Consider the following 71699-nt stretch of genomic DNA (forward strand, 5'->3'; position numbering starts at 1 on the left):
TTTATGTTCCATTTCCATCTACTGTCCACAGAGTCGTACCACAGATTCTTCCTAGCAGAAAACGTAATAAAAACCATGACTCTGGTAGCCGCATCTACCAAGCTCTTATAGTGTACAACTTATTAAGTAAACATCACATAAAAGTAACTCTCTCGACGAGTCGTTGTTAGAAGCGCATATAATAAACATTTCATGCCACCATTTTGAGAAAATGCAAGGACGCATAGAGAAATGCATAACATAGATACCGTATACATGTTACATATTTACCGTATTTTCCTGACTGAGCTCTTTTTTTTTTTCTTTTTTTTTTCGGGTCCGATTAGTTACCCGGGTACAGCTACCCTTAACTGAGCCCAACCAATCTAAAGACCCAATAGGCCTATTAGTTGTCTAGTCATGTCCCCAGTTTTAATGGCTATGTTTTATGGGTTTAGATCTCCTTTGGTAATTGGATACATTAAGACTATTCAGTACACAAGAATTTATTATTTCTTCGTAATGTTTTGTTATTGGGCTTATTTGTTCTAATTGATCTATCCGTGGTGGGAAAGTAATGTGAAGCCATGACCCAAAAAGAGAATGAGCCAACTGCTTAGTTTTACAGGCCTAGATATTGGGCAGTACAAGTGGATGTTAATCGGCCCGCTATGGCCTGGATCATTGGGCCTTTGAGTTAGTGCATTGGATCAACTTCAGGCCTTTTTCGTTTTATTTAATTCTTGGGAGTTTTTAAAATTTCATGGCATGTTCCCTCTAAAATAAGAATTAAATAAGAATTCAATTCACAATACCCACTAAGAGCATTCCCAATGGAGGAGTCATATTTTTATGTAAAATGGCTTTTCAAAACTCACTTTTATCTAGTTTAGTTAAGTCATTTTTAAATGTCTCTACATCCGATTAGCTATATTTCTATCTATTTTTTTTTTAAATATTATTAAAAGTAAGAAAAGTTTTGGAAAAAAGAGAACATGTGAAAGGAAAAATGGAAAAAATTTCGAGAAAAAGTAGGAAACAATTTGGGAAAAAGAGAAAACATGTGAGAGAAACAATGAAAAATAAAATAGCTTCCTTGAAAAATGCTGCTACATTTAGCTTTTTTTTTAGATATCCCAATCAAATATCTATTTTACATTTTTTTTTTTTGCTAATTTTTTAAAAATTTGAAGAGCTATTTTAGATAAAAGTAACATTTGGCTCTTCCATTGGGAATGTTCTAACAACAAATTTCAAGAAAACATTGACTAAAAAAAGAGAAAATTACAGTTTATCCCCTCAAAGTTGACAACGTTTTTCAATTTGAACACCAAAGTTTTAATTTTTGCAATCCACTCTAACAAAGTTCCAATTTTTTTTTCAATTCGACCAATATTATCTTAAAATTCTCATATTACCCCTAACTTTTATTTTTATTTTTATTTTTTATAAGAACAAAAAAAAAAAGAAAAAAAGTTGGGGGTGCAAAAATGGCCATGGCAGCCACCCCAAATTTTTTTTTTTATAAAAATAAAAAATAAAAAATTAGGGGCAATATAAAAAGTTTTGGATACAATTTGTCAAATTGCAAAAATTTGGAACTTTGGGGGGATAAATTGCAAAAATTGAAACTTTGGTGTTCAAATTGAAAAAAACTATCAATTTTAGGAGGATAAACTGTAATTTTCCTTTAAAAAAAAATATATGGGCTCAAAAAGTGTTTTTTTTTGCATAACGGGTTTCGAAGCTCTGCTCTCTTGTCGCTTGGGTTAACTTCATGGGCCTTGGGCCTTGTGAGCATAAAAAATTTTACTTGAAAGTTGCCTAATTCCTCCTACGCCGTCGTTTAAAGCAACTATGCTTAATATGGTCAAAGGTTGCCCTAATGCCTTGCATTTTGCTCAAACGTTGCCATCATGCCTAGCATTTTTTTATATATTTTTTTTACATGTTCACACAATAGGGGAGGATGATTTGAACTAGTGACCTACGTTTCATAAAGTGTGATTCTCAACCAATTGAGTTACCCTTTAAGAACGTTTTCCTATTGTTTTTGTCTATGTAGCTATCACATTCACGTCCACTTATTCCTTATTTCATACTTTATAATATCAAGAATTGTAAGTATTATAATATAAATTAAACAATTAATTTTTTATTTATTTACAAGCTTAAACTGTTAAAATAAATTGTGGTTTAGTATGGGATCATAGCAAAAGTCTTAAACCCGTCATTCATTTTTTATTTCAATTAAATATATTATATACGGAACTTCACTTATTAAAATTTAAAATAAAATAAAATACTTTGAACCCACTTGTCATTTACGTCAATATTATTTAGTCCGGTAGCCGTTCAACTGCGTGGCGTGTGCTTATCACTAAATTGAAGTGGAAAAAACTCGACCAGCGACACACTTTTGTTGACAATGAAAACCAGATTTCACTCTCAAGAGATACAAAGCCTATTAAAAAGACAAGAAAAAAAAGACAGAGATAGGAAGCCTAGCTAGAAGATAATTACAATTTTGGGATCAATAGACCAATAAAACTAGCCCCTACAAGACCAATAATACAAGTAAAATGTTCGAATATGTTCATATTTTACTACTTAACGTATTATATCGGTCTATAAATATAGTAAGTATTATATGAGTTATAATGTCATAGTTCACATTTCTATAAATATAGCAAGTATTTTATGAGTTATCATGTCATAGTTCACATTTTAATTATTATCGTCGTCGTCATCAATCTTAATATTATTATTATTATTTAGACAAACTCAAAATATATATATATATATATATATATATATAGAGGTAACTTCACTTTAAACCTCTGAATTACCACGTAATTTGATAAGCCCCCCCTCAAACTTTAAAACCTTTCAATTTGAATCCATAAACTTTCAATTGCAGTCAATTTACCTCATCCGTCAATTTTTGCCATTAAAATCTTTAAAAAAAACAAAATTACTCTTCAATTTTCTTTCTAGTAAAAAAAAAAATAATAGAAAAACAAGGATCACAAGGTGGCCCAATCTTGGGTCACCTTGTAATTTTATTTTATTTTTTAAATTTGAAATTAAGGGTAAATTTAGAAATTTATAAAAAAGTCAGGGATATAAACGTCATTATCCCACTTTTAACGTTTAAAATATAACGGAGGGATTCAAATTGACTGCAATTAAAAGTTCATGTGTTCAAATTAAGAGGTTTTAAAGTTAATGAGGGTTTGTCAAATGGCATAATAATTTAGGGGTTTAAAGTAAAGTTACAAAATAATAATAAAAAAAAAATGCATATATTACTATAATAACAATAACGATTGAAATGATCGGTGTTATTGTGACCTAAAAAGACAATGAATGATCAAATCATGATATCCTATAGTTGTTTTAAGAAAGGGAAAGAAAGAAAAGAAAAGAAAAGAAAAGAAAGAAAGAGGAAGCATCATTGTTCTTATTATTAAAAAGGGCTACAATGTATGATCAAATCATCAAACCCCTTTTGAAGAACCTTTCCTTTAGGTGGAGGGTCCTCAAAACTAGCTTTAAAGACTTTCAAAGAGCATAGAAATGTCACATTTTGGTGGGAATTTTGGGAGCTGGCTTTGCCTCCTACGATATATTATATATATGGCTCGTTCTGGTTGCCAAAAAGATCATTAAAATTTCTCTATGTCCTGTCATTTTAGTTTTTATGGGGGATCGATTTCCAGGAGACCTTGACTAGGTCTCAAGTCAACTTTCTCAACCGTCCAGATTAAATTACCCACGTTTCTTAGAGACACAATCATAACATCCATTATCTTTGAATTATTGGATTTACTAAAATGCTAAAAGAAACATTCAAAGGACACGAATTTTTTAGAAAAATCAATTACTAAATCATATTACTTTTTGTTATTGGCCCCATGATTTGAGATCCTGTAAACGTACAGTTTGCTATGTAAATAATAAATAGACCATGGAGAGATAATCAAGTCATTTTACTATAGTTTGTAACTTGTACACATACGTATATCGATATTACATCCAAATCTTCTACAGTTTTTTTTTTTTTTTCCCAATCAATAGAAATTCATGTTGAGGATGGCAGTTCAATGAAAAAAAATGTCTCGAATCACTCTAATACTAACTTTTTCTTTTTTATATTTTATTTTTATTTTTATTTTGAATGATCAAGAATTTCATTGATCAGCCAAACATAATACATATATATATTATATATATATATATATATATATATATATATGAATGAGGGTGGCAATTCGAGTCTTTGAATAAAAAATTAAACGAGTCAGACCCTTCAATCCTAATCTACTAATTGTGTGTTAGGTTTGTGTTGGGTTCGCGAGTCGTGTAAAAAAATTATTAGCCTTAAACGAGTTAGACCCCTCAACTTTAATCTACTAATTGTGTGTTGAGTTCTTGTTGGGTTCGCGAGTCGTGTAAAAAATTATTAGCCTTAAATGTCATGTGTCGGATTCGAGTCATGTTAAGACATGAATATAAGACTATATAGATCTACTCTAACTTGACCTATTTAATTAAATGATTCAAATTAATTCATTAACCCTAATATACTAATTTAGTATGAAATTAGTGTTAAATTTATGGTTGGTGTAAAAAATTAAGTGACCTATTAATATGAGCATTATTCTTGTCATGTGTGAGTCACCGAAAGGCAATAATTTGATGGCACATGGTGCGTTCCCACTTGTCGTTCCGAGCATAAAGGCTTTTTTCATAAAGGCAAAAAGATGTGTGCTTAATGATAAAGCAACATTAGATTGGAAAACGATGCCTATTAATTTCCTAATTCCTCCCATGTACCGATGTACAAGAGAGTAATCTAGGTGGAGGAAATAAATGGTCGTAAATATCCACATTATATTCGTGAGGAAAAACAAAAAAAATTACAAGTTGCTAATATGCCATACAAGATTAATTACAATAAGTTTTACACTTTCATGGCATTCCTAAATCCTAAATCTACATAAACTCGTCCCTAGTATGTCAACATTTCCCATAATTTTTACTTTTTAGTACTTAATTATTATTATTTTTTTTTTCTAAATAATTCACTTCATTCGAGAACAAAACAGATTACAGCAGAACAAAGAAAAAAGATATGGGCACCTCAACAACAAATTCATACGAAGAAGTTAGTGCTAAATATGGAACCGGAACAACCGAACAGGCAATGAACACATAAATGGTCCCAAGGAACCATTCCGGATATCTATACTTAATTAATTTAGACCCATCAAAAAGTTGTTTCTCAAGCCTTTAAATTATGCATATTGAAATCTCTTGATTGAGATTCATGATGTCATTCATGAATTAAAATAAAATTAAGGAGAGACGTTGATGTCGTTATTGCATGGTCAAATTTAGTTAATGAGCACTTGCTTGTTGGAACTTTCTAGTAAAAAACTCTCTGATGCTTAAATTAGTAATAAAAAAAAATTGTATAATACTCTAAAAGAAAATTAGGGCTTTCTAATATTGAATATATGGTATATATAGGTGTACTTGATTTTTTTTTAAAAAACAAGAAATCGAGCGAATGTATATATATATATATATATATAAACAACTCAAGTATGGTATGGCATCCCTTTATATAAAGCGTTCATCGATGAGTTTTGGACATAACTGGATTTTGAACTGTTTGAATTTTAGTAGGACTGAAATCACAACATAATTATTTTCAGTGTTACAATGCCGACATTCTTGTAGTGGGAGCTACTGTCTTTATTTAAGTAGCCTACTAACCTAACCGGTCGAACTATCTAAATATTTTTCTCTGGTTGAGTCTTATCATCTATTCTCTATTATGTTTCTTAGTGTTGGCCTTTGTAAACTGGTCAAGATTTGTGATTTGAACTTTATCATTCTTACCAGAATCCTAGCTTCTTAAGTCCGTTTTTCCAACCGAAGTCGGTCGCACATAAATCTTATTGACAAACCCTTAATCCTATCGGTTAATTAAAAATTCTTGCACCCATTTCTCTATTTGTTCCAATTATTCATTTGTGGTGCTATTTCTTATGATTATGGGGACGATTAGTCCAAGCACCACATCCAAATGTCTTACTTAAGCATGCTCATGAGATCTATTTAATATTGTGTTTCTACAATACATGGCCCACATTCTTCTTTTACTTGCACTTCAGTAACATCGATCCCTATCCCTATCTCTGCTCTCCTCTCATTTGCAACTTCTGTAGATAGTGGGAAGGATTACATTATATATATATATATATATATATATGAGAGAGAGAGAGAGATATATATATATTGTTTTGTAAATATAATCTTGACGTAATCGATCGAGGATCAAGATCATCATCATCAGATTCAAAGCAAAAAGATTTCCTAAACCTAATCATAGGGTATTTGTTAATTAAACGAATAAGCTTTAGATAAGGACTATTTTTTGGTCCCCTCTTGTGGAAACTCGACCTTTTTTATTTTTTATTTTTTTTCCTGGAAGAAGAACTCCCATCGGAGACGAGTGCAGTATAATATTTAGCCAAAGAGGCTTCGTGATAAACTTGATGCTTTTAATTATCACATTAACAACCAATAACACTTCCCCACTTTTTCATTCTCCATGATATAAGCCATGCTTTTTGCAGCGTGCGTCTATGCATCTCCTTTCATGATCTAGCCGGCCATACAAATTTAGAGCAGGCTCAGCATTTCCAATAAAAATATATATTAAATATATATGCCACCCTTATTGCTCCTTTTAACATTTAAGGTAGGCGGGGACAATTTTTTACATTACTTGCCAATTTAATACAAACCCAACACAAAATTAGTTGATTAATTAACGTTGATGCATGTGTCTTACACCCATGATTCGACATAATCCGAACGCAACACCCAGCATTTAGGGCTAGCAGATTTTGACATGACTCGCGAACTTGACACAATCCTAACACGAAATTAGTAGGTTAAGCTGAGAGTTCTAACCCGTTTAATTAAATGAGTCAAGTTAACCTCAACATAATCCAATACCCGTGTTAATTGACACCCCTATTCAAGACGGATATCTATATATGTATGACATATGTTGAAATATTAATTGAAGAGGTAACTTCATTATTTCTTTAAGAGTTTCTAAAATAATTGATGATTTAATTTAATTTTTTTTTTAACATGTTATGTATTTTCACCTATATATATATATATGCAGCTCCCTTTCCCTTCTTGTTCTTCCTATTCAAGAGAGCTGCAATTTAAGCGCAAATCCTACATTGAGTTGGCATATATGTATACATGTATCAGTAATCAGTACTCGATCGCACGGCAAGAAAAAGATTTTCAGCTTGTGTGATGATGAAGGCAGGTTTTTCAGCTGTGAAATCATTTGATGCAAAATAGATGAAAAAGAATCTGTTAAGAGGCAAGGAGTGGGATCGATAACGGCGCGTGGGGACAATCTATTTGTAAAGGACACCCAAAAAAAATATCAACAAAAAAAGACAGTGATGGAGGCAATGAATAGAGTGAAGAAAACAAAGAAAAAAGAAAAAGCCAAGAAAAGGGGATGTGGGAATGTATGTGAGTGAAGTAATCATATGTGGATTGGATCAAAGAGTAGAGTGGTGGGGTCTGCCACCAACAAAGTTGGCGATATGCATCAACGTTTTATGGTTCTGCTTCTCCTCCTCCTCTTCCTTCTTCTTCTTGTGCTCCATTGTGGTGTCGATGATTTGATGTTAAAACGTGGGAAAAAAAAAGCTTCTCACAAATGGAGCTAAGCATGCATAGTATAGCAGCCCCTCTCACAACCCAAGCACCTTTTGAAAGCGTCAAAGGCATCAAGGAGAGCTTAGAGGAAAAACCAAAAAAACATTGACGTGGAGAGCACAAGGCATAGAGACATCATAGGATATATAGATTACCATAGAGAGTGGTTGTTCAATGGCTCAAGGAAATTCCCAAGTAGTCAGGGGCATGTATTGTGGCGTGGGTTCGAATCTCCACAATGAAAAAGTCTCACATATGATTGATTGGTATTAGCCGTCTTGGATTCCTATTGATTTTCTGGTGGGGTTGGATCAAGCTATAGCTCAGTCGGACGCTTGCAGTTCCCATCGTCTAGGTTCTTCTTGTGTAGCTCCAAGGAGTACGTGCTACGATGGTCACTCCCAGATAGGATAGCCATAATTGGTCTCTTCGGCCTACATTTTTTAATATATATATATAAAGTTAATCAATATATTAAAAAACAAAAAACAAAAAGTTTAAAGAATAATGGAGACGAATTTGATTTTTGTTGATATCAGCCTCCTACACTACTTGTTGCACTACAAATGATATACACATGGAGAAACTATAATCTAAAATTATATGGCGGCTTGGATAGGCTTCAAGTGGAGGTGGAAGGGAGAATAGCCAATATATTACTATCCATAAGGAAGTTTATAGCGAGGTATGTAACACTCTAAGTTTGAGAGGCTTGATTTGTTAGAGGTGCAAAGATTATTTTTCGAGCTCGGCTCATGAATAAAATGAACATATCTTGAACATTTAGTACTTGACTCGTATATTACTACAGTTAGTCAACTTGGCACAATAGGCCCAAAATAGATTTAAGAGAGCTTGTTCTTAATGCAATTCATGAAAAATGAAAAATCATTTAATTTTTTTGGAATACTACTTGAAATAAGGCTATTGATTAAAAATGCTTTAACACCCAAAATGATTATTTTATATGAGGTTTTTGGCCATACAAGTTTCTTACCTAGTCCAAAAATTCATGCCCGGCCATGACCCATTTTAAATTCACTTTTCACATCATTTAACAACTATGGGGTTTATGAAAACCATCATTAGTTAAATTATTATGTAGTTCTTAAAATATTTTATATAAGAGCACATTCAAACTTAAATCTAAATGAAATCCAAGTTATGACTTTACCAGTTTTCATTAAATCATTGATATATAGGTACATTACACATGCTTTTCGCATACTGACTTGTAGATACATGTGTCACGTTTTCATTGTTCTTACATATGTTGACAATGTAAAAAGTTAAAAACACATCTTTAAACTTAAATCTGACGAGAACCTATTTATTACTAAAAAAAATTAAAAGCTTTAATTATCAAAATTAGAGAAGTTCAATCTCTAGACATCACATATAATGGTAAATTAACTCAAACACTGTTTAAGATAATTTCACAAAATAAGAGGCCCTAATGGGAAACACGTGGGTACTTAGCAAAGCCACCTTGCTTAAAGCTTGGGTGCGTTTGTTAAACGCTTTTGGTCCGATACTATTTATCTCACCTTTTCATTTTTGTACCATTCTTTTACTGTTTACATCACATCAATTACTTTTTATTACTTTTCAAATAAAAAAATTATTATAAAGCAATTTTTTTTTTTTTTTTTTCCATATCAAACATTCTTACTTTTTCACTTAAAAAAAAAAAGAAGAAAATTGTTACTTTTTTTTTTTTTTTTTGTATTAATCAATTTTTGCTATAGTATCGGACCAAAAGCCCTTAACAAACACACCCCTCATGGTCAACCCACTTTTAACATGACCCTGAGCCCCGATTACCCCTTAACAATTAATGTCTGACCCATTCCAACAATCTCGGATCCGGCAATTACTTCGGTCATCAAGCACCATGACCTTCTTTGCTCATTTGGAGGCGTCTCATGTGCCATCCTTTATGTCCGCCAGCCATCCACGTGTCACATTTCGGCTGTATGTGTATTTTATTTTTTGGGAAAAATATAAAAAAGTCCCACAAATTGACAGTCGTTTGCTATATGACCTCACAATGTTTAAAAGGTACTAAAGTAGCCCAATAAAGTTTCAACATGTGACAAAATGGCCACTCTGTTATCAGCCCCGTCAATTTGGATGAAAAATCAATCACGTGCCGTCCACGTGAGAAATTTTGAGATCTTCCTAAAATGCCCTTATGGGAAACTATAAAATATCTTGAACCCATCGTTGACACGTGTAAGACATTAAGAAAGATGATCAACTAATTACAAAAATGCCATGCGTTTGGGTTGAAGAGTCCCTATTTGTAGTCACTATCCTCAGTTGAGTGAAAAATATCCTTAACCCATTCCCTCGCCAAACTCTATCTCTCGAAACCATTCCATTCTCTACATCTGCTCATCCTTCTTAAAGATATCCTTTGAAGATCATTTTAATTCTTCACAACTCGTCAACGATGGAGAAGGTTTCAAGTGATGTCGTTGACGATGAAGTCAATGCCTGTGGATTGTCAGTAGAAAGTTCGTTGGCAATGTCAACCAGAAGCAGTCCCGCACGTACAAAATGCATATGCGGAATTGAATCATCAATGATGATTTCACGGACTAAGGAAAATCTTGGTAGAAGATTTATTAGATGTGGTAAATACAAGTTACAAAAAATATAAACAAATCATTTTACTTAATTCTGAAATTAGGGATTTCAAAATTAGGAGTTTTGCAAAATTAGGAATTTTGCAATTATGATTTCTGTGCAAATTAATTTTTAAGGTTGTTGTGAGATTGTGGGTTCCGTGTTGTGGATTTAGGGTACTGTCAATACAGTAAGGTTGTATGGACATCCTTAAACACATCAGGCACAACCTCATACCTATGCTACTGTGAGTACTTCAAACACTAAAATTTAAGTGTTTTTTTTTTCTTTTTAATTTACTATTTAATGTGAAAAAAAAAATGAAAAAAAAATTGCTTGCCCTGAACCACACTTATCTTCTTAGCCATATGGTTCTTCTTAACCAAATGGGTCATCTCAGTTAGAAGGGTCTTCTCAACCAGATGGGTCATCCTTTCAGCCTCCTGTTGTGTGTTCTCAGCCTCCTCCACCACGAATGGAGCAATTTCAAGGTGGAATAGAGGTTCATCCTCACCCCAAACTGTGAGAGGTGGGATTGCAACAAGGCTAAGGGCATCAGATTGGTTGAAGTCCCAATTTGGTAATGGGAATAAAGGCCCAACTTTTATTGATCTAGAGAATGGGGAGGTACTGCTGCATGTTCGTCAAAGCCTGCTACAAGAAGCAGAAATATTGTATCTTCAGTGGATAAGGCAATTGAAGCAATGGAGTCTAACAAGAAAAAGAGGAAGAAGCTATATTGGCAAGAATATTAGATCTTACATTTTGTGGTTTCAAAAGAAAGGGTCTGTGGAAGGCACAATTGATCATTTTAGATGTGTAAGATAATGGTTATGCCTATGCTTTTGGAACTTTTGTTCAAGTCTTAATGATTATGCCTATGCATTAGGAAAAAAAAAAAAAAAAAACAAGATTATGTGCATTGTATTCACATTTAGGGTGAAAACAATATTATGTGAATTGTTATGGAGAATAACTTATATAGGGAGGTTGCACAAAACCTCCATTTTGTGCCCACCAATGAGGAGTTGCCACTTCAGCATGAAGCATAATAATAAAATAACACCAAACTACCTGATCATATCAGGTTTAATCAATTTTTTAAAAAATAAAATTAAAAATGCAAGAGATAAGCCACTCAGTGGGCTGGAAGCCACCCTCAACCCATGGGGTGGCCGCCTAGCCATCCCTAGGCCAGCCACCTCAAGGCCTGGATGGGGTGGGCACACCGCCACCCAGCCATGGGGGTGGCCGCGCGGGCCACCCCATCCAGGCCACGTTGCCACTCCCATGGCCTTGGGGTGGCTCGCCGGCCACCCCATAGGCCACTGGGGTGGCCGTGCGACTACCCCTACCGAATCTGGGGTGGCTCGCCGACCACCCCCAGGCTTGGGGGTGGCCGGCCAGCCACCCCAAGTGGGGGAGGGGTGGCCAGCCAGCCACCCCTTCAATTCTTTTTTTTTTTTTAAATAATAATAATAATTTTATTATTTCATATAGATTGTAATTTGGTGTGTTTGTTTTAAGTATACGTTTAATGAAAATTGCTGATTGATCAGCTTTTGATTGGTGGCACAAAATGTAACTTTTGTGCAATAGGTGTATCTAAGTCCCTCTCATTGATATGAAATGAAAGAAGTTTCTACCAAAAAAGAAGTCCCTCTCATTGATATGACATTTTTGGTTATGAGTATTAATGGATTGTCTTTAAATTTAATGGCTTCTACCATACTCCCTTTTTTGAAAAGTTGTCAAATATAAAGGTGGGTATTGTTATGACATTTTTGGTTATGAGTATTAATGCATTGTCTTTAAATTTAATGGCTTCTATCGTACTCCAATTTTTGGAAAGTTGTAAGTATAAATGTATGGTTAGAAATGACCAAAGTTGTCAAATATAAAGATAGGTATTGTTATGCCATTTTTGGTTATGAGTATTAATGCATTGTACCATACTCCAATTTTTGGAAAGTTGTCAAGTATAAATGTATGGTTAGAAATGACCAAAGTTGTCAAATATAAAGATAGGTATTGTTATGACATTTTTGGTTATGAGTATTAATGCATTGTACCATACTCCAATTTTTGGAAAGTTGTCAAGTATAAATGTATGGTTAGAAATGACCGAAGTTGTCAAATATAAAGATATGTATTGTTATGACAGTTATTGTTATGAGTATTAATGCATTGTCTTTAAATTTAATGGCTTCTAGCATACTCTCATTTTTTGAAAAGTTGTCAAATATCAAGGTAGGTTGTCAAATATAAAGTTGTCAAATAAGTGACTTGGGGCATGATGAGTTTTGGTTAAATTGTTAAGCAGATGGATACAATCAAGGAGGAATTGGTTTAAGTTGTCAAATATCAAGGTCTTGGATACCATATTAACAAATTAAAATTTAAGACAAGCCACTAAATAAACAAGTCCATAAACTAATAGTTGCAAGAACAAGAGAAGTTCAAAACAAATTTACATTACAATATGTGCTTCACTAATAGCACAAAAGTAGTACATTAGATAAGAGACTTCACGGCAACATTGTTTTTGCACTTTAAGATAAGCCACTAAATAAACAGGTCCATAAACTAATAGTGAATTAGATAAGGGACTTCACGGCAACATTGCCCTACTAACAGTGTAATGATATTTCTCCTTCTCACTACCACAACAACACAACAACAAAATTGCTAAAATCAAACAAGTGGCCAATGACATCTTTAAGTTTTTTTTTTTTTTTTTTCATGCTATTGTTTTTGCACTTTTCAACATCAATTTGCAACGTTAATTTGACCAGTTCAATATCAAAAACTCTTCTTCTACTAAGTTATTTGGGCATTGAACTTTGATATAGGGAGCATAGCTTCTTTGTCAACCCAGATAAAATAATCACAACTACGATCACCTTCTTTTTGCATATTTCACAAAGGAGAATTAACTATCAATTATGTCAATATTAATATACTACAAATTTTGCAATAAAACACAAGTTCACTAAAACCTTAGCCCTAAATCTACAACACAAAATATATAATTTTGAAAAAAACTTGAAATCCACAATTTTGAAAAAAAAAAAAAAAAAAAAACCCCAAAATCCACAATTTCTCGGCAACCCTAAATCCACAACACCCACAATCTCACAACAACCTTAAAAATTAATCCGCATATAAATTATAACTACAAAATTCCTAATTTTGCAAAACTCTTAATTTTGAAATCCCTAATTTCATAATGAAGTAAAATGATTTGTTAATGCTTTTTTAACCTTGTATTTATTGTATCCAATAAATCTTCTACTAAGGATAACCACCACAGATAGGGACTCTTCAATCCAAACACATGACATTTTTGTGATTAGTTGTTCATCCTTCTTAATGTCTTACGCGTGTCAATGATGGGTTAAAGATATTTTACAGTTTCCCATAAGGGCATTTTAGGTAGATCAAGTCAAAAATACTCACCTGGATGGCACGTGATTGATTTTTCATCTAAATTGATAGGGCTGACTAATGGAGTGGTCATTTTGCCACATGTTTGAACTTTATTGGGCTACTTTAGTACATTTTGAACATTATAGAGTCATATCGCAAACGACTGATAGTTTGATAGGCTTTTTATATTTTTCTCTTATTTTTTAATCATACTTTATTTTTCAATCATAAAGCTATGCATACTTTATTTTTTAAAATCAAAATAGTAAAATTAAAATAGTGGACATGAGATTTTGTTAAGGAAAATACTATGTGTTTTCCTGATCTTGGGTGTATATTATTATTATTATTATTATTATAAAAAATCATTGTTTGTCTCACCTCTTTTTTAGAAAATAATATATATCTAAGACCAATACTTACCTGAAAGTACTAATAAAAAAACAAAATATTTATTTTAAATTAAAAAAATAAGCAGCTAAAAGTGATTTTTGCCTTATATTAATTAAATATACAAAGTTTTAGAGCATTGGCTAGAAATGCTCTTAATATCGAATCGGAAAAGTTTTTTTGGGTTGGAATAATTTCTTTCAATTAAGTCTATTAAGTTATACAAGAGGAATTTTAAAAGAAAACTTATCCAAAAGAATACACATCTTTTTCTTCAAAAAAAAAAAAAAAAAAAACACGTCTTCAACATATATATCTGTTTATTTCTTACACGAATTAGTTTCCATAAGAGATATGTATAATATTCTTTGTTTGGTTCCCGAGTCAAAGCCGTTGAGACTTGTACAAAGAAAAAGAGGTTTCACAAACCATCCAAACACCACCTTTCAGGTGCCACGTAAAACAGGGGTCCAGAGCTTGACCCGCACGCAACTCACAAAAAGCATTAAAAGAAAAACCGATGAATCAGAGGGTCCAGATTATCCCATCAAGCTGACCCCCACGATAGGACTCGCAGCCTGTAAGTGCGCCTTGTCTGACTTCCAATACATTTATCATGCTGCGGGACAAAGGCATCATTGCCAATACGACCTCCTTTCATAAAGTTTTTCTTTTGATATGACATTTACGGCACGGGTTGTTCATCACCGTCCACTCTCATATCTACGGCTCCTGATTCTTGATAATTGTCTGTCCTCTGCCCTCTCTCTCAGGTTACTGCACCGATCGCAAGATTACAACTTTTTTTTTTTTTTTAAAAGACCATTCAAGGCTCTATTAATCAATCAATCACATAGTTGCATATTGCTTTTCTCGGATGATCTCCGAAATATAATCAAGGATTTCTTCTAACCATCCTTTTTCTATATTCATGTTTGTCGCCATTTTTGCAATATGGTGAGCGGCACAATTGGCGTTACGAGTTACATATTTGATGTCCCAATTATTAAACCCATTGAGCAAATCCCAATTATCAAAACATTTTTTTATTATTACTACGTATTTATGATGTTGTAACATTAAATACTGTGGAACGCGAAGTATTTGATCCAATGGACTAAAGAGCAATTAATACTTCGTTTTTTTCTAATTTGGTTTTGGTATGGACTAAAGAGCAATTAATACTTAGATTCATATTGTTACAAAAAAAAAAAAAAAACTTAGATCCATATTATTATGGAGAAATTGTCCTCAAGAGATAGCTCAATTGGCGAAGACCACGCCTAATAAGTGTAGGTACTAGTTTGAATCTCTCTCTCCCCTATTGTGCGGACATGTCAAAAAAAAAGTAAAGACAAAATTTTTTTCTAAATTGGTTTTAATTTAATAAGTGTCAAGTGTTATATCTCACATTTTTTTAAAAAAATATTTTAACACGAATTTTTTAAAAATTTAAAAATGTTAAATAATACTTATCACTTATCAAAATAGGTCGAAAATTAGTTTTAAGAAAATTAGTCCGATTGTATTCCACCCACACGGATCGAAGGGCAATTAATCCGGTCAGAGGGCAAAAATAATTATAGTTAGATTTTTATATGGTTAAAAAGTACAAAAGCCCAACTAATTTGGACAAATGATATTTATAGATCAATGAATTATATGTCGCACATGACTTCAAATAAGTATTTAGTACGAATGGTAATTTAAATATTTATTTATATTTCGATATTTTTTATTTATTTTAGACAAAGTATAATAACATAATTTGCACCAAGTTTTGTGGTCAAAATATCGTGCTTATTGATTAACAAGCCACATTAAAAATCGATAACATATTTTATTTAGCGATTTATTAACAACATACTCATATAAAGAGTGTGATTAAATCAATCTCACATAAATGGTGTGATTAAAACACTCAAAGAGAGTGTTAGGAACAACATTTTTTTCTTCGAAATTCATCCAAAAAAAGTGCTGCTCCGTGACATCTTTGTAATGGAAAATGATAAAGGCACAACTTAAACCCAATTTTGGCCCAACTTTTCTCTTAAGTTTTTTTTTTAAAAAAAAAAATTGCATCTGGAGGAGAGAGAGAGAGAGAGAGAGAAATTTAGTTTAGAAGTTGGGTCAAAGTTGAGTTTAAGTTGTGACTGTATCACATCTTGTAATAAATTATAAGATGAGACTGCAATTAATAAGACACCTAACTTTGGTTATGATTTTCGATAAAGGGCGTTGGGTAATTTAGTATTGATGGCATTATGTGCTGGCCAAGCGTTCCAAATTAGGATGTCATTCCTGTATGCAGTATAGCATAGATGGTTGGTAATAGTGTGGTCCTCTTGGTACAAAAGCAGGTAAAATCCTCATAAATATTATGTAATTAATTGACGAACCAATTATATTGATTGGCCTATAAAAATCATGCACAATGCATTTTGAATTCCTGTGTAAAATGTCTAATCAAATAATCATATATACCAAAACGCTCCATCGAGTAGAAATATTGGTATGATATTGATTTCTATGTAACAAACAAAAAAAAAAAAATTAAAGATGAACAAAATAGAAAATTGTTACTTTAATTGTTTTCTCATTTGAGAAAAAATCTCTTTTGAACGATAATGAGAATTGAGTGTTCTAAAGATGAAGATGTCGTTTGTCTCAACAAAAAAGAAAATTGTCACTTTGTTTTCTCATTTGAGAAAAAAAAAAATCTCTTTTGAACAATAGTGAGATTTGAGTGTTATGAATAATTTTTTCTTCAATATTTTGTATTACATTTTTCATAATGAATTTTTCCGTGATCACTTATGCATGTGCAAGTACTTTGCATTGAAAAAAGTTATGTAAATTTTAGTGTTTTTGCGTGTGATTATTTAGTATTATTTTACCAAAATTATGGTTTTTATTTTTTTATTTTTATCACGGCAACTTTTGATTATGATTTTAGATGTAGGATCGATGCTCAATAACTTACTATTGATCGGGCAAAAAAAAAAAACAAAAAAAAAAAAACTTACTATTGATGCCATTATGTGCTGATATTACCAAATTCTATGATCACTCATGTATGTAGCAAGTATAGATAATTAGTCTTTTCAACAAATAAAAAAAAAAAAAGTATAGATAGTTGGTAAAAGTGTGGCTCACCAAGGACATAAAAGCGTATTATTATTATTTTTTTGGGTAAGTTTGTACGAACTATTTGAATTCTCATAAAAATGATTTGACAAACCAACTACATTGCCAATAAGGGTTGGTTTCTTCTTCTTCTTATTATTATTTAACAAATGGGTTATTTTCATTGATATAAAATTAATTGGGAGTAAATTTTTTTTTTTTTGGTAAGTTTGTACGAACTATTTGAATTCTCATAAAAATGATTTGACAAACCAACTACATTGCCAATAAGGGTTGGTTTCTTCTTATTATTATTATTATTTAACAAATGAGTTATTTTCGTCGATATAAAATTAATTTAAAGTAAAATGCGATACAAGTTGAAAACTCTACGCCCCTAACAATATTTATGATATACTTAATAGCTACTAAGACTATTACAAAACAACACCTTAAAAATGTCATTATCACAATCAGTATATAGATATGCAGCATAAATCGACGAATCATGTCTCTAATCGTTGCCTCTTTCAACAATGATAATTTTTTCATAAACTTGACAACTCTTTCGTTATTAGTCAATAGTTTGCTCCAAAAAAAAACTAGAATAAACAAAAGACCTACCAAAAACAATTTTGTTATTCTTAAGCGAAACCTAAGAAAACAACAAATTCAAGACCTATTGTAATCGGAGCAACAGTAGACTTGTCTTATTCAAAAGCAAAAACGAAAATATACAATCAAAATAACAGTAAAAAACACGCCTTTTCCAGTGACGACGTCGCTCCCACCGGGAGCATTTTCTGTTCTTGCTATATATCATTGTCAAGAATTTCTTTATTAGTATGTGAGGGAAAAAATAGACAAACATGAAGTAAAAAAAAATTATATCGCTTTATCCAAAAAAAATAAAAATAAAAATAAAAAAATCATTTTTGTTGAAGATGTTAGCCGAGCAATTTTTTTTTTTTTAGTCCACGGCGACCATCTTCGCATTGTTCAGGTCTTCCTCGTCGGCTCCTGAACTTTCAATTGCTTTCAATTTGGACCCATCCGTCAGATTTTAAACGTCACATGACGTTTATACCCCTGACTTTTGTATAAAATTTTAACTTCTAAAACGTTTTTTTATTTTAAAAAAAAACAAAAATCAGAGATATTTTGGTCTTTTTTTTAAATTTTAACGGCTAAAATTAACGAAAGGGTTCAAATTGAGAGCAATTGAAAGTTCAGGGGGACTAAATTGAGAGATTTTGAAGTTCAAGGGGTATTTCAAAACAGGTGAAAGTTTTGGTGTCCTTAGTAAAATTTCTCCATTTTTTTTTTTAAAAAAAAAAAAAAAACCATTTGCCCACGATTATTGCTAAGAAAATTTTTAATAGTCATAACAAAAATAAATAGTTATATAATAATAATATTATTGGATCAAATCTATTAGAAGCTTTTAAATTAAGCTTATATTTTAATATGTGTAATATTCTCCTATGAGAACTTTAAAATCCAACGTTTGAATTTGAGTCATAGCGGCATTTTCTTATGTTTTTGTTGGGATATAAAAATGGAGCAGGACAAGCGGCTCAGATATTCATACTGTCACTCGCTCAACGCGCTCCAAGTGAAAGTGCGGGTGGTTGAGTCCAATTAATTTGAGAACAGAACGTAAAAGCACTATCATACGACCTACCGTACGTAATAATTTCCGCCGACTCGCAAAAGAGGGCGTTAAAGGTCGAGCATGTTGGGTGGTCGGAGGCCAAAGGTATCACGCGAGGGAGAGAGACGACAGTGACCCCCTCTTGAGGGGGCCCACGTAAAGTAAAGAGTTTTCTCTACACCGACACGTGTCCCGCAGTCCTATATTAGACATGCCCAGGCTAGTATGATGCGTTTCCCAGTATCCAACCAGACCAGCCGACCGGGGCTCACCCCTGGTCACCTGTTCGAGGTTAACCTTCCTGGTCCGGTTACTTGACACTCTGGTTAAGACATGTATACTATAATGTAATTGTCAAATCGCCGAGTTTTATGCTTCTTTTGACACGACAAGGGAAATCGGCAAATTGAAATTTATTCTAAAAAAAACTTGAAAAAAGAAAAAAAAAAATTATCCTCGTTTTATGATTTATCTTTGATCCTATTTTTACGTCATAAACATTAAATAATAAATAAACATAATAAATTGGGTCTTTAGAAAGTGGTATTTGGCATTTGCTAAAACATGCCTATTTTTTTTTTTTTTTACACATGTCTGTACACAAGAGGAAGGAAAATTTAAACTAGTGACTTCTGTTTTATTAAACGTGATTTTAGCCAATTGAGTTGTTTCTTAAAGACAAATCAGGCCTATTAAAACCAAATAAAAACCATTTTCCTATAACACCACACAAAAAACTTATTATAAAAGAAAATAAGAGATATAATATTGTAACCTGTGGAAATGGAAATGAAAATTTCAGTGGATTTTCTTCGTAACCATGAACATTGAATACCAAACCCACCCATGTATGATGGCATTTTCAATCATGCATGTTGCATAGTTTGACATGATTTCTACATAAAGAGAATGCAACTGTCGTTCATAGAGATATATTGAGAAAATCAATAAACTTTTTAATGTATTTATATATTTGTTGTTGAATGCCTGAATAATCAGTGTCACCCTTATGAAAATAACACATTCCAAACTTATTTATTCATTTGTTCACACGTGGGGAGGTGGGGTTTGTCTATTTGACAATTCAAAATTAACAAGATATATATGTGATAAAAAAACAAGAGACCATGCCCGATTGAGTTGACTAGAAACAGTCTATTTATGAATGCCACACGCCCACACCACATGTTAGGTTCAGTCACCTCTAAATTTCGACAACTATATATATATATATATATATATATACCATAAATTGATTTTCCTGTCTCTGTCTGTCTCTGAAAATATTTATTTATTTATTGTTGGGTAAATTTTGTTGAAAGAAGCCGAAATTTGAAGTACGAGGGCAACCGTGTGGTCGCATTGTTCAATGTTTGGTGAGCCACCTGAAAGCTGGATTGTTCATGTAAAAAAAAGGGCGAGACGAGTTTTTCCCGAGTAATACAAAACGGTAACTAAGCGTACGGGCGGAGTTATGATTCCATACAAAAGCAACAAAGAAGGTCCCCTTTAAGCTGTTGGGGTCAGAGTTCTCTTGAGCTTTGTGTCATATTAGGCCTATTCAGCTCAAATCTAGAGGAAAATCTAATGATCCAACGGCTGTAATCCTGTAAATCTTGAGATTTTACACCCCATGTTAATGTGGGAGACCTCTTTGAATCCTAACTCTTACACATATTGGAATAATTGGACGGAGATAGAGGGCAGACAAGATCATGGGATCTGCATGTTTTTATTGCACAAGCCCTGCCAAAATGGATCATGCAAATCCTCTCTCTATCCACTTTTCAGTTTTCTCTCTCTCCCCAATAAAATAAAAATAATTATCAAACCATCCCATCGATCCTTTCTCGACTCCTGAAAAGCAACCCGAGTTGAATTAAGCCTTAAATGTCTCAATCTTAATCTAAGTGACTTTATTTATCTTCTACTTAACCACACTGACTTTGACACTAATAACTATAAAGTTTTTGAATTTTGTGTGAAGAACAACCATATTATTAAATTGCTATATGATTTTAATAGAATTTGATCAAATAATGTAACTAAAAGTTAGCATTTAGAGTATAAAAATATTAATTTTTACTGTAACCCTATTTTAATTGTGATATTAAGGGCTTAATTAGGATGGACTTAACAAGTGGGGAGTGACTTTTGAGCAAGAAAATGTGTTTACTTTGTCTCTCTCATAGACAGGAGCAGGACTCCAATAAAGGGAGATGTTTGGGATATTGTAGCTAGCACAGCACGCTTTGTTGCTTCCTGAGCTGAACGACCTAACGTTTTATAGGGGCTCTGGTTGCGTGCGTGATGGTCTAATTCCGTTTCCTGTTTTGTGCTCAAGAGTGAAGGGAATCTCTCTGGTTCTTTCATCCCGTGTCTCTTTTTTCGCCTCTTCCAAATCACCGTCTGTAAACCTCTATATATCAAGTCCGTAGAAAGAAAAAGAGAGAGAGAGAGAGAGAGAGAGAACCCACTAAGCGTGCCAAAAAAAAAAAAAAAGCTTTTAAAGAGAAAAGCCAGATATCAATCCCATGCTATTATAGCTCCCTCAAGTCTCCATCTTTGCTTTCGGGTTGTTATTCTTATTGGGTTTTCTTTCCCTTTGGTGGGGTTTCTGTTGAGCTCTTAAAATATTGTGCTTTACGTTTAAGTCTCGGGGTGTTGGTCTCAAACTTTCAAGGATTTTCATGGGTGTTTCTTAGTTTCCCTTTGTTTTCTTGCTTGGAACATTTTCTCTCCGGATTTTCGATTCAGAGGCCAAAAGAACTGTTTTTTTTTTTTTCGAAGATTCTAGGATGTGGGTCTTCTTGGTTTTGAGTTCTGGTTAACCTCTTAGGGTATGTAAACAAACTTCCCTCTCTTTTGGTTTTTCCATTTGTTCCCTTTGTTCAAAACTGTTGCTTCAAGTCAAGTAACTTTTTTTTTTTTTCTTTTCTATGTTGAATACTCTTTATGTAGTTTGCTTCTGTTAACTTTTTGCATATTTTTCATTTCCCAGTTGAAATCTTCTTGCTTCTGATTGACTAAGTAGTTGAGAAAAGGTGATTTAGCGATGGAGGGATCTTCAAGAAATGAGGTATGTCCTCAGCTGTTGGATTTGATTCCCAAACAGGGAGAGTGGCTTAGGAACAGAGACGGAGAAAGAAGGCATGGCCTTTCAGAGGAGAAAAAGTTGGAGCTTAGGCTTGCTCCACCTGGCGAGGACTGGTCTATGAAAGATAACACAAAGACAAACCATAGAGACAGAGATGAGTCTCTGCTCTCTCTTGCCTACTTCTCTCCCATGGCTTCCATGAACCATAACACAAGCATCAACAATAACAGCAATGGAAGCACTGTTTTCTCATCTCCATGGTCTTCTTCAGCTTATCAGGGGAAGACCCAGCACAGTCAGCAGCAGACAAAAGCTCCATTTCTTCAGTTCCCTTCAACCCCTCAGGAAGCATCACAGCCTTGTTGCACTAAAGTGGTCGACTTGCAGAGTGCAGAGAAGAAAACATTTTCACCATCTTCTGCGAAGACAGCTGTTCCCAACAGTTCTCAGAAAAGGTTCTCCAGCTTTTCCTCTCTTATTTTCATTTATTTTAATCTTTTTGACAGAGGATATTCACTCACTGGTCACGTTGTTAGATTTGGGTGGTCCATGCATAATTGCTCCAATTCTTTGTTTTCTAATGTATAATGGATCTATTGCCTCGAACTATATTTATATTTTACCCATATATAATTCATTTGAAATGCAACAGTTAAATTGTTCCCATTTTTCCTCTCTCTCTGTTACTTTTTTTTTAAAAAAAATTATAATTTTTAAGTCTCGGCCTTTTTTTCTTTCCTCTTGCTATTTTGGCTATATTTTCTTGAATTTTGTATACCCCTTATAGAAGGAAAAAAAAAAAAAATACAGTACACCATATATTATGAACGTGACTTGTTCAGGGGTTGTGGATTATATATGCTTATGAGAATTTTTACAGTACTTGTTGTAGGCTTGGAGCTACTTGAGTGAAAAAACTTCAAAGTAGTTGAATTTTGGTACCTCCTTTTGAAAAATGATTAAGCTCTATATTCTTAGCGTGTATTAGCTTTACTGTGTGTCCCTCCTCTGTCTTATTTTAACTTAAATGTCTCCCCAAAAACAGGACTGCTCCAGCTCCAGTGGTGGGGTGGCCTCCAATTCGTTCATTCAGGAAGAATCTTGCGAGCAGCAGCTCTTCAAAACCAGCTCCAGAGTCGCAAAATGCGGCCCCAGACGAGACTGCTGCTATAAAACCGGTTGAAATTTGCGGCAAAGGCCTGTTCGTGAAGATCAACATGGATGGAGTACCTATTGGGAGAAAAGTGGATCTCAAGGCATATGACACCTATGAGAAACTCTCCTCTGCTGTTGATGAACTCTTCAGGGGCCTGCTTGCAGGTTCTCTACATAATTTTTTTTCTGGCTTTCATGTAATTAATATTCCAATCGAGTGAATTCGTTTGTGGGTGGGGTGGGTTGGTGGGTGGGTCAGATACTATTAGTGAATCGTTTTACATGTATTTATTTTTGTTTCATATGATTGAGAGAGATAGGGGGTAGTGGGGGAATTAAATTAATTTTCATTATCTCCACTTTTTCAACATAATTTCGGTATGATAGCTACTGTTGTCGATAAACATATGGTATTCATAGTCTTTATGTCACCATAAATTCTACTAGGTAGCTAACCCATATGGTCAAAATTCTCATTTCAAACAATTTTTTTAATGCATGCATATGGAACAGAGAGAGAAGGAAGAGAAAGAGTGGGGGGTTGGGGGGCAAGTGAGGGAGTGAACATTAAAGGGTTCTCCTCTAATAATTATTATCATTATTAATTAGTTTCTGGGTTTAATTTTTCTAAATTATTTGTCCTATGTATATTCACAAATAAATGTTTCTCATTTTGTTTGTCGTTTGCTTACTACATGTTTAGCTCAAAGAGATGCCTGTGCTGGTGGAGTCCACCAGAAGAAGCAAGAGGAAGAGAAAGCGATTACAGGTTTATTGGATGGAAGTGGCGAGTATACTCTCGTTTATGAGGATAATGAAGGAGACAGGATGCTGGTTGGGGATGTCCCATGGCAGTAAGCATCTTATCACTGTGGATCTGATGCAATTCTGATCATTTATTATACATTATTCTGTCCTGTGTTATATTCCAAGCCTTTTAGTAATTGAGCCTACAGCACACAAACACCCATTTTTTTTATAGGACTTTATTTTGTTTAATATGCCCTGTAAAACTGTACATTGGATTCCTTGTCTCACACCTATGATGATAGCCTGTCTTTGTTTATTAATATATGTTTAATTTACAGCATGTTTGTGTCTACTGTGAAGAGGCTGCGTGTGTTGAAGAGCTCTGAACTTTCTGCACTCAGCAGTAAGTTTTCATTTCCTGACTTTACATTTATGGGCCTTATGGCTGCTTTGATTGATTGAGGAATGAAGATTTGATGGAGTTGGGTGTTGTTGTTCAGTTTGCAGCAAGCAAGAGAAGGTGCAATTTGACTCTGCAATGAAGTGAGATGTTTCTCCTGATTTCTGTTTCCATTTGACATTTTGGTGCATATTTTTCTCGTTGGTGATCAAGAAAAGAAAGAACCAAGTTTCAGCTCACAAGTCCCCAAGTGCCTGATGTTTCATGGATGGTTTTTGTTTCTGTTGAGAGACTTCTTCCTCCTTTTGTTCGTCTTTTATATCCCTCTTTGGCTTTTGTAGAAAGTTAAAAACAGCCAGACAAATGTTGTTCTGATGATATGATATGCAGTGTTGAGTAACAATTAAACTTGTGATATTTTTGGTTTGTATTTACTTCTCTGGTTTATACAAAAGTGGGACAAACGTCTTAAATCATGAGTATTTGTTACTTCTTTTCCTTGCCTAAATGGGCCCTTTTTAATCTTGTTTTTAGAAGCATTTTAACAAGATCTCTCACTCTTTCTTTCTTCTATTCGGATTAAGAGTAATAAAGATTTCCCATTCTTATCTTCTATTCATTCTCTCCTCTTGACTTTTTAATGGAGAGAAGAAAAAAAAGAAAAGGGCCATTGAAAATCATAAAAGCATATATGACCTAAAAGCAGCGTTTTTTCTAAATCATTTTGAAGGACCACAAAAAGGGGTGTACTTGGTGTTTGAGCTGGCAATGGTCGTGGGTAGTGATTTTGACTGTTGATGAAGGGAATTGTACATGAACATTGAACAACAACTGACTTTGACAGTTTGACTCATTAATTCGGTTCAACTTCTATAATTCAGAGAGTAAAACTTGAATACTGTTAAGTTTATTTTTATTATTGTTTTTAATTTTGAAGTGAAGATATAGTTTGAAATTTTGTGATTAAGTCTTGATATAAATGTGTTTAAATAGACTTGAAATTGTATCTTTTAAGATTTTAGATAAGGTTATTTAGATATGATATAAATAGATATATAATTTATTACAAGTATGAAGTTAGAGTGAATGCATTTTTTATGTTTATAGATAAAAAGCAATATATTTAATCATCTCGAATGATAAAATCTTAATAATAGTTAAATAAATAATAATAATAATAATTAGCAAAAAAACAAATAATGAATAAGTTAATTGGCCAACTTGTGAATAAATTCAAGTTTGCTTGAAAAATACTCATGAATAAGCTTTACATCATACATTTCTTGATAGAAAAAATTGATACCCATAAGAGTTTGTAAGAATGAGGAAGATGAAGATGTAATAGTAATGAATAAAGGCTCCTACAGATTAAACAGATTAAACAATGATGGGGTGTAAAGCCCCTAAACTTTTTACTCTTTTTGGATTTCAATTGATGCCACAATTCAAAGGCAAAGGTTCCTTTCGGCTTTGGGTGGGGAGAAAGTAAAAAACATTTTATACTCCTTTTGTTCAAAAGGGTGGACCAAAGTCCTCCCCTAGTAGACCATCGATAGTGATGCCATCGAATTTTGATCCTCATTCTCATTTTTCTTGCCAACAATTATCCCAAACAAACAAAGATGCTTGTTAGACATTCTTTATGAACTCGAGAACATGACCAGATTGAATGCTTTGGATTTGTTTGAGCTTTTTTTATTGTAGGCAATGGACACGAGCAGCAGCAACTAACAAAAAGTGGGTACAATATTTGGGGAGGATTGAAGGGTCATTGTCGTTGAGAGCTGCCTAACTTAGGTGCGAAAACTAAGACAGGTCTCACTTTAAAGGAACTGTCGTATGTGGATTGCAGAGAATTCTCATTAAGGGGATCGATTCTCATTAGGGGGATCGGGATCGAGATTCCTTATAATTGAACATCTTCGGAAATTCTTCCAACCCTTTGAAATTAGACAAGAGATATGAGAGAGGCGTTTGTGGGGCCACTTTTCTACCCGAGCAAGAGGCTTACTGCTCGAGCAAGTTGCTTGAATATGTATTTTTCTGTTCGGGTTAGGAGGTTCCTCTCTCGCGGAGGCTCTACGAGTTTCCCACCCTCTGCTTTTTGGAGAAAAAATTATGTACCAATGCCAATACCTGCAATATTGCATTCATACAATCATATATTACCATGTGACGTGTCAAGATATTACTTTTACTCTTCAATTTTGATACTGAATATAATGAATTATGGGTACATTAGTCTGTTGTTTTTTTTTTCTTCCACATTTTATTTGGGGTTTTGTTTTTGTGCCTATTTATGAGGCTGTGGATAAGCTGTGTAATTGTAAGTAGTCTTTCACGTAAATGCTTAGCTCCAACGATAACAAACAATTAATTTCAATCAAGAAGAAGAAGAAGAAGAAAGAATCCGGTATTTTGAACAAAAGAATAAGAGTAAGATTGCAGGCCGAAGCGGAAGAGCTTGGCCGCTTCCAGGTCCTGCTTTTATACATTCAGTCCACCTCTTTTACATGTTCTGGAAAGCCATAGGCTAATGATTCACACAAGCAAGGTGGAAGCCATTATTGTTATAAAAGTGGAAGAGGTCACCAATGGTTTGGTTCCAGAAAGAAGGGGCAAGATAATAATGCGAAAATTTACTTAAAAAGTAAAAAACCTCAATGATTCGGACCTGGCCATTCTCAGGACTCGTCGAGTTCAAGGTACTGTGAGTGAGAGGCGGCAAGAAGAGCGGCTCCGATACCTGACCCGTCATTGGAGTGCTCAATGACAATGCTTTGTGAGACTTCTTCTCCGAGCAATTCTTTTAAGGTATTCTCCAAGCACTTTCTGTATTCAGTGTAATGCTCGTATAATCCACCATCCAAGGCTACCACTGTCCTCTGTTTCTCCCCATCATTGATTGTGTCTCTTCCCAATTTCATCAGGATGCCCATGATCCCAGCAGCAGCAAGACGAGCCCCACGTGTTGCAACAATGTTGCAGAGCTCAACGACGACTTCCCTTATTTCAAGCGAGGTATCGGGTATCTGAAATAAATAATATGCAAATAAGTCAATTGCAAAAACTTATAACAGCAGTTCAGCATATAATACATGGATATCTCGCCATCAATTAAGGGTGTTAAATCTGAATATCTCTCTCTCTTCGCCCCTCCCAGCAATGGAAAATCCTTCATTCTGTACAAACTGTGACACAACAATGGACAGAGCCATCTCTAGAGTCTAAATCGATTATCCCAAATGATTTGGATAAGAACTTAAATCTTCTTGGGATCATCACATAGGCACAGACCACTGTCACTCTTCTCTTCCTTTCATTGACAGCTCTCACAGTAAATGAAAGAGCCATCAGGCTCTAAATCGGTCATCCACTTTGAAAAATTGTTTCTTGACCTCATCACATAGGTCAAAAGCTCTCTCTCTCTCTCTCTCACTCTCTCTGCTGCACAGATACTGAAAATGAAGTCTTCTTGACCTCATCACATGCACAGCAAATGAAGGACCCTTTCTCTACATCGGTTGTCCCATATGTTAACATGAAGAGGAATTGGAATGGAGGAGGGTTTCAATCATGATTCTAGACAACAAAGCCAGGAACCCAATTGCAAAAATTAAAAGAATACGCAGCGTATCATATCAGTCCAAATTGACTTTCCCTGAACTAAAAAGCAACAAGGTTCGACAACTAATTGAAACTACAGAAAAGGGTGAAATTAATATATACCTCTAAAATATTCTTCAATTTGTTATCAACCACTTTAAGATCAGAAGATGTGTCATGATGCATTGCGGACATGTCAGGTGTCCTGCATATTTCAGAGCTCATTAATCTAATGTAGTCATATTGCTGAAGGAAACAGGAGAAAAATTCCAAAGAGTAAAAATGTGATCATAAGAATACAATACCATGGACCAAGGCTAAAGTCCCAAAGCTAGAGAGAGAGAGAGATGGCATTCAAGCCTGTAAACCGCCACTAAATCATAAAAGGTTATTAATTTTACATGCCAATGGTTCACTTGATGAAATTCATTAATTACTTAGTAGCGCGCGCCAAAATACTTTTGAAGATTACAATATGGACACTGGGTGAAATGTAGGCATTATGTTAATTAGGTCACAGATGCGACACCAATTATGGACCACAACTGGGCAACCATATCAGTTGAAAAATTATAATGGACCAAATATAACTAACTTATTACTAAGGCCTGGGCCACCAACAAGGCTGTTGCCTAAGCAAAACTAGGCAAGTTGACAGCTATAACATAAACAATTTATATTATTTGATAATACTCAAAAAAAAAAAAATTCTAAATATTAAAAGGAAAACTATCTTTGAGATTTAGGACTAAAGGCAAAGCTTAATAAAAGGTTACAGGTCAAGTTATTAAAAACATGAGGTGCTATCCAACTCATTTTCACAATTCGGCAAACACTAATGGTCCATTTCAAATTTGGATTTATTAGTGGCAACAGCCTAGAACACAACAAAGAATTTACTATATGAATTTGAGCAGCAGTTCACATGTTTTAGGTGACAAGTGATGCAATTGGACTTAAAACATGTGCTTGTAGCAAAGAATGCACAGCAGTTCCAAATAGTAAAGCTGATGAACATTAAAAAGATCTCAAATAAAAGTGATTCCTTAGAAACATGAACAAGTGGAAAGGCAAAACCAAGACAAAAGCAAAAAAGAGCAGAACATAATGAGCAATGGCAAAATAGTTAACCTGTAAGTTTTGGACATTACCTTAATATGAACGGAACTTTTAGTTTTGGTGGAATGGTGTCACCAAATATGGAAGCTTCTTCAGCCATTCTGCACAGAACTCTGCGAACAATTTCTCCCAAATACATACCAGAAATCATCTTCTCAAAAATCTGAAAGTACCAAAACAAAAGTTCAAGAAAAAACAAAATGGAACATCACTTAGCAAAGCAAAGGTTAGTGCAACTAAATAGTAAGTAAGAATACAGTCACCTGTTCACCTGGGTTCAAACTTTCAGCATCCAGTGCATGATCATACTCTGTTAATGGAAGATGTGATGATCTAAAGTTACCCCACTCCATGTTGATAACCTGCAATTAAAAATTAGCTGTCTTTAGAGTTCATTTTATGGTCCTTTTGCATTTCTAAATCATACATAATTTTTGTCAACCCTATAGATGCAAGAACAGGCAAGGAACTTAGATTTTATAAAAAGAACTAGAAAATAAAATAAAAGCCACTAAGAAACTGCTAACCATCTCTCCAGATTTAGGCAGAAGACCGTCCAATTTTGGAATTGCTTGTGCATGTTCAACATATGCTGCATTCGTTCCAGTACCCAAGATAACAGCAGCAACAACATCCCTGTTGGAATATCTACCTCCAGCTAATGTCCCAACCGTATCATTCACCTAATATCAACACCGAACATTGAGCCCAGATTGAAAACATAATAATCTCAAAGTATTCAACACCAAATTGACATATGAAATAAAATATGGCAATTCCCTGCAAAAGACCATGTATGATTCCATCCAGAATTAAACATGAAGGTCATATTAGTGTTTTGGTAAAGAAGCCACCAACTCTAACTTACCAAAGCTGACACACGCATGTCAACACCTCGTCTCTCCATTGCTCTTGTTAATTCTGCCACAATGTCTTGGCCTACCTATTCACCCAGCGATTCAAAAAGTCAAGCAAGATGAACGAAGGGTAAAAAGAAAAGAAACCATGCTTAGTCAAATCTATAAATCAGATTTAACAAGCCAACCAACAGTACATACTATGAAAGTGGATTTTTTTTTTTTCCCTTTAAAGTAAAACATGTTTGTGCTTGCAAAACTCGGAAACACCAGGTTCTCAATATCTTATGACTATCCATGTGTCGCCTAAACAACTGCTTGTTTAACAGGAAAATACTTCATACATACTATGAAAGTGGATTTTTTTTCCCTTTAAAAACATGTTTATGCTTGCATAACTCAGAAACACCAAGTTTCAACATCTTATAACTATCCATGTGTCGCCAAAACAACTGCTAGTTTAACAGGAAAATAATTTATCTGAAAGAAAATGGTTGATGTCAGATTATAAGCAGATGATTAAGACTACTGCTCGTTTGTGTATTGAGAAAGGATTTCGTGCTCTCAACAGAGTTTATAAAACAGTTACGAACATATAATAAAATGTGTTCATTAGGTAACGGAAATCCAAAGCATCTAAACTTATATTTTAAAATCCAGACTGGACCAGGCAGTTGAACTGTCAACTGTTCTCAATTCCAGAGTTACGCCCTTTTAACTTTCTTAGGTTAAAAAAGAAAAAGAAAAAGAAAGAGTGAACCATTTTGACCGATATTTGGACCATAACTTGCATTTTCCTAAGGTAGTGGGGCCAAGCCTGGTTCCCATGAATAGCAACCAAAAATGAAAATTTTCAGTTTCAAGGAGGTACCAAAAAAAAAATTTAGGAGCTTAGTTGCCACTACCTTAATAACAGTTATCACAACATTTCTACTTATCAAAAAGTAATCACAACATTTCTACTAAAACTACTGCTCTACCATACGTAACTACTTTGCTGTCAACCTAAGTTGATATTATATGTAGAGATAAGTCTGGATATTTAAGTTGATGGCAAACTCTACATGTTGCCCAAAGAATACCTCATTCATTGTATCTTTCTAAGTATTTCATTTTATTTTTAATCTTGTATCTCTTATTAATACATCAATACTTCTCTCACGTATACTCCTTGTGTACTTGTTAAGTGAATTTGTGATTACTTAACAAAAAAAATTAATATTATCAATGACTTATCACCATAATTTCCTTGTACATTTAATTAAAAATAGCCAACGGAATACCACATACATTCTTCAATTTATTGGAGTATACCAGGAAATCAATATGTACACATAAATGAAGAAATAAGCATTCAAGAACATTAAAAGGAGACAAAGCAATTAGGGTAAACCGTATCATCTATGGAGAAGCCTTTCGTCCACTTAATAAGGTTCCCAGAAGCAATTGATGATTGCATCACAGGAAATGAGAAGGTAAAACCAAGTTCCCTCTGCCTACCAGGGGGAAGTTGAAAATCCTCTCCTTCTTGATCAACAAATTTTGCAAGTTCTGCCGCAATATAATCAAATAGTGCCTGAAATCAAGACAATTTTTGTGACTTCAGATATCTTTATCATAAATAAGCTTGAATTAGTGAGACGGTTGTTAAGCACAAACAACTTACCTCTGAAGTTCCAACCATCAAATCTGAAGGAATTGACACTTCGGCGAATTCTTGATTGACAATACCACCGCCCTTCCCTCCCAATTGCACCCTCAACACGCGGAAGTTTGTCCCTCCAAGGTCTAATGCATAAAACAGTCCCTTCTCATTTCTGAAATACAAAGAACATAAAAAGAGAACCGATTAAAATTAAACTCTGTATTGGGCTGTCTACTCATGAAGTCAAAATCATTAAACTAACGTCACAAATATGCTGGGAGATTGTCGACATAGACGATGGCCAAAAGAAACACATACAAAAAACATAAACACAACCAACATACACATACACACAAAGACACCGACATTCTTTAACCAAGAAAAAGGAATACACCCACATACAATTCGACCAAAAAATTGACCAAATGAGACATGCAACATGAATATAGACGCAAACAACAGGCGCCCACATAAAATTAAGACCAAATAGATCAAGTGAAACGCACATAGGGAGGCTTTACAGAGATATTACAAAAAAAAAAATACAAAAGAAAAAAGAATACCCAGTTGGGAGATTGTCGACATAGCTGATGAGCATCTTGAGCTTGGTGGCATCTCCAGAATCAGAGGCAAGTCCGTTGTGCATCTCCAAATTCATGGCATCAGCCACCTGCTTCAGATTCTCAATGGACGTCCCACATTTCTCCTCAAAATCCTTCACTATGGCCGTCACCCTGGCCCACCGCGCCGCACTCCGCATTCTGCGGTGAACCACCACTGCCGCCGCAGCCGCGCACACTGCCGCCGCGCATATCACCGCCGCACCCACCAACACCTTCCCCATTGTTCTCTCAACGTGTGGTATCTCAGCTGCGTGGAGAGCTTGGAAGAGAGAGATAGAGAGAGATCTTGGATTAGAGATTGTTATGGCATATCATGCATATTCATCGACGGAAATGGGAGTCGTTGATTCGGGAAAACGGGAACCGGAAGACTTGAATGATTTGGTCCAACCAAAACTAAAACTACCTACAAGCCATAACCTTTTTTTTAAGATAAAGATTCTCCCCCACAATTTTCATGTCAGATGCTCTGTTGTTGTATTTGAAGGTGTAACTAATATATATATATTTAAAAAACAATATATATATATATATATATATATATATATATATATATATATTGTTTTAAATATATATATATTAGTTACACCTTCAAATACAACAACAGAGCATCTGATTATGAAAATATATATATATATATATATATATATATATATATATATATAATTTTAAATAGCATGATAGCGTATATTTATGGCATTACATTATTTATGGATAAGATTCTTGTCTAGTATTCATTTTATGGTTAAAATATAAAATTAATATTGACATCTATTTAAAAAAATTTAAATAATATAATATCATGTATTTAAATTCTAACCATAAAATGAATACTACCTATTTTATTTGAAATAAAAAAAATCTTATTCCATCATTTACACCGTAAAATCTAATTCTTACCATGAAATACCTTGTCATTTTGAGATGAAGAGAATCTTTAAGGCACGTTACACATTATTTTAATATTTTTTCTTTTTACCATACAAAGATGAATAAAAAATGAGAATGAAAAATGATTTTGATCAATTCTCTTTTTATTTCCAAGCATTTTGGCAGCTTCGCTTAGAGTAATTCTAGAAGTCCTTGTATCACTCCAAAAATAAGGTAAATTTTAAAATCACAATTTGATCAAAATTCAATAATAATTAATTACATGCTCAATGGTGATTTTAAGAAACACCATTTTTGAAAGAACATAAGAAAAACTTGTAACATTACTTCTTGACCCTTAGGATTTGTAACTTTTGTTCAATAATGAAATGACATCCCTATTTACGGCTTCAATTTATTTAATAGAAAATTAGTAATTCTAATTTTTTAGTATTCTTAAAGCTCTATCTTATATGCCTGAAATATGATACCACGTAATTACAACTTTGATTTACTGTTATTACGTCACATCCATATTGCAGGGTCAAAGCTTCCACCTCAGAAGGCAATAAATACCAACCCTTTTGACTGACAAAGAGTCAAGCTACCGCACCAACTGTACACATTATCAGTAAAGACTTGACATTCTTTGACATTAAAGAGATTCCTTTTCTCACAAAAATTATGGGTCATGGAATTGGAAGCCATAAAATCCAATCTTGCGTTTCATTTGCTTATTTTTTTTAAAAAAAATAAATAAAATTACTGGAGGCTGAAAATGACAAGTCAACTAAAATAACAACGTTGTCACACAGATGCACTCTGGAGCCAGAAAGACCAAAATCACTGACTACTGTTAATACATTTAACCCAACGTGTTTCTTCCCTGGTCACGTTTCACCAAGGTTTGAATCCATCATTTCCCAAGATTTCGACTTCAATATTTACAATTAGTTAAACTGGGTTTTTTTTTTTTTTTTTTTCAAGAAAATCACTTAAAACACCATGTTAACCAGACATTACTCCGTACACACAGGCACAAAAGGGGAAGGGGGAGAAGAGGGAAAAGAGTAAAATATTATAATATTATTACAAAGCAACCAGTTCACATAAGAAGTGCTCTCAACCAAGTTATAACCTAACCTCGCAATCATAGTCAACTAATATATAAACAAGAATTCACCCAAACAAAGAACACTAGGACACTCCCACATAAATCCCCAACCCATTTTTCTTTTTCTTTTTTCTTTTTTCTTTTTTTTTCCCTGATAAACGAGCTTCAACAGAAGAACTAGAAAGAAGAAAGTAAAACCTACTACTATCACTATCTGCTAACTTCCCTTGAGCAACAGGGAGCTCACAGCTTAACCAGGAAAGCATAATTCGCAATATTATAAAACTGTACATGCATAGAAGAGCAAACCCCATAGCCATAGGCTCTTCAGTTGGGTGTTGATTGGTTCTTAATCCACAAGGCAGGCCAAGCGAGCATGCCCTGAAAAACACGAAAGAAATGAAAGCCAGCAATTAAAATCACACTTACCCGAACTGCTGGCTTTCTTTCTGTTCTGATCAACATGTAAAGACTACCACTGATCCAACTTCCCATTCTCATGCCGTGGTTGTTAAACTCAACCTGCTATTAAGAGAGAAAACAAAGAACCAGAAAAGCAGTATAAAGACAAACAATATAAGAAAAATCCTGGATGTAACATTTAAAATTTCAAAAATACATGCCTTATCACTGGTTTTTGCACAGCTTCCGGGTTCACTTCTCCCCTGGATTTGATTACCATCCCAAGTGCAGCATTTGGCTTCACATTACAAATCAAGACAAACATATGAAATTAGGCAAGACTGATCAGCACATAATACGCAGACAAGGAGAAATGAGTCAAAAATAAAGAAAAAGTCGTTAAAAGATATATGTAGCCATCCCACCAGGCACGGCCTACTAGAGTGCAATTCTCAACTGTCCACCACCTAAAGATTGTATAGCACTAAGGACAAATCCAGTTGATACAATCTCTGGGTCAGACTGAAGAAAATAAGAAATCATCCTCCCAGTATAGTAGAATATCGAACCAAGAAGAGAATGAACAAATGATGCAGACAGCAAAAAATGATAAATCAAGGAAAGTGAAAGAACTTAAATCCAAAACCTCTAACTCTTCCTGAGATCCAACTTGAAGAACTTCATTGCAATTTACACGTTCATTCCCTGAAGGCAACACAGAATGTGCTTCACACAAATCACCCAGAGAAGATCCAAGGTTATTACCCCCATCCATGCTTTCTTCAAAACTCCCAGTATTCCCCTCACTGCTACCTACCATCGATCCAAATCCCACATCCTCACAAGAGCTGCCCTCACTTGCAAGGGTTGTGATGATGCTGGAATATGAGCCACATGCAGCCTCGGTTTCTGGGCAGAGCATCCCTTTTTCTGATTCAGCTAGCTCCCTATTGGACTGGTTATCACCCTCCATCCAGCGCAGCTCTTGCCTAACAGATCCAGTCCCAGCACTCAAGCCATTTGATGCCAAACCTTCCACTTTACCATTGTCAACCTGCCATGTTCTGTCGCTTTCAGCAATTGCATTATTTCCCACCAGATGAGATGCCAAATGCTCCCGGGACACACTGATGAACTTAGTACTGATAATTTCAGGAGAAACCGACTCCTGTCTCTGAGGGCTAATTGATCGCCGTTTTTCTGGCATGCCTTGCTTCAAATCTAGTGCATCAGGATCATTTTTCCTCTTAACGCATCTCTCACTGGAGCCAGTCCCACCAACTTCGCCATATTCATGAGACAATTTATTAGCCTGCTGCTGGGCTGTAAGCCTCGACGGTCGAGACCGTTTATAACCATCTGGAAACACATATGAAGGAATTTGCTTTCTACGAACATGAGAAACATAAATTTCCATCCCCGGTTTCCAAAACATGTACATGTTTACAGATTGCCTGAATTCATCAACAGTCCCACGGATATCAAACTGCTGACCTTCTTGGATAATCTCCCCCTGTTTCCTTTGCAAACCCATAAAAAAAGCACAATGGGCACACTGCTTGGATGTATCCACATACTCGTGAGGATAAGGATGACATTGCAACTTCCCAAAGGTATCTCGCTCAATCTGCAAATAGACAGAACAATTAGGGATAAAAGAAACAACTCTCTTGCACATTCGGCGTCTACTACATGTTACCATTAAAAAAAATGCATAAATGTTACCATCAGAGTCAATTGCCTCAGCCTGGATTCTACCCAGCCTTTCCAAGCAAGCAAGTCATCATCGTCAGCCGCAACTATGTCAACCTGAAGATAGTTCTTATAGCTTTCAAAGAACAAGTATGGTTCAAACAGAGCACTCCACTGGGCTTTATTGAGCTCTATCTCCTGGATTTAGGCAATAAAAGAGCACCCCAAAAAAAGTGATAAAAAGATATACACAACCAAAGAAAAGTTTACTTCACAACATCAGGAAAAGTAAATCTTCTTACCTCACAAATCTTGTTACCATGTTGGAACTGCTCCATCATAACCCTGAGGGTGCTTGTAGAAACATTGTAGCTAGAATTCATGCTAGGGTAGGCAGGAGTTATGATAGGCATGAGATGAGTCCGGTCCCTAGGATTCTTACGAGGATCCCAGACAGAAAATCCAATTTTGTCCTCTTCAATTGCACATAACATCACAGGGTTTGCCCAACGCCACTGTGTATAAACCCTAAAAAATCGAGAGACAAGCATGCTGGGAACTGCATTCGGATAAAGCTGGCACACACGAGCAACAAGAAGTGCCCAGTTCACACCCCCAAGAAATCCGGTCACCTGAACAGGAGAGAGGTTAAAAGAAGTGGAAAAAGCAAAATGATTTCAATATCACTATGAAAACAAAAGGACTCACATTGGAATAGACACCACGCCTTTTGGCCCAAAACTTCAAGCATCGGAGTGTTGTGCAAAAATGCTACAATTCACAAACAATATTTAAAGGACATACCAAAATACCAATGATATGATAAAAAATCAATACGATTCAAGATAATCAGTACACCAACTAAACATGATCCAGTAGGAAACATTTCACCTCAACATTTGGAACAAGCTTAAGAATTTGATCTGCAACCCTGCAGCCATTAAGACTTCGAACAGTGGGCTCATCAACATTGTATAATACAGACATATCAGAAATGTCCAAGTCCTGTTGACACATTAGTTACCACAAATAAATCAAAAAGATCAAGAAAACTCAAAAACTAAAAGAGACCCACAAGTTCACAAACTTAACATATACTAGATCGGTAGATCATGCCATAAAAGAATTTAAAAGTGCAACTATTAAATCCTAGTAATTGTGTTGAAACTATTTTGTAGTAAGTTATATCTGCTGCCACAATTATAATGAAGATATACACTTTTAACTAATACCATTTTGATGGATTAGTTATGAGTCCACAACAGTAGATCCATAACTATGAGAAATCTTTGATATTGAGCAACACTGCAAAAAGATAACAGCAGACAAACAACTCTTGCGGCCTTTACAGAAAATCTGATGTCAAAAACATGTCCCTAGTAAATGATTACAAAAATCAACTAAGAAATAGTGAGTAACAAAATCAGCAATTCGAAACATTATGCACCCCTGGTGGTTGAACTAAACTTCATTCTGAATAATGAAAGCTAATGATTCAAAAACAACTGATTCATAAAAAAAAAAGGCTGGCACAAATATAAATAATAAATGTGAAATGAAAGTTATATTGATGTGGTAGATATAGACAATAACAGCAAGAAAATAACTTTTTATGGGCTGAGAGAGAGAGAGAGAGAGCTTTAGTAATCCTCTTGTCCACAAAATCGATAATCAGTCTAAATGAAAATCTCAGTCAAAAACTTAAGAAACAGTTCTATTTGCAGTGTTCAGAGAATGTATGGTTTCAGTTAGACAACATTACAGAGTTTATTATGAACTTACCTCAGGTACAACCAAGAGAGAAATACTTGCATAAAGGAGGTCAATCGATATGCCATCAAACTTGAATCTCATTACTGGGACATGAGCATCTGGAACTGGTTGTAGTTCTGTAACTTCTTCCATTTCTGCCAGGATGTTGTGCAATATATAGAAGAAGTCCTGATGAAGACGAACAAGGATTAGATGCAAATATTGAAATCAAGAGTCCAAAACCCATAAACAGCAATCACCTTGAATTTATTATTACCTCCCGATTCACATACGATGGCCCAACACATAACGTGTCTATGTCCGTCCCAGGACCATGAACCTGAGAAGAATCAACCTTCAGCTTGATCTCCACATTTTGTATGAGGAGCATATTACAAAAGAACATCAAATGCATAACAAAAAGCTAGGCTAAAGCTGAATTTTCTTAAGAGCAACAGTACAAACTATGATATTAACAACTTACCATGCATAACCAGATCAAACAGCCCATCCCAACCCCCAGTAAACCAACTAAGATGGTGACGATGGAAATGACAATAAGCATGGTCAAAAAAGAATCTAAATGGTGTGCAACATTGTTTCAAGAATATATATATATATATATAATAAGTAATTGACCGCAAGGGGAAGGAAGGGAAGATTCAAACTAGAGATGTCTACTTCATTGACATGGTCCCAGCTGATAGAGAAAGATGTACGACAAAATCATAGAGAGCATACTCACTCCAAGTCGATAAGAACCAAAAGTAAGAATGACAGCATTTGCATCCTCCACCATTTGATCGGTGTATCCTCTCAACCGAGTAAGTTGCTTCACCCAATCTTTTACAATCTAAAACAAAAACAAATTTTACCGGCAGTTAGCATGCAAAGTTGAAAACATCCAAGTATATAAGTGGGAGAAAAAAAAAACAGATATTGAATGATGTTGCAAAGAACAAGCTTTAAAAGTCACACTCAAACTTTCAAAAATAGAAAAATCATTACTTGAAAAGAGTTATTAAAATCTTATATTGCATCCTACCCAAAGTGATATTGCTATCACTACAACAAAATTTGTTATGTAACAACACAATGTCCAGATTAGTTGTGTGATCACTGCTTACATGTGTACTCTACTTTCTTTCTTTTCTTCCTTCCCCAGTAGATTCCAAACAAAACCATGGTTACAGGGTTCCATTAATATGCAACATCCCATCCTAGCCTACTCCTGATAGGGGAGCCTTGATGGGCTCCTAACCCAGACAATCGGATAAAATATTTCATGGACAGCTACTTCTACATCAAATTCCTAAGTTCCCTCCTACCTTCCCACATATTTAACCAAAAATCCCAAATCCAAACTCATCACTAGCAAAGACCTTTCACAACATCAATATAGACAAAAGGGGTTAGTTGCGATTGTAAAACAGGGTGCATAGATTTAATTATAAAAATTCAAATCTATGACAAGGACCTATTTTTTAATAAGTAAATCATCTCATTGGAAAGAGCAGAGGGGGGCAACATACGAAGCCTCAGAGAAGGGCATCCCATTGACTCCTTTAGGATAGCTGGTTGCAGATGTTGAGACACCAACAGAAGGTTCAAAGATGGAGGCTAAGACTTCTCAGGACTTCAAGAAATAACAGTTCTTCATTTAGGAATGGAAGTCAATTCCCCACGACATACACATTCAACATAACAAGTACTGATATTTTAAATTTATTGCCTTTAGATATACAATCCCAAATGCGCACGCCACCCACATTTCCCAAGCTTATTTTCGATATTCCAAATCGCAAGTTATGCTCTACTGTAATTTGAAAAGCAATCATAATACAAATTATTCTTGATCAACAATACTAACAGTGTTACTCTAAAAAGAAACAAACTTTGACGATTCTTTTCTTTTAAAAATATGTAATTCTCACAAGCACGTAATTGTTCAGTCTCACTAGCACTCAACTCAAACTTTCACGACAAAAATTCAACTTCCCATTAAAGGACTTGAGTAATCACCTGCCGAATTCGACCAAGAACCTCCTCTCTCTTCGCGGCTTCCTCTTCGCTCTCGTAAAGACCAGCATCCACCAAGAACTTCACACAAGAAACCGAATTTTCAGCACGAGAACCTCAATATCGAAAGAAAAAAACAATCGAGCTTTCTGGAAAAACAATAATGGCAATGAAAACCTTATCCAGCTCTCTGCTTCTCTGCATATCCGCTTCGGTAGGCCCCGCCACCGATATCGGCTTTGTTATGCCGTGTTGCTTTGCCGCCGGAGCCGGCGAACCGCTCAATCCCTCTGAACTCACCATCCCCGTACCCCCAAAATGAAAAATTCGAAAGACTTAACACCTGAGGCCCTATAATCCCAAATAAGAATATTTAAAGAAAAAAAAAAAACACTAATATTGAAAAGAAAACTGGTATAACAATTGAAACCCTAGGAATTTTTTTTTTTTCTTGGATGAATAAACTAAGACTAAGGGGATTCGAAGCTCTCCCCCAAGTGCCTCATTACCAGAAACCCTATAACTCAAGAAACGCCAAGGGAGATCGGAAATAGGAAACTGAATATCGAAATTGAAGGAAAAGATTTGGAATCAGAGGACCAAACAACGACGAGGGCGCACGAGGAAAAGGAAAACGAAAGATTTCCAAGAGAATGCAGGGAAAATTGAGGAGATCGATAAAAAAAGATATGAAAATTGGGATTGTAGATCTTCTAGACCAAGGAAACTAATCCTAGAAGGAGATAAGCCCTAACCTTCTCGGAGAAGGAGAGAAGTTAGGTCGGTGAGTTAGAGAGAGAGAGCCCATAGGGCAGAGCAATGTTTGATATTTTTTGCAGATTTTTTTTTTTTTTTTAAATGTGGATTAAATATAAAAATCTTGAGGGGTCTGGCCGTTTCGGTGCGGATTGTTTGTTGTTTTCAATTGGAAAACGGATGTGTTTTGTGTTTGGGAGATTTGTGGGGTTTCGGAATATTATTATTAAATTTAACGTGAGTCACGTGGCGAGGTGGGGTTCTTCTCGTTTACTTTGGGCTTGGAACCGCGTTGAACAGTAATTAATGATTAGCAACCAAGAGTTTTGTTTTAGTTAATAATTTTTGTTTGTACTTGAATTTTGAAGTTTTTTAATTTTTTTCCTTAAATTTTAAAACATAATAAAACTAATACCTCAAATTTTGAAAAAGATCGAATCACCAGTTTAAAAAATTCTATAGGGGTGGGTGGCCAAGCCACTCCCAAGAGACATGGAGGTGCTTTCGGCCAACCCTTTTTGGCCTTTTGGGGTGGCTGAGGTCAAACTAGGGGTGGTTTAACCACCCCAATTGAATTTTTCAAATTGGAGGTGGTGATTCAGTCTTTTTAAAAATTTGAGGTACTAATTTTGTCATGTTTTAAAACCTAAGAAAAAAAAATTAAAAAACCTCAAAACCCAAGTACCAAAAAAAAGTTATTAACCTTCTTTCTTTTTTTTTCCTTTTTTTTCCTTTTTTTTCTCTTTTGTTTTTGGTTTTTTTCTGAGAAGTTCTTATTATTATTGGGAGGAGAAAAGGAAAATTCAAATCGACTCCATATTTTTGTTACTGTATTCTAAAATTATATTTTTTGTTTTTTTAAAAAAATAAAAATTAGTTGGTTCAATGTAAAGAAAGAAAAAAATTTTAAGTATTTGATATTTTAAATTGCTTTTTTAATATTTTTATTTTGAACATAGTCGACATTGATGCATAGACACAGTCTCACAGATGAGCCAGACACAGACAGATGAGCCAGACACAGTCTCACAGATGAGCCACCATATTTGCATATCTCCTAATATGCATCTCATGACGTAATTGAAAACCATACAATATTATCTTTTATGATTGATCTTTCATCCAAAACGCATGCACAATTTTTAAAGCATTAACCTCCAAAAATAGGATCAGGAGAAGCGGTTGCCCAAAACAGCAACGTTTTGGGTAATAAAAATAATAATTTTTTAAAACAAATAATATAAAATTGATTAAATATAAAAAATTATAAAAAAATCAATAAAAAATAAATAAATAAAAAAATATATTAAAAAACTAACAAAAAAAAATCAAAATTAAAATCAAAGGGGGAACTGGGAAAGAAATATTGGGTGTTGTTGAGAAGAGGAAGAAGAACTACTGCAACTATGCGGTAGTGAGAACTACCGCATATAAGCCGGATCCCAAAAATAATATATGTAATAGTTAGGTCAATTATGTATGACTTGAAACTTGAAAGTGTAAGAAATTCCATTAAAATATGTCCCTTTATGTCACATATATTATTGTAATAATAAAATTACGGTGTTCAATAATTTATTCCAATTAAAGCTTATTGTGTAAATCAAATATTCTGAATTAAATTACCGATTTAATTCTTGTGGAACAAGTATTTGATTTCATTAAAGATTTTATTTTGTGGAATCAATTAGTTGTATTGATTTGATTTTTATTCCTTGATGAGAGGAATAATTAAGGTAACAGCTCTAATTGAGGGTCCACTGACCTACATACAAATAAGGCCTGTGTATTCCATCAATTGACACTCACTGATAAGCATAGGTCAGAAGAACCTCTCAATAAAATTGTTTAGTTTTAGTTTGATTGCTGTGGAGTCGTTTTTCAAGCTGCTTGAGCAAAGCAATGGCTGGAGGTATATATATATATATATATATTAAATTTTCGCTGCTAATTATATTGTTAATTAGCATTTATATATATTCAATATTTTACAGAAAGAACACATTCACTCATAGAAGCCGAATCCCAAAAATAATATATGTAATAGTTAAGTCAATTATATATGACATGAAACTTGAAAGAACACATTGTTGTCAAAAACATTTTTTTCATGGTGTCTAACGATCACATCCATGCCCACGGTATAGTTGACCTAGTGCTTGAGCTCAACCACATAAATTGGAATTTAGTAAAGTTTAACTCGAGCACAAATTTAAAGTGCTCTATCAAAAAACCCTAGCCGTCAAGAGCAATTATATGACCCTCCTCTCCCCAACTCTCTTATTTTTTAAATAATACAATGGTGAGTATGTTGATTCTGAGCTTTTGTAGCGGTTTTTGTTTATCTTCTCTCTATATGTACTTTTAACAGCAATTTACGAGGTGAGTTTTTTGTTTTTTTCTTTTGCTTTTTTGGGTTTCGATTTTCTTTACTAATTTTCTAAAATTTTATTCACACGAAACCTTTAGAGTTACGATCTTAGATCTCCAATTTGTCTTTGGTTTCTCTCTGGTTCTTTTCTATGAGCAAATCATTGACCGATGACGAAAGAATTATTAGGTACACGAAGAATTGCCAGTAATGGTAGATATAACGAATGAGATTACATTTAGACCCTGTTTAGGATTGTGTTATAGAGTTTAAAAGTACTTTTAGTACTTAAAAGGTTAGCACACTTAAAAGGTCGTGTCAAACAAAAGCTGGCATGTTTAGTAAAAAATTTCAAAAGTTTTGTTTTTGTTTTTTGTTTTTAACTCTAAAAATAGCCAAAACGCACTTTTAGTAAAAACTTACACATGAAGCTTTTGCCAAAAACCGCTTATTGACTTAAAAGCTTTATTTTTCAAATACAATCTCAAATATACTCTTAGGAAAGCGTTTGTAGCGGAGATGAAAAAGTCAAAAAATCACTCTTTAGCTAAGAAAGTTGTGATGAACCAAGCACTGGCCAATGACGTAATTTGTCTGAATATTCTGCAAATCTGGAAACTGATTGAGATTGTGACATTTAAAGAGTTTAGCAAAAGCATAAATCAAATTTGGATGGAATAAATTTCTCATTGTATCTATGATATTATTTTGTTAGAGCAACATACTTTATTTTTATAAAATGAATAAATAATGAGAATTATTATAAATAAAAAATAAAAAAATAAAACAAAAACTCGAGCGCAAATTTGAGTAGAAAAATATTTTACGAAGTTTGACTTATCAAATTATATCAAATGTTTGGAAACGAATCCATTTCATTTTTATTTTTTATTTTTTTGACATGCCATTTCATTTATTGTGATTAAAGGAATTCAAACACATCCCCTCGCATACAAATTGACTTATTTACTCGTTTCTTCAAAACTTAAAGTACTCTTTTTAATTTTTAATTTTTTTTTTTACATGTCCATACAAAGGAATGAAAGAATTCGAACTAGTGACATTCACTTCATAAGGCGTAGTTCACAGCCGATTGAATTACCTCTTGAAGACTCTTTTTAATTTTATTAGTTTCGGCTTGTAATCCCTTCCCATTGCTCCCCACAATTAATATGGCTCAAAAAAAAAAAAAAAAAAAAATTTACCCATAGGTAATTTATATTTGACAGGCTAGGAAATCCGAAATGGACAGAAAAACATGCGAATCGGAGCTGGTATGGTACGTTTGCAGGAAGCAGGAACCAGACAAAAGCAACATATTATTCTAGTGACTAGTCTAAATAATGCTCTGATCAATGATCATACTTACAAAAAAAATAAATATTCTGATTACGCCAACAAAATCTACAATACGGATATTCTTTTGGACGTGCTTGAAATTCAAAATGTACGTTGTTGGGTGCTCCGACCAAACAAAATGTAGCATATTTGGTGCTTTCTTTTGCAATGTTTTTGAATCCTACCAAAGCAATAACATAGGGTGGTTCGACCACCCTCAATTGGCCATAGCTGCTTTCTATTTTAGTTAGGGTCTTTTTATAAAAAACTGTTCCATGTTTATTCTATGTTAAAGGCTTCTTGTCGAAAAATATTTCCAATATTATTTGGCATTCGGCTACTAACAACTTCCTGCAAACATTGCGGCAAATTTTGGTGGTGGTGGCGGTGGATTTCGGAAAACTCTGGCTGACGCTTGCCATAAATTCCGGCCACAATAGAGAAGGAAGTGCAAGAGGAATGTGAACTTTTCATTTTAAATAATAAATAAAAACCAAAATTGAATTTGAGAAATTCGTTATCCATAGAAAGACAGTTACGTGTCAACGAGAAGGAAAATTGTCAGTTGTGTGTACTTCCATTTATATGTCTTGTCCATTTGTTCGACAGCTTCGAATTGTGTTGAAGCTAAGGTTATCGATAAGGCTCAGGGCGACAGCTCACGTCGTTCATGCGATAATCAATCTCTTTTGAGATTCCAAGATAACAACAACTCATGTTTTTCGATATTTTACATTAATCCGTTTATGTTGATAATATATTTGACTTTCAATGCTCTTTCGTATGATGTAACAACTTTGTCTTAAAATTATTAACCAATGTCGGACTTCGATATTACTAAGTGACTTTAATAGGCGATTGTCACATCTGTATTATTATCCTAAAATAATTAGTTAATTTGAAGTTTTTACCCTTACAAAAAAAATCACAGTTTTACCAACTAAGTAAACAATATGAAGACTTAGCACCTATGAGTACGTATTTTTATAAACCACTCACTTTTTATGTGTACAGCTCATTTTCCCAATTGAAATTGGAGTGTTTATAAATTCTCTCCCTTAAATCCCTGATGTTCTCATCATAGTCACGTCATGTGGTGTTAATAGTACCACATGGTATTATTAGCGATTTTGATACCATTTAACTAAAATAACTTAATCATACTAATGAGCCTACACAAATCTGAACTTATCTACCTAGTCTAGGCCTAAGTTAAAGTTTTTCCAATTTTTGTTTTACCTAATCTTAGCTCTACATTTGAAAAATGACAAAAATTTTCAACAACCTAGTTTGTAAATAGTTCACGATAAAAGAAAATGACCTATCTGTGGGTCTCGTTACGGCAATTCTCTCTTATCTCTCCCTTACCTTCCAAATTTCACAACTTTCTCTTCTATCTACACATTTACCAAATTGGGAAGAAGGAAAATATAGGTTGAGATGAAAATGAAACCTTTCCTTTTCTTTCTCCCCCCATCCCACTCTCCCAACCAAACATTAATGGATATGTATCACATCCATGGCATTTTATAGCAACTTACAAACACTCATTTACTATTCAACAGCTTTATGTGAAAGAAAAAAGAGAGAATGGATTATCAATTAACATGATGAGCACAAGCAAAAGGTTAAGTAAAATGGTAAGATATTAAAAACATTGATAACTAACAAAAACGATACCCATCGTTTACTTTAAAAGAAAAATTAAACAATTGTTTAGAGAATTATTATACATCCATCTTTTATTTATATTTTCTCAATATCTTTTGTAAATTCACCATTAAATCTGTGGGACTTAAAGAGATGGATAATAGATGGATGAAAGACGGAAACCAAACATTTCTCCTATTGTTAATTATTAACGAGCTTATGCGCTAAAGAGTCTATTTGAGATTTTGTTAAGAAATTTAAAAAATACTTTTAATACATAGAAAACTATGCAAAGTAAAAACGGGTCCGTTATATATATATATATTAAGAAGCTTGGGATGTGGAAGTGTGGCAAAAAATGACTTATGCATGTTAGAAGTGTAAATCATTTTACGTTTCGTAGATGTTATATTTTCAAAATTGACCAATATATAATTCAATATATTATGAGAGACAAACACTAAAAAATAAAAATAAATAGTTTACGCGTATACAAAACTGAGCCTAGAATTACAATGCAAAGCACCATACAGATGACCCAATGCAAATAAAAAGCTCCAAATTTTAGGAATCAGACCAGGTGGGCTGGGCTGGGCTGAATTCTCTAAAGCTTTACAGAAGCTGAGTTGGGCTTTACCCGGACCAAACCTGCGACTAAACAGTCTAAACTTTATTCATCCTATTTTATTATTATTTTATATATATTTTTTTCATAGGTGTCAAACATTAAAAGAAACATTCGAGGCGGAAATAAAGCATATATTGTCAAACATCTGCGGCATTAATTAAGGGCGCTGGTCTTGTAATAAGAAAATGTTTTTTTTTAAAAAAAAAAAAAGAAAAGAAAAGAAATGAAAATGGTCCAAATTCATTAATGCAAGTTAAAAGGATTGGGGGGCCAAGTATGGTAGCCGTAGCATCCACGGAAAATGTCAATTTTAGGTCCAACGCTCCCAATACCAACATGCATGGACCACTTCAGTCTTCAGCGTCAGAGTTTGAGCCATTTGGCTGTGGATGGATAATATTATCAGCTACTTTGAGAGGTCAATTCAATTTTATTTATTTTTTCATAAATATCAGGATCGATATGGAATACCATTTACCTCTTCCTTTTTTTCATTATCCAATTTAGCCAAGTTGTAAGGAGAGTTTGCAGTAAATTTTTTTTTTTTTTTTTTGAAAATTAATCTATACCGCTACATTTTCCCAGAGGGTTAGGGGTGGAAACCCCATTGCTGGCCATCCTTTCAATTTTTTTTAAGATTTAATTTTTAAATTAAATTAATAAAAAAATAATATTTTAAAGTGGGAGTGAAAGAAAGCTGACGTGACAACACAATGCATTTAGTTGAGACTGACGGGTGTAAACATTTCGGGAAGAATATAACGGTAAAGGTTAATTCGCCTTTTTGATTGACTCCCGTAGTAAAAGTTCAAAAGAAAAAAAGTTTAGGAAGTTTTCTATTTTCACACTTTGACTCAGGGATTTATAAGATATTTATTCATATATATAACAAATTAGGTATTATTTTAGAAAAATGCTAGGGGTCAATAAATTGCTCATATTTGGTTCATATTCTCTTACAATCAACTATTAGATTTGTGGGTTCCACCATTGATTTATATGGAATTTATATAAGTACAAATCCAATGGTTAATTATAAGAGAATATGGACAAATATGAGCAACTTATTGACCTCTAACATTTCTCATTATTTTATTCTTTAAAAAAATTAATGGAAATGAAGATGTTTTATTTAGTTATAAATAAAAAATAAATTAAACAGTATAGACAATTTATTTATTGGGAAATGAAAGAAAATCATGGGTTTACATATAATTTTTATTTCCTGTCATTTTTTGGTTAATTTTGAAGAGAGATTATTATTTTTGTGCTTTCATAAAACCTTTATGGGTGTTTTTTTTGTTTCCGTATCTAAAATCCATCAATAATGATTAGACAAACTTTCTCCTAATACACCACTTGAAAAGTTTAAAACATTAATAAGTAATAACGGTTAACATCGTTGAGTTAGAGCTTGTTTATGATTGTGTTTGAGAAGCTTAAAAATACTTTTAATAAATATATTTAAAGAAAAAAATACTTATTTGGTAAAAAAATTAAAAGCGTTTTTAATGATTCAAAAAGCCTAAAAATAACTAAAATGCACTTTTGATAAAAGTTTAAAAATAAAGCTTTTGTTCAAAAACTCTTTTTTAACTTAAAAACTCTATTTCTTAAACGTAATCTCAAACCAACTCCAAAAATTAACAAAAAAAAAAAAAAAATCATTTTCAAATGAGCAGAGTAGATTATGGGATTGTTTATTTGGTAACAAAAATAATTTTGGATATCTATCCCAAGAATTAGGAAAACGGAAAACTAGACATTTATTGATTTATTTCCAAATCAATTTCGATCTGCTTTAAATGCCACACCATTAGAGGGGGAGGGAGAGGGAGAGCCTTTTTCAACCCAAGGCATATTGTTTCAGAGATTTCCTGCAGAAAGAATGGCAGAGAGATTGAGTAGGAATCTGGGAAAGTACAGTTGGGAAAATTTTCTGCAATCACTGTGAGTGATACGGATAGTGAAAGATCTTCCCCAACCCAAAAAAGAAAGCGAAGTATCAACTTTTTGGGCTCATTGTTTGGGACAAAGAGAAGATAATAAAATAGCCCTTTTAGTGGATATAGGCTTTAATGGTTGTTCAGTGAACTCATACAACACAGAAGAGAGATACAGATGAGAGAAAATTGTGGCTTTGAAGCTGTCACAGAGTTGTAGAAGATAGCGAGCGTCAGAGAGAGGAAGATACTCAAAAGAGGTTTCAAAGCGCAGCATAAAAAAGTGGAGAGATTCACGGGGTTGTCAGTGGGTATCTTTCATTTGCAGTACACGTTGCTCCAGAAAGCTAAGATAGAGAGAGATTAAGAGAAAGAAAAAAAAATTCTCTTTCTTTGCGAGAAAATTTAGAAAGAGAAAGAAAGGGGGAGGGGTTTGTGCTTTTTGTAGGAAAGTGGGTTGTGAAATCGGCGCTGTTTTTGAATTTTAGAAGGTGTGTGAGTTTCTCTATCTGTGATTATTACTTCCTTTCCAATAAGGTTTCACTTTCTAGTTTTTATGCTTTTTGTCTGTAATTCTTGTTTGTTTACCGGGGGGTTAGTTTCTGAATCTGATTTTTTTAATGGGTTTGAGCCCTCTGTATATTTCTGTGACATCTTTTTGTCTTCTAATGCAGTTCTTCACGAGGTGCTGTCAGAATTTCTTTTCAAAATCAAAAAATCCCGATCTTTATAAGGTTTGGATGCGTTTTGCTTTGTTAATCTTATGCTCCTCACTCTGCTCTCTTCTCTTCTCTGCTTCAAACCTGTAAGGATTCTAAGATCTTACAGGTTTTGGTCTTACTTTTTGAAATATTTGGCCTCTCTCTCTCTCTCTCTCTCTCTCTCTCTCTTTATTCCTTAGACACGTCTTCTTCTATTAAATTCTTGCCTGTTGAAGAGGTTGTTGTTATACGTTTTGTTTTTTTTAATATCTCTAGGATTTGCTGGATCATTGTTTCTCTCTCTATTCAAATTCTTGGGAGGGAAAAATGGGGGCTTGTTAGGTGTTTTTGCCCCAATAAACGCCACCTGAGTTTTTGACTTTGTACCTAACGTTTTATTTATCTCTCTAGGGCTTTTTGGCTGTTTATTTTTTCCCTCTCTTGCTTAGCCACTTCAAAGTTCCACTACAGACACACAAAAAAAAACATGGGGAAGGCTACAAGGTGGTTGAAGGGCTTGTTGGGGATGAAGAAGGAGAAGACCCATGTGGAGAATTCAGGTACATTGGCTGCAGACAGGAAGGAGAAGAAACGGTGGAGTTTTGGCAAGTCACCAAAGGATTCTAGCGCAGTTGGTAATATGCCAGTCCCAGATTCTGCTTGGCTCAGATCCTATATGGCCGACTCAGAAAAGGAGCAGAATAAGCACGCAATTGCTGTGGCTGCTGCAACGGCAGCCGCCGCCGATGCTGCTGTGGCCGCCGCCCAGGCGGCTGTGGCGGTTGTCAGGCTTACAAGCCAGGGCAGGGGAAGTCTGTTTAGCGGAGGGAGGGAGAAGTGGGCTGCTGTGAAGATTCAGACTGTTTTTAGGGGTTGTTTGGTAAGTAGGTTTTGAATATTTCCCATTTTTTTCTTTTTTTTTGCAACGTCAATTGGATCTCAGAAGTTAATTGGCCTAATTTTCAATTAGCCTATTTGGGTTTTTCTTTTTTTACTTTGTGATGAAATGTTTCTAGATACGTCCGTTGCAGTCTCAAAAGTACTTTTCTTAGTTCTTACATTTGTCTGCTCCCAAAAGTTGGAAAACTAGTTTCAAAATGCCAATGGAACAGTACAAGTGTTTGTGGGGCAATAGGAAGGTACATTTGTTGTTGACTTGGCTAATCATCCTGCTCCTCCTTTAATCTTTTTCCCCCTTTTGGTCACCTATTTTTGAGATTCTGAAATTTTGAAATTTGAAAGTTTGTTTTTCCGAGATGGGTCATATTTGTTTTTCCTGTTGCTTTCCCCATGATTCAATTTTGCTGCTTGCTCCTTTTCATGATTTATTCCTTTTTTTGGTAATTCTGGGCCAGTAGCATGAATGCTATTTTCTTTCTGTTTACTAAGCTATGAATGAATTGATGCAAATATTGCCCTTTTTTATTTATTGGTACATCAGTTTTTAAATCTTGTACTGAAAATTTTTGTTCACTGTCAGGCCCGAAAAGCGCTTCGAGCTCTAAAAGGACTAGTCAAGTTACAGGCGCTCGTTAGGGGCTATCTTGTTCGTAAACGGGCTACTGCAACCCTCCATAGTATGCAAGCTCTTATAAGAGCTCAGGCTGCTGTTCGATCGCAGCGCGCTCGTCGATCTCTCAACAAAGAGAACAGATTTTATCCTGAAATTCGATCCCGCAAATCCGTTGTAAGAACCAATTCCTGATCATAAATGGTGCTAGTATCTATATGGTCTAAAAGTGAGTGAGTATCTAATTCATATGTTTCTGATTTTCAGGAAGGGTTTGATGAAACAAGAAGTGAATTTCACAGCAAGAGGCTATCTGGACCTTATGATGCTTCAATGAATGCGTTCGAAGAAAGCCCGAAAATTGTTGAAATCGACACTTGCAAACCCAGATCAAGATCTCGAAGAATCAACACGGTGTTGTATGAATTTGGTGAAGACCTGCCTTACCAAACGATCTCGTCGCCTCTTCCGTGTCCAATTCCTGCTCGTATATCGGTGCCGGATTGCCGTAACCTCCATGACTTTGAATGGTACTTCACTGGTGATGAATGCAAGTTTGCTACTGCTCAGAGCACTCCTAGGATCCAGTCTAATGCTCCGGTTACGCCGGCCAAGAGTGTTTGTGGAGACAGTTTCTTCAGACCTTACTCCAACTTCCCTAACTATATGGCGAGCACTCAATCTTTCAAGGCCAAATTGAGGTCTCTCAGTGCACCAAAGCAAAGACCAGAGCCAGGGCCAAGGAAGAGGCTTTCACTTAACGAAATTCTGGCTGCAAGAAACAGCATCAGCAGTGTTAGAATGCAGCGTTCTTTTTCCCAAGTTGAAGAAGAGGAAGAAGATTTTTGAGAAATTGATGTTAAAGAGGTCCTCTGTGTTTGTTTAAGGGAGAAGCAGTGGAGGATTTCAGTTTTAAATGTTTCTCTTAAGCTTATTTTTCCACTCGTGTCGACAACAAATAGGATAGAGCACAGGGTCCTGTAAATTCTTCTCAAACAGTTGTTACTGAATTATGCCTTATGGAAATTAAACATCTTTTTTTTTCCCCCATTTTTCCTAGAGTGGATCTGAGAATTCAATCTCCCAACTTGTATTTTCTAAGGAGAAAAAGAGCTTGAAATAAAGAAAGCCATAAAAAAAATAAAGAGATTGCCTTCAATTAAAGAACTGGGAGGCTCTGAATGTATCGCCGAAGAGTAATGCTACTAATGGTACTTACAGTAACATAGTTTTTACGCTTGTTAATTACACTTATTTTACGATGGTTGACGTAACTTGTTTTAAGTGACTCTTCATGTTAATTACTTAAAAAAAATGTCTATAAAATGAGTAAGAAATAGATAGACATCGAAATTCTCTAATCTTTAAACAAATAGTGCAGGGTTAGGATATTCTTAGGTAGAAGTTGTTTGTTTAAATTATTTCCAGCACGGAATTGGTCCCCCCATTTTGAATCCCCTAGCTTCCCACCAATGTTTTCGACGAAGCTTCCCTGTGGGTTTCACTGATCCAGCTCTAGCAAGCCAGCTTGATTTACACTGGCCATGCACACAGAAAGTTATCCCTGTCATTACATAAATTAGGATGTTTTTCTAAGGATTCATTTTATTGGATATGTTTATTTGAAAAAGGAAAAAAAAAAAAAAAAAACATAATAATTAGTCCGCGGTGTAAAAATCTTGGCTTGATTTTTCCTATAATTTTCTCTTCCCTTTTAATGGTAAAAGAAGAACATTTTCATAAATGGCAAAAACAACAATGTCAAAACAGTATTGCACTTTCAGATTTCAATCCTAGAATGATGTAACAAAAAGATTTGTTACAATCCAAAGGCTGACAGGCGACAAGCTCAGAATCACCACCCACCTTCCCCACCTTCCTACTATGCCACAACATGCTCGAAAGTTGCAATGAATATTTCCCAATTAATTGAGCCATGCCATTACCCTAAAGTTCAATTCATGTTTGCATGTGGTCCATCTCTTGCCCAAAATGTATTTGGGAAAAAAATTTCCGCAATTTCTATTTAAATCATTGGCAATTTAGGCAATATACATATAAAACCCACATGTTTAACTAGGTGATTACACAACTTAAAGAGCAAATTAGGAAAGAAATTGAAAGGCTTTGATTGCCTTCTCTGTCTCTCTCTCTCAATCTTTATGCATATATTATATATTATATTATTATTTATTAACGATGAATGTAAGACAACCTTCATGATCTTTAGCTTTCTTATCAGCAATGATTAGAGCTTTTGATTTGATAGATGGGTTTTCTACTTTTCTTTGGGGGGGTTAGGTGTTGCTTGCATCAGCTTGACATGGTTTGTTGTAAAAAGAAGGAAAAAGGTTAATAATATAAGGGGCAATGTGGGAAAGTGTGCCGGTCTTTGACTGAATTATTATTTCCCCTAAGCCCTAAGCCAGCCATACATCATCCATCCATATCCCATTTGCCCGTTTCGTGCAGCGTGTCGGTAAGGCCTTCCCTAGTCTTGTCTTTCGACAATAATAATGATTCCACACTTGCCCTCAATCTCTTTCTTCTATTCACCTTTTTACTTCCCCATTTCAAATTTGCAACCTTTTTCTTTTTCTTTTTTATTTTTTTTAAGTGGACATAAATAAAAATTTTATTTTTATTTTTATTTTTGTGGCTAAAATGGAGGAAAACCCCAAATTGGAAAATGTGACATTCTATTTATTTATTTTTGAAATGGGCATTCTATTTATTTGGACACTACCTTTAGTTGTTGGGGAATGTTAGGCTCATAAATATATTTTATAAAAAAAAATTTATAAATTAATGTGGCACAACATAATTAGATATAAGATAAATTTAAATTTTAAAAAACTTAATCATATTGTGCCACATCAAAATTTAATAGGATACACAATACTAGACAAAATTATTGTGTAGCTTATTTTAATGATGGATTCGGCTTATATACTATTATTTTTAAAGGAAAAAAATTCTCTCCATTTCAAAATCCCTAAATTTCCTTCATTTAGTGCATTTTGAAAAGTATTGCATTTTGCATTTAATGCACTACCATTATTAAAACTTTTGGATAATACTATCCTTCAAAATGTACTAATTGGAGGAAATTAAGGGATTTTGAAATGGAGAGGATCATTTTCCTTATTTTAATAACAGCATGTATACTGTAGTTTAATTAACGGTCAATATTAAATCTTAAAGTTGACTTATTTTTAAAAACTTTAAGAAGCGTGCACAAGCCCACATGAGGGTCGCCAACGAGGACGCTAGGTCCTAAGAGGGGGTGATTGTGACGTCCCACATTGCCTGGACATAAAAAAGATGATGTGTTTATATGAAATATACTTTTTTCAAATGATATAAGGCATTTTAAGGGTAAACTTAATAATAAAACCATGCAAGTTTAACTGAAAGTGAACAATATCATACAACATGAGTGTTGCATATTTATGATAAGTGATATGAGTACCATGTTAAAAGCATGTCAACTTTTTGACCCACTTGAAAAGGTAATGCAAGTTTCATAACTAAGTATGTAATTTGATAAATAAATAAATAAAAAAATTCCTAATGACCATCTTAATTATTATAATTATTTTTTACAGCATCTCTTTTATGCTTTTGCTTATTTTCTTTAATTAACTGCATTTCATAATGCCAGAAATGCCACTAAACACGACGTGTCATCGTGATTAACCAGTATGTCTCTTCTGATCCAAACACTGAAACACAAAATTTTTAATGCAATTGTTTATTGGGAGTTGCTTCGTACGAGAATATGGTGGCCAAATATGTTTGGTCGAGCTGCTGTGCTGTCGTCATCCCGTTATGCATTCAAAAAATAAAATATTCCTATGCTTTTGAAAAAGTCGAGATTCTCGTTTTAATTTATTTAAATGCTAATTAATTAATGCAAATCTAGGGTTAGTTTGATTTCTAGAGCTTTCTTTGTACATTGAAACTTTGAATTTTTGAAAAGGAGGTGTGTGTGTGTGTGTGTGGATTTGATTAAAACAGATTTTATTTTACAAAGTAAAAGTTGTTATTAGTCAAATTATGCATTAATTACTCTACAAATTCCCATTTAGATGGGAAACTACAAATAATTGGTAAGTGTCTTAAAAGTCCATCTTTGACCATCTCGGAACGTGGCATTAGGCATTGAGAGGATGGACATTATTGGCATTCTAGGGAAAATAACATTAGTGGGATGGCCTAAATTATGGTTTATTTGCGAAGTTGGCCCACTTTTCAAAAATGGATATATATATATATTTTATTTTATTTTACAATAAACATCTACCGCCGAACTTTTTGTCTGTATGGTAAGGTTCTTTCGAATTGTCTAAGGTTTCCACTTTCCACTACGATAACCTTTTTAGCCATTTCCTTGTGGACCCATATCTTCTTGCTAGAGTTTGGACCATCAATTAAAGAGGAAAAAAGGGTCTCATTCTTAGCCTATTTTATTTCTTTATGTATCTACAAATGACATAAAAATTAGATAATGTAGAAATAGCATGGTTTATACTAAGAGCGGTAATTCGTGTTCGTGTGTTAGGTTTGGGTGGTGTCGAAATATGAGTATAAGATCTAGTTTTGTATTAGATTCAGGACGTGTTAATGCATAAGTATAAGACCATATAAGTTAACCATAATCCAACTCATTTAATTAAATAGGTCAAACATCCAAACCACAACTTATGAATTTTGTGTTTGCTTCATGGGTTGGGTTAAAAATGGTTAGCCCTTGTTTCGCATGTCATATTTGGGTCGTGTCAAGATATAAATATAGAATTTTTTCATAGAATTTCTCTAACTTAAACTCATTTAATCAAATGAATCAGACTCTTCAATTATAATCTGTTAATTTTACGTTAGATTAATGTTGGACTCAATATAGGTTTGTATCAGAAATTGCCGACCATAGATTATATAACTAGTGTAAGACCGTGAGATGCTGTTGGTTTTGGTATCTCCAAGGTGGCGGTGCCATGCCTAGTTGTAACGGTATGGACAAGCGGTTCAATGCACAAACTTTTGAAGGAAGTGGTCCAAGCTAGAAGGCAGCCGGACAACCACTAGTTGGTGTCATGGCTTCTGACAATGGGTACTACCAAAACATTAAACAAGTAAATAATAATAATAATAATAATATGTTTGCTTTATGCTTACGTGAATGTATCTTCTAAAGGGGATGTGTTCATCATTCACCAGGCACCCAATTTTCGAAGCACATATAAATTTTCTTATACCTCCCCATCATTTGTTTTCATCATTTTAACTCTTTCTCTTTTTATTTATTTCTTTATTCTTTAGACCCCCATTATTAAATTTGTGTACTAATAATGAATGTTCATACAGTTATAGGCATCACATGCTGACATGCACAATGCATGTGCCTACCACTTAAATACTAATATGTAAAGAGAATTTGATTTATATCCACCTCCTCAGTTCCAATCGATTGCTTGTCATTTGTAAGTTATTAATTAACTAAACTGACAGTTTTTTAAGGCCCATTTTGTTGGCCCATAACCATGTGTATTTCTGTCAGTGCATTGTAGTAAATAAATAAATTAAAAAAAAAAAAATTTTACATCAAGAAATTAAAGCAAAGTTTCCGTTCAGTATATATGTTTTGAGTAGTTCTATTTATTACTCTCTACCCCCCTCTCATTATTTCCAAGTTTATGTGAAAACAACTTTTGTTTAAGAGATCCTTATTTATCAAATGAACACGGTGTACCTAACTACTGACGGGTCTTATAGGCCCGTCTAGTAGGAACCCTTGAGCCAAACGACAGTTAGACCACTCCTGCTAAAATGTCTAGAGTCCCGCTAGGGTCATTCGGATAAGCCAAGCTCCAACAACCCAAGGAAAGGCACATCACTTCATCACTCTAGCCTTCATAGGGTCGAAGAGCACATAGACCACAATAAGGTGAATCGCACACAGTTCCCTCCTCTTTACGCTAGGTAATCATTTAGCCACATCATATAATCTCTCTAAATATTCTCGAAAGGCTATTGCCCATAGTTAGAACGGATTTTTGGCGGGAGTCCTTAGAGCCTCACAAAGGAAAGTCAGGAACTGTTGATCTATATAATGGGAGGATGCCCCTTTCCCAGATAACTAGATAAGCAAAAGTTTTTCCTAACCTTCAGCGGCTTAAATTACCGTTCCTCATTCCTCTTCATATTGACTTAGGCATTGAAGGTGGTTTCGTCAACACCTCGGGTGAACCCCATTGACCTTCTACCTCTTTTGCAGGCTTCTCCCTCCTTGTTGTTTCAAGTTTTAGTCTTCTTACATTGGAAACTTTTGGGCAGTGTAGGCTATCTAACATTGATGATTGTAGGACTGAGAAATTGTTGATCTTAGGAGCTGATTCTTTTGTTGTTGGATTTGAATTGAAAATGAACTTAATTATGATTACATTCATCCGGCTTTGATATCGACTAGTCTGTTATATATATGTTTCCCTTTTGTCTTAGCTATATACTTTCTCACTAAAATATCGAAAATATGGTTTTCCTCTCCCTACGATGATTATAATATTGGTCACAGTGCATTTTACAAGTTGCAAACGTTGAGTGAAGTGCTGGGAATGAAGTGGAGTCCATTAGCAAATAGATTAGATATTGCAGTACAATGTTAGCTGCCACTCCAAAAACACGTAGTATGAGATTTGATATATAATGCTATGGCCAATTTAAGAAAGTGGATGTTAGGATATGTTGGTTGATTTGACAAAAATATATTAATCATGATATCCTGTGTCAATATTGTACATGAAGCGTAGTAGAGGAAAAAGCTCACTCTTCTTTGTTTGGTCATTGATGCTCTTCCCACCTAAGCTAAGGCCTAATGTTGCTATATTAAGAGATTATCAAATAATCATTTTTATCGCTCATGAAACGAAAATTTATCGATTGAGTCATTTACCGATTCTTAGGGACATACTTAAAACATGTTTTGTCAGTTGCTATGACATGAGTGTGATAAATGGGTGTGAACAGTAGCATACACATCAAAAGTTATGTTTTTTTTTAGATCATAAAATGAGAAGGTTTTGTTTTTCATCAAATCATTAGAACAATTGTTCTACACATCAAAAGTTCTTCTGTATATGAATTTAAGGGGGCCTACTAATACCCAAGAAACTTCCTTTTTTTCTACTTGGAAAATATAAAGATGACAAAAATCCTCTAGATGCCTTCTTAGAAATTGTTGCCTTGGGAAGGGTGTATGGTTTGTTGGCATCTAAGCCACCCCCATAGCTCTTACATGATTTCATTTTTCTTCTATAAGGTGTTTCCTTCTTTGCAAGGTCTTCTATGCTCAACACCCTTGACAGAGATGTAAAAGACTGAGACTTGCCTTCAAAGTACTTGGAAAGTCCTCTCCTGCAAATTACAACTCCTATTAGTCTAAAACTCTCTAATATTTATCAACAATCTTTGATGCTTCAGCCTTTCATGCATGTGTAGCCAAATATATTTTAATTTCTTATTACAAAACTTAATTTTGTTTACAGGCTCTTGCTAATTTAAAGACTAATTTTTACTACAACGTCATCTCATCTGTATGACGATCGTATACTAGTCTACTCTCAATTGAAAATCTTACTATGCATTGATGTGAATCCAGAAAAGCGTTTCAAGTTCCAAAAGCGCTTATCCCTCATAACTTTTGATAGATTTGTTCAAAGCTACTTACTTGATGGGTAGATGGGCCATGAGCTCTGAAAATTCATACAAAGGTCCCCTAGAATGCGAGGATGAAGAATAAGAAGTTGATGAAGATGCATCGTCCACCATGTCTGAGGATGATGATGTTGATCCATTACAAGATGCTGATCTTGAATCTTCAAGGGAGGATGCCGATGATATGAAATTATCATTATCATGAGATTCAGGAGCTTCCATGATCACACAATCATCTTTATCTTTGGCATGCTCGTTGTATGATGTGATTGGTGGACCTTGATGCGTTTGTTTTTCACCTTCACTCATTGATAACAACAGACGATCTTGAGAAGAAGTTGCTTATTATGAATATGGCTTCAAAGACAGGGCAATGCTTTATAGCTTGCACGCATGAGCTTTTATGAATATGGCATCGCACGCAATAGCTTAAGAACCAGTTTGAGATTATGTTTGAGAGGCTTAAAAATGCTTTTAACACTCAAAAAGTTCGTTTGAAGAAAAAAACAGTACTCGTTTGGTAAAAAAAATAAAATAGGGCTTTTAAAGGTTCAAAAAGCCTAAAAATGACAAAAAAAAAAACACTTTTGATAAAAGCTTAAAAAATAAAGTTTTTGTCCAAAAGCTCTTTTTAACTTAAAAGCTCTATTTCTCAAACACAATCACAAATAAGCTCTAAACCATATATAGAAGTTGCACGTGGTTTAGATTGTTACTTTTGGGAAATTTGGAGCCATGACACCTAGTACACGGAGAGAGGCCAAATGTACGATGGCATTTTCCATAATTAGAAGTATAATAGTGGCACTCACATAGGTTAATTAATTATCTTTGAGAAATGTTATGGGTACCAAAATTTTTACTAAGAGATGGGTACCAAAATGATGTGGAGATTCTTCATTGGTACCCGTAGTATTTCTTTTGATTAATTATTTTAATAATTTCCAATGAATACGTTCCACGTCATTTTGATACACATCTTTTGGTAAAAAAAATTGGTACCCCTAGCATTTCTCATTATCTTTAACTTCCTCAACTATCACTCGTTTAAGTATTATCCTCACGAACTGTCACCTATCAAACTAAACCTCCTTTAACTACCTATCGTTAGCAAAAAAGAAAAATTAGTTTTTGGTTCTAATGGATGATAAAGGTATCTCTTGCAGTTAGAACAAGGATGAAACTGCATGATAAGGATAAAACCCATACAGCCTATACAAGTGATCCTAAAAACAGTATATAAGATTGATGAAGTTTTTGTTTGGGGGGAGTAACGATATGGTGATGGATTATACCCCCACACGTGAGGAAGAGTGTTAATGATCGATGATTTAACACAAAACAGCCATGCATTAACAAACACAAGAATCTCCATATTAGATACCATGTTAGCAAACTGCTAATATCTAAGCCTAGGCTTATTAAAAACAAACTAGCTATATATATAAAGCTAAAATGGCAAACAAGACGCCAAACCTGCAATACTTCTACAATTGTTGTTTGTGGCTCTCTAAATTTCGCATAAAAAACTTCATGTTTATTAATGTATTTTGGGGTGCATTTTTTGTTTTTTGTTTGAAAAAAATTGTCCTGATGTGACATAAATTTGGAATTAATTTTTTATTTTGAATTATTTGTTAATGTTTTTGATTTGAGAACAAACAACAGAAGATAGAAAACTAAGTTGGTAACAAACATCGGTGAATTCCAATAAAACTATTTATTTGGATAAAGCTGTTTTTGAAAATGAAGGAGAGAAGACCCACAAACAGTTGTAGATCAATTACAGTCTTAAATTAAGCCATGGCCATGTCATGTTTAGGCCATGGTTTGTTTATCAGCTCGTTGAACTTTGTTTAATTTTTTTTTTGAACTTTTGTCATTAGAGAAACAATTGACGACCACGTGATGTAATCTCTCTTGCCTTCTGCCGACCAATTTCTAACCAATCTTTTGGTTGTTTATGCAAATCTGTCTGCTTTCCTACACCATCTTTACCCTTGATGGCATCAAAAAGATAATGATTATAACTAGGGTTAATTATTTTTTTAGTACTTAAGTTTTCAAGGTTTTATTTATTTATTTATTATTTTTTATCTAGGTTTTAATCTGTATCACAGACAGTACTTGACTAATGGGTAAAATACTGATTTAGTACATCCGTCATTATTCCGCCAGCCAAACTAATGGATTGTCATGGGGTGGTTGCCGTCTAGGGTAGCCAAACCACTTTTAATGCCCTTGGGAATGGCCAAACCACCCCCCAATGGCCAAAAGGGGTGGCCAAAACCCCCAGACAGGCCACAGGGGTGGCTTTAGGGTGACTGAAACCACCGCCATTGCAATCAGTTTGTTTGGCTGACGGAATGACGACGGAGGTACTAAACTGATATTTACCCATAAGTCAGGCACCATTTGTTATACGAATGGAAATTTAAATAGGAAAAAATAGAAACCTAAAAACCTAAGTAGTACTAAAAAGATAATTAATCCTTATAATTAAATTGAATTGCATATAGTGTTGTAATGTGTGCGTGTGTTTGTTACAAACATTTTCCTCTTAAGCCTATTTATCTTTTCTTTTAATATTCATCTAGTGATCTTTATAGAAATCAGTTATGACCGTTTGGTTATTAACAATTTTTATGAACAATAAATTTATAACCGTTTAGTCAAAACACATTGTTCAACACTTTTCGATTCCATCTGTGTTGATTTTTGGTCATTAAAACTTTTTCAAGACCTTTATCATTTTTTGACCGTTTGTTATTAACTACTTTTAAGTTTTTTTTTCTTTTTTGCTCACGGAAAAAACAGCATTGACGTGGATATGTATTGGAGGTTCAGAACCAGGATCTGGACGAATTTGAGCATTATGGGCAATCATGCCTAGTGGGAAAGTTGGTAGCAGATCGGGCTGTGAGCAAGGAGATCATTAGAACCAAGCTAAGCAGGGGATGGAAACCGTCAGGAACCCTAACCATCAAAGTTTTGGGAGACAATTTTGCTTGTGGAATTTGAAAATGCAGGGGGATAAAGATCGTGTTTTGGAAGGATGACCCTGGGTTTTCGAGGGGAGTATGTTCTTGGTGGAAGACTATGATGGGCTTACGACCCCGTCGAAGATTTATTTCGAGAAGGCTGCTTTCTGGATCCGCATGCACAATCTACGTTTGGCTTGCATGAGTTTGGTGATTGGGCATCAAATTGAGAATTTAGTTGGACAAGTCGAAGTTGTTGAGGTAGATGAGAAGGGAATGGGATGGGGAGAATTTTTACGGGTTGTGGGAGAGAAAAAAAACCCTCTAGAAGCGAGACGAGGGCTCTCGCGAAGCAGGTCGCCCTGAGCCCCCCTCGCCTAGCAGACGTGTCTCGAGGGACCCACAGCATGGCCAGACCATCCCCACGCCAGTACAAGGACGTTCGTATGAGGAGGATGTCCGACCTGACAGGTGCATGTCCCTGCACCACCAAACAAAAGATTTCGACCATCCCTTGTAGGATACTATACTGTGTACACGTATGAAAAATGTGCGGTGGTCATATATATGCATGTATATATGTAAAATGTGCATCCTAAATGAAAGAGGGGGATTCTTTGAAAAGTTGAGCTCTGGTTCTAATCATCTTCCTCATTTCTTCTACCATTCTACCCTAAAAGATATTTCTCCAATTGCAAATAGGACCCCGGCATTCGCCATCACCTTAAAAACAGTCCAGGTTCTCCAGGGTGACCGAAAGTTGTGTTAACAGTTTGGCGCCGTCTGTGGGAAAGACAGGCAAAGTGCTATAGCTCTTTTCCACCAAAAAAATATGTCGGTTACCGGAGATCACGCCCACATCGGTCGAGGTGGTGTGATTTATTTCGGGAGGTGGTTGTAGGTATTGGGGCTGTGCTCAGTTTGGATCATTCGCCTGTAGTCATAAACCTGCAAGGAGACGATTACGGGAAGCAGCGCTCAACACGTTTAAGGTATGAAGCTCACTAGGAAACATAAACGAAATGTCATGAAATTACAATGCAAGCCTAGGAGGATTGGGGTGTACAAAGAGACCCATGGCAGAATCTTACTAGACTGATTGTGAGGTGCAAAAAGGGTTTATAAAGGTGGCAAAGAGATGTGGTGGGACATTTGAAACGGGTCTTGGAGGAAAAATTAAAGTAGCTCACCGAGATGCACGGGGAGGACGAGAACCCGAATATGGTTTCAGTTTCCTAGCTCCAAGAAGGCATTCACGGGCTATTAGAGAAAGAAAATTTGCAATGGAAACAATGGGCGAAAATTGATTGGCTTAAAAATGGGAATAAAAACACAATTTTTTCATGCATGTGCAAATTAGAGGCGTTCTATGAATAAAGTCAGCAGCATGAGGGATGAAAGTGGGAGGCTTGTAGAAATGCAAGAGGAGGTTGAGGGAGTGTTTGTGGACTACTTTGGTAAATGGGATACCTACGGCATCTAGGGGCATTCGGCAAAGGGATCCCATATGGACTTTATACTGCTTTGCCGATCTTCTCTCTCCACTTCCTCTGTGCGACGATGAATGTACATCAACTCATTGTGGATCTAGAGCCGTCAATGGAGTCGAGCATTTTGTCGGAGGACTCGATCCATGTTTTACGAGAGGGTTTGCATCTCTGCCGATCTTTTCCCTCCACTTCCTCCTCGAGAGAATAACTGTGCATCAACTTATTGCGGATCTTGAGCCATCGTTGGAGTTGAGCATTTTGTTAGAGGACTCGGTCCATGTTCTACGAGAGGGTTTGCATTTGAGCCTCTAGCTCTGCAGCCTTCTGGTTATGTATACTAGGCTAGTTGGGAGCAGTTCTCCCATTCCGCACGATAGTGCTCCAGAATCGAGCATGAAGCATGGGTCTGGGATATTGCAGAAATTTATATGTTTCCATAAATGACACCAACCTATTAATATAGTATGACAATTGCCCATGAAGTCGGGCTGCCTACTTGCTAAACAGAGGAGAATGACAAATGTGCCCCACAAAGAGAGTGGAGGGAGCACGAACCTATCATGGTGAAAGTTGTTGAAGTATTTGATTCCTAGGGGTCCAATTCTAGTATTTTCTTGATGGATCCTTTCCTTACGTCGAGCAGGGGGTCCATATTGGGCGAAGTAGTCAATGACTTACCTATTGCAGCCAACTCGCCATATATGAGTCCATTAGTCAAAGGTGTGATATTGATAATCGCATGGGGCTACTGACCGACAGTCCTTTTTAGGGGCTATTCGATGGGTACTCATTGACACTTATGCTTCGTTTGTTTCAACGTAAAATGCTTTCCGTCAGAAAATATTTTACCGTAAAATGTTTTACAGTGTACAAAAAATCACAAATTATTATTTTTATATATATATTTTTTCATCAAATCATATTAAAATTTAAATTACGAAAATGTCCCAACCAAGTGTTAGAGGTGTCCTAACCAAGTCCCCAAGGACCCCACTACGACTCACCCCAGAGCCGCCCGGACCCCGTGGGGATCAGCTCGGGACCATGGTAGGACCCACCCAAGACCCAACAGGGACATTTTCGTAATTTAGTGTTTAATATGACTTTGCGTAAACACCTAATACCCAAAAATGTTTTCTCTTGAAAATGTTTTCTGCTAAAAATGTTTTTCGACGTTGGGGGACCCTTTGTGGTGACCCACACAATTAATTAGGCTTAAGACAGCTTAATTAAGGAGTTAATTGGACTTTGGGTCACTAGGGACACTTGGAGGGGTAAGCCGACATTTTTGGTATTTTTGAGTTTCGGAGCTACAATAGGCGAACGCTTGTATGGGGGACCACACCAACATTCGCTTAACAACAGTACACGAGCGATCGTGTGGGGACCAAGCCGAGCACTTGTTGACTTTTTGTTGACCGCAGGTTTTTGCTGGCGCATGCGACGTGCAACTCAAAAATTCCTAGATAAACAGTACACGAGCGCTCGACATTGTAGTACACGAGAGCTCACACCTTTTCAGTGATTACTGCAACGCCCTCAGCTTTTTCCCCTATTTAAACCCAACCTCTACGCCTTTAAACCCTCATTTCAGCTTCTGAAACCTTAGAGAAACTTTGTTGCTTTGATTCTTGAGTGTGTGTGAGGTGGTGTTTGTTTTTGAAGAAGAAGGAGAAATTTTGGAGGATTTGTGTGTTGAGGTAATTACAACTCTCTCTCTTAGTGTTTTGTTAGGTTAGATATGTTAGCTTCTTGATTTATGGTAGCTTAGTTGTTAGTATCTATGAGTTTTAAGCTTTATCTTCGTGTTAAGTTTTCATTTCCATTTAGGCCTTATCTTGTTATTTGGAGACGTTGTTTTGGTTGAAAGGTGTTAAAAAACCCTTTTTATGGCCTTAGGGATAGTCAAGAAAGGTTTGGGTAGCATTTGAACCAAATGAGGTTATACCTGAACCTCACTGGCCGAACGCTCGTCCCTATTTACGAGTGCTCGACTAGAGAAGTTCAAAGGAATGCCTATTTGCCCGAACACCCTACGACTGTTATTTCTGAGTCTTAGGTTTGTTTTAGTTGGACTTAAGACTAATGGGAGGTTTTCCACAGATTTGGAGAACCCGGATCGTTTGGAAAAATACTTGGAGAACTTGTTCGACCCAAGTGAGTTTTAACTCACATAATCCTCGTCATTTATTTCCTCGCATTGCACGACTATTCTGTGTACCAAACATGCATATTTACAACTCTCACGACATACACTTTGCTGCACCATGAACTCTATCATTTGTGAAAATGTGTTACTTAACAATATAATGACATTGAGATTTGTAAAAGCATGCATATAAAATACGGACAAGATTAATTGCATCATATGACATGTTATACCGGTATGTACGGGATAACGACTATGGGCTTACTATACATGTTAACTTTATGATCAAATGCGTATGTTGCTATATGGGCCTTGTATCTAATGATTGTTTTGTGACTAGAGCAGCCTTAACAAGGTGGTCACTACAAGACGTACATCATTAGTAACTTGTGCCACCCTTGGTTGGACTTGGTCGGGCTGCTAGTGTTATGGACGCGTACAATGGTCGGGGCATCGGCATTGTATTATAAGTCTCTCAAGACAGTGCCAACCCTGTTGAGAAGGGGTAGTAACTCGGGTAGACTATATTGTTGAACTATCACTAATTCTCATGATTATAAGCATGTACTATATCTATATCGCATTCATGGATAACTGTCATACCTAAAATACTGCATTTTTTACAAAACGGAGTTCATCACTAAAATGGCATGGGTATTGTGTGCATTATCTCTCACTAAGTCCTTTAACTTACCCTTTTTTATTTTTCCTCTCATTATGTATAATTGTGCGTTTTAGCTAGCGTAGAGGGAGATGCCTTAGGACCGGATTATGGTGATTGCGCAGGACCTGATTTGGGTCATTTTTGAGGATATGGACCCTGTTTAGCTGAAGTCCACGTGGGACGGTGGAGGGACTATCTGGGGAGAAATGATAGAGATGGTGATCATGCTTGCACTACTTAAGATTAGGCGTTAATCTTGTTATCCTACTTTAAAACAGTGATTTGGGGTTTTAATATTTTGAAGACTGGTCTTTCACCATACATTTGATGACTTATTTATGATATGATGTTTTATCTTTACTCTAGTGGTTGTGCTTGTGATGTTTAGTTATTGCTTTCTATTCTTGTAGTCTAAAGTCTTCTGCTGTATTCTCTCGTTTAAGAGAGATAATGATCCCTTAGTTTTGTCCCATAAGAGATGTACGCTGTGCGACGAACCATGGAGTCAATTGCCAGTTAATTGAAATTGCCAGTTAATTGATTTCCACAGGGACTTACACCCTCCTAATTTTTGGTACAAGCCAAATACCGGAAAATGATTTCTTAGGACGAAAATATTTTCCAACGTTGGTCCCCCTGTGTACATCCTTTACTAAAAACAGTAGCGTATGTCCAGGTGGTCCCCCTGCGTACGTCCTCCACTAAAAATAGTAGCATACGTCTAGTAACCCTGGCGCACGTTCGGTCAGAAAGGGTTAAGCTCGGGTTTATGCTTCAAATGTCTAAGGATTTTTAGGTTGCAAATTTGGGCGCGGGTTCTTGTCATAAAATCAGGTCCTTTATAAATCCCTTAACCATTCCTTGTAGAAAAACTATTGTTTTTATCGGGGTATTACACTCTCCTCTCCTTATAGGAATTTCGTCCTAGAAATTTGGTTTTAGTTATAAACAAGATCCTCCTAGTAGAGAGGGTTTTGAAAAACAACAACTAAAAGTTTTAAAATGAAACACATGGTTTTTGGAAAGATCGGCATGCATAATCAAATCTAAGAGAAAGATGAAACATCCGCATATAATCATCACAGAGAAGGTAAGTCATATATCATAACAAAATTGCCACCACCAAGGTGGACTTATAGTATAACCAAGACATACAAAATTGCCACCACCGTGGTGGACTTACAAAAACAACAAAGCTCATCTAAGAGCAGGATTGTCTCCTTGAGATAGGCTCTGCATATCCTCAACCAGGTGTGCCCCTTGCACTTAGGCTCCCTCTGCCCCTGTTGACTCTCGGGCAGTGAAGGCCGTAATCTCTAATGTCGAGGGATCCCATCCAATGATCTCGTAGCTGAACGAGTAAGGCATGATCTTCTACCTGCTCTGTACGTAACTTCTAGAGAGTTCGTTGCATCTCTCGAAGCATCTCCTCCATACGACTCATACGCTCGCCCTAGCCTACGGATGAAGAAGTTGCCTTAGCTGTGGCTGCACTAGGCGCTCTCGGTGGTTGCGGTGGCCTCTGCTCTTGCTCGACAAGGTGAGCATCGCTCACATTGAGGAATCGCGAAGTTATGTTCCCTTAGGTGGCGGTATCTCCTTCAGTCCTCGAGTGGACACTCTAGTATGCTCGGCAATACGGGTGATCAAGGCTCTATAAGGCAGGGCAATGATCTGGTTTGCTAGCCCTACTCCCATCATTATCGTGGTGACTTAGGAACTAGAGTCGATGGGGGTCTTAGTCAAGAGGGCGTAAAGGCAAAGAGCTAGCTTAATGGTGATGGATGTGAGGTCACTACTGGGTAAATCTGGCTGACCATGAGGCAGTAGATATAATGGGGATTTCACTTTTTAAGAGGGCTGGGTCGAAACAATGCGCTTACCAAGGCAAGGCTTGTACCTAAGCACATAAGGCCCGAACTCAATTGGCCATTCCCGAACAGTTGCCCAGCGTCAACACCCATCGCGCATCTAAGTGTGAAGTAGGATCAAGTGCCAGTAATGCGGAAGAGGCGATCCCACTCAACTCTTAAATGAAACAATCAAGAAGGCAATTACTATAGCCCGCTGCTCAATCAAACAACAATCGGAGAACCTGGGTCGTTCCTATGCTCCACTATTTAAGATTTACCCTGGGGTAATACATCTTATTCTCAGATTGTTTGCTACTGTCGGCAAGATCGTATGCTCTGATACCATACTGTAACGCTCCCAAAATTAGTCTTGGCTAACCTGGCAGACTGGCAGGGTTATTAGCAATTGCCTCAGTTAAACCAACTTGTGGCTAAATGAGGAATCGCCCCTCTAAGCATTTCAGAGTAATGCATAAGAAGGTGAAATACAATCTGAGAGAAACTATTTACATTGTCATGGTACAAGTAAAATCCTCAAATTAAATACATGGAGCAACTAATCAATAGAAAAATGGCAAACCTCATAACATTATACAAATCCTTAAGTGGTAGCCATACCACTCTTGGGTTCCAGTGACAAGCTTCCTCAAAGGGTAATAACAGCGTAAGTCTAACGACTTAATAAGTAAACCTCATAGTTTTAGCATGATATGGATTTGTTTAAGTAGAAATAAATGTGCAGTTTGAGTAAGAAATCAAGGATTGGTGTTGCCTCCATTATTACACAATAAAGTAGGGTTTTGTTTATAGGAGAGTGGTGTACTACCGGTGACAATAACCTAAGTATTTTAATGCAGAAAGAATAATGCTTTATAGGTCATAACTATCATATATGGTCTACCCGAGGAATTACCCCTTCCCAATAGGGTTGGCGCTGTCCTGAGGGACCTGTAATACAATGCCGGTGCCTATGCCATTGTACGCTACCGTACATAACACTAATGGCACGACCAAGTCTGACCTGTTTGTCCCGTAATGACCGCATGTTAAGGCTGCGCCGGCCATATAACAACATATTACACACACATATTTGACCATATTATCAAGTCTATATGGTAAGTCCATGACCGTTATATCGCACGTACTGGTGTACTATGTCACCAGTTACCAAGTGATTATAAAAGTAGGCATGCTCATATCACACTCGTGGTCAGTCAATTGACATATCCCACCGTTTTTAAGCAAAAGGCTCGTAAGTGTATACCTACCTCGTGCTTTCACTTGAATCCTCTAACATAGCTAAATCTTGCTATAACGAAATACGAAATACGACATGTCGTCATGTACAGTTCTAGAGGACCTTTACGAGTAAGATACTAAGCTTTATCCATTAAAAGGATCGCTAGACTAAAAAATACACAAGAGTGAGGCTTAAAGGCGGATACCCAGTTTCCTGACCGTACGTCCGGGCTCGAGAGCGTGAGTTAGGCAATGAGTTAGGAAATCCAGCAAAAATCTTAAAACTGTGTTTTAGGGCTTCTATAAAATCTATAGGCTTCTCCATCTCCTCCTAGGCTAATAAATAGACACATGCAACGTAAGAAAATTCGACATGAAACAATACATAAAATTAAAGGAGTTTTCGAAATTCTTTTTATAAACGTTTATTGGTTTGTAAACAAAGGAGTACAACCTAACATGATATTCTTTTGAAAACTCGTAGCAATAAAATAGTAATGAAAGCATAAAATGGTAAGGGGGTTACCTTAAGAATGACAAAAGTGCTCTGGGAACGAAGAGAGGGTGTAGCGTTCCAGAATTTTCAAAGTTATTTAAATAGATTATTTTGATGATGATGTTATTTTAATATTCATTTTAGCCAATGATTTTAATTCTTGGAAAATTTATGGTGTTACAGAGAGTGGTAATTAGAGAATGGTAATTGGTGAAATAATAAGATAGTAAATGGTAGAAAGAATAGTAAGGGAATGTAGAATAGTTAATGGTAGGTATAATAGTATTGGTATATTAAAAGGAGGGTAGAATTGTAAAAGGAGGGTATAATAGTGTTGGTAGGTAGACTAGTAAAATGAGGGTAGAAATGTAAATGAAAGGTAGAATAGTTTTTGGTTTTTTCACTTTCCTCTCCCTTCTCTTCCACATATTCTTCCTTCTTATGCTTTCTTCTCGGTCTTTCTTCTTTCTGAGAGTAAGAGCAAAGAGAGAAAGGGCGAGACAAAGCGTTGTAAGAAAGAAAGAACATGAGAGAGAACGGACTTGAGAAATTAGTTTCAAAAAAACGTACCAGTAGTGTTAGTTAGATTGGAGCAACTAGATTATTCAGACCACTTTTAACTTCAGTCTTGAAATTCACTACCCTTTCTAAAATTTATACATGTCATGCTATTTATACATTCTTGTATCAAACTGTAAATAGTTATTTTATTTACTTGTCATGGAGATATGTTGCCATGAATGAAAGATTTCTAAAATAATTATTTAGAAAGCCTCTATTTCTTTAAACGCTTTCTAAGTACAACAACAAGTTTATATTTAGAAAAGTTTCAATTTTGAGAAAAGAAAGTTGATAAATGATGAAAATTATAAGAAAGAAGAATGATGATAAACCCTCCTACATGTTGCCTTAAGATGAATCAAAAGAAGTGGAAAAGTACAAGAGATAAGATAAATATTTATGAAATGAGGGCACATGCATGGAGGAGAGTATTTTTGGCCCCATGAGATAAAGAAAGAAATGAGTTTGGTACCGATACTCGGATGGAGGCGAAACAATTGAAGGAGGCTATGCAAGAAGGTGGTATTTCATCAACATGACCGTTGAGTGCACTAAGAAAGATTTAATTGACGGTTAGGCATGGCTGAGGCCACGGTCCATTGGCAACCCTCATAGACAGAGGTAACAGTGTACATGGGTCTTAACGTGAGAAAATGATAATATAGATTCATCGATGATATACTATGATGATTTGCAATAATAATAAAAAAAAACAATAATAATAATAAGAATAATAATAATAATAATAATAATAATAGTAGTAGTAAAAACAATAATAATGAATTAAATTTGGGGTAATGGGAAGCCATAGTCCGGCCAAGTACAGTCAGTCGTTGTAGTCACAACTAGTAATAATGAATTCTTGTCTAAATTGTTTAATGGTTGTTATATTATCGATTGTGAAGAAATGACGTCCCCGACTCACAATAACCAAGATAGCAACACCGAGTTCAACGACTCTGGAAGTGGAGAACACGCTATCATCAACCATGAGTTAGCAACTCAGCTCGTGAAATTGCTAAACGAGGCCCGACGCGGGAAAGGATCCACAGGCGAAGGACAACAAGGATGCACATTCGAAAGGTTTTGTCGGTAGCAACCCCCTACCTTTGAAGGAAATGCAGGTTTAGAAGCTGCGGAAAACTGGTTTCTGCAAACAGAAAGGTTGCTAAAGGTGATGGACTGCGCTGATAATAAGATGGTTAGGTATGCTACTTACCTCCTAAGTGGTCAAGCAAATCGGTGGTGGGAAACAACGCACAAATATGAAGTCGGCTAGGACTAAAGGAAGAGGGTCCCATTCCCTGGGAAGAATGCAAATCGGTGGTGGGAAACAACGCACAAGAAGGAATTTTATGACCTCTGACAGTTCGACAAGCCAGGGCCTAGGAATTTAAGGACCTAGTTCAAGGGTCAATGACGGTAGAGCAATATGCTGCCAAATTCATCAAACTATCACAATTTGCCCCTTATCTCGTGTCGACAGGAGAGCTAGAAGCAAGGAACTTTGAAAGAGGTCTGCAACCACGCATTATGAACCTTATGGTAGGACTCCATATTGGAAACTTATCAGACC

The 71699-nt window shown here is 35.3% G+C and overlaps 5 protein-coding genes across 7 annotated transcripts; 2 read left to right on the plus strand and 3 right to left on the minus strand.

The window, feature by feature from the left end:
• The first annotated feature begins 21204 nt into the window (after positions 1–21204).
• LOC132187278 (auxin-responsive protein IAA26-like) lies at positions 21205–24857 on the plus strand. The gene is made up of 6 exons (XM_059601542.1): positions 21205–21819; positions 21981–22531; positions 23122–23396; positions 23935–24085; positions 24320–24384; positions 24482–24857. Exons 2-6 carry the CDS (start codon positions 22035–22037, stop codon positions 24526–24528), a joined length of 1035 nt encoding a protein of 344 aa, XP_059457525.1. The 5' UTR covers positions 21205–21819; positions 21981–22034; the 3' UTR covers positions 24529–24857.
• A 1923-nt stretch (positions 24858–26780) lies between these two features.
• Positions 26781–32683, minus strand: LOC132186420 (hexokinase-1-like). The gene is made up of 9 exons (XM_059600391.1): positions 32172–32683; positions 31630–31780; positions 31357–31539; positions 29975–30049; positions 29634–29789; positions 29370–29468; positions 29139–29269; positions 28111–28192; positions 26781–27413 (listed from the first exon to the last, which is right to left on the minus strand). Exons 1-9 carry the CDS (start codon positions 32450–32452, stop codon positions 27066–27068), a joined length of 1506 nt encoding a protein of 501 aa, XP_059456374.1. The 5' UTR covers positions 32453–32683; the 3' UTR covers positions 26781–27065.
• A 1486-nt stretch (positions 32684–34169) lies between these two features.
• Positions 34170–40931, minus strand: LOC132186237 (nuclear poly(A) polymerase 4-like). Of its 2 annotated transcripts, none has more exons than XM_059600100.1 (12): positions 40258–40931; positions 40084–40161; positions 38807–38914; positions 38339–38401; positions 38092–38250; positions 37201–37314; positions 37018–37080; positions 36612–36941; positions 36343–36507; positions 35264–36244; positions 34839–34915; positions 34170–34737 (listed from the first exon to the last, which is right to left on the minus strand). In XM_059600100.1, exons 1-12 carry the CDS (start codon positions 40381–40383, stop codon positions 34713–34715), a joined length of 2289 nt encoding a protein of 762 aa, XP_059456083.1. In that variant the 5' UTR covers positions 40384–40931; the 3' UTR covers positions 34170–34712. The 2 variants fall into 2 exon arrangements, with proteins under 2 accessions (XP_059456083.1, XP_059456082.1); XM_059600099.1 differs by having other exon boundaries at positions 34170–34740.
• Positions 40932–48639: 7708 nt separating this feature from the next.
• LOC132186940 (protein IQ-domain 26-like) lies at positions 48640–52023 on the plus strand. Of its 2 annotated transcripts, none has more exons than XM_059601063.1 (5): positions 48640–49257; positions 49441–49500; positions 49879–50347; positions 50948–51154; positions 51245–52023. In XM_059601063.1, the coding sequence occupies exons 3-5, from the start codon at positions 49955–49957 to the stop codon at positions 51824–51826; spliced, it is 1182 nt and encodes a 393-aa protein (XP_059457046.1). In that variant the 5' UTR covers positions 48640–49257; positions 49441–49500; positions 49879–49954; the 3' UTR covers positions 51827–52023. The 2 variants fall into 2 exon arrangements, with proteins under 2 accessions (XP_059457046.1, XP_059457047.1); XM_059601064.1 differs by having other exon boundaries at positions 49917–50347.
• Positions 52024–58110: 6087 nt separating this feature from the next.
• LOC132188854 (protein OXIDATIVE STRESS 3-like) lies at positions 58111–59145 on the minus strand. Its single transcript, XM_059603419.1, has 2 exons — positions 58704–59145; positions 58111–58390 (listed from the first exon to the last, which is right to left on the minus strand). Exons 1-2 carry the CDS (start codon positions 58997–58999, stop codon positions 58120–58122), a joined length of 567 nt encoding a protein of 188 aa, XP_059459402.1. The 5' UTR covers positions 59000–59145; the 3' UTR covers positions 58111–58119.
• Between the last annotated feature and the right edge of the window lie 12554 nt (positions 59146–71699).

This window comes from Corylus avellana, chromosome ca7, assembly GCF_901000735.1.
Source record: "Corylus avellana chromosome ca7, CavTom2PMs-1.0".
In the NCBI taxonomy this organism is placed as follows: Eukaryota; Viridiplantae; Streptophyta; class Magnoliopsida; order Fagales; family Betulaceae; genus Corylus; species Corylus avellana.

Bases quoted from the DNA above. Each gene is read 5' to 3' on its own strand.
- LOC132187278 (XM_059601542.1), top strand. From the start codon at position 22,035: ATGGAGGGATCTTCAAGAAATGAGGTATGTCCTCAGCTGTTGGATTTG. The intron at 22,532-23,121 runs GTTCTCCAGCTT...CCCCAAAAACAG, and splicing joins CCCAACAGTTCTCAGAAAAG to GACTGCTCCAGCTCCAGTGG. The intron at 24,086-24,319 runs GTAAGCATCTTA...TTTAATTTACAG, and splicing joins GTTGGGGATGTCCCATGGCA to CATGTTTGTGTCTACTGTGA.
- LOC132186420 (XM_059600391.1), bottom strand. From the start codon at position 32,452: ATGGGGAAGGTGTTGGTGGGTGCGGCGGTGATATGCGCGGCGGCAGTG. The intron at 29,790-29,974 runs GTAAGTTAGAGT...TGTTGATATTAG, and splicing joins ACATGCGTGTGTCAGCTTTG to GTGAATGATACGGTTGGGAC. The intron at 27,414-28,110 runs GTATATATTAAT...TATTTATTTCAG, and splicing joins AATTGAAGAATATTTTAGAG to ATACCCGATACCTCGCTTGA.
- LOC132186237 (XM_059600099.1), bottom strand. From the start codon at position 40,383: ATGGTGAGTTCAGAGGGATTGAGCGGTTCGCCGGCTCCGGCGGCAAAG. The intron at 38,915-40,083 runs GTGATTACTCAA...TTTTTGTTTTAG, and splicing joins TTCTTGGTCGAATTCGGCAG to ATTGTAAAAGATTGGGTGAA. The intron at 36,942-37,017 runs GTGAGTCCTTTT...TCTCCTGTTCAG, and splicing joins GGCGTGGTGTCTATTCCAAT to GTGACCGGATTTCTTGGGGG.
- LOC132186940 (XM_059601063.1), top strand. From the start codon at position 49,955: ATGGGGAAGGCTACAAGGTGGTTGAAGGGCTTGTTGGGGATGAAGAAG. The intron at 50,348-50,947 runs GTAAGTAGGTTT...GTTCACTGTCAG, and splicing joins CTGTTTTTAGGGGTTGTTTG to GCCCGAAAAGCGCTTCGAGC. The intron at 51,155-51,244 runs GTAAGAACCAAT...TCTGATTTTCAG, and splicing joins TTCGATCCCGCAAATCCGTT to GAAGGGTTTGATGAAACAAG.
- LOC132188854 (XM_059603419.1), bottom strand. From the start codon at position 58,999: ATGAGTGAAGGTGAAAAACAAACGCATCAAGGTCCACCAATCACATCA. The intron at 58,391-58,703 runs GTAAGTAGCTTT...TGTAATTTGCAG, and splicing joins ATGGCCCATCTACCCATCAA to GAGAGGACTTTCCAAGTACT.